General features: G+C 42.7%; 4 protein-coding genes across 7 annotated transcripts; 1 reads left to right on the top strand and 3 right to left on the bottom strand.

Annotated features, from left to right (window-relative positions):
- Positions 1-14414: 14414 nt before the first annotated feature.
- Positions 14415-18855, top strand: LOC129868906 (guanine nucleotide-binding protein G(I)/G(S)/G(O) subunit gamma-3-like). The gene is made up of 3 exons (XM_055943247.1): positions 14415-14629; positions 17673-17772; positions 17890-18855. Exons 2-3 carry the CDS (start codon positions 17674-17676, stop codon positions 18016-18018), a joined length of 228 nt encoding a protein of 75 aa, XP_055799222.1. The 5' UTR covers positions 14415-14629; position 17673; the 3' UTR covers positions 18019-18855.
- A 3-nt stretch (positions 18856-18858) lies between these two features.
- LOC129868905 (barrier-to-autointegration factor) lies at positions 18859-21577 on the bottom strand. Its single transcript, XM_055943246.1, has 3 exons — positions 21254-21577; positions 20330-20487; positions 18859-19987 (listed from the first exon to the last, which is right to left on the bottom strand). Exons 2-3 carry the CDS (start codon positions 20453-20455, stop codon positions 19841-19843), a joined length of 273 nt encoding a protein of 90 aa, XP_055799221.1. The 5' UTR covers positions 20456-20487; positions 21254-21577; the 3' UTR covers positions 18859-19840.
- A 620-nt stretch (positions 21578-22197) lies between these two features.
- On the bottom strand, positions 22198-34123 carry LOC129868904 (U4/U6.U5 tri-snRNP-associated protein 1-like). Its single transcript, XM_055943245.1, has 20 exons — positions 33255-34123; positions 33042-33096; positions 32894-32949; positions 31948-32074; positions 31684-31786; positions 31480-31557; positions 31118-31217; positions 30862-31004; positions 30551-30757; positions 30273-30376; positions 30057-30190; positions 29787-29944; positions 29422-29589; positions 29073-29183; positions 26141-26228; positions 25915-26005; positions 25550-25685; positions 25335-25424; positions 22668-22789; positions 22198-22429 (listed from the first exon to the last, which is right to left on the bottom strand). Exons 1-20 carry the CDS (start codon positions 33520-33522, stop codon positions 22411-22413), a joined length of 2358 nt encoding a protein of 785 aa, XP_055799220.1. The 5' UTR covers positions 33523-34123; the 3' UTR covers positions 22198-22410.
- A 15289-nt stretch (positions 34124-49412) lies between these two features.
- Positions 49413-68937, bottom strand: LOC129868903 (uncharacterized). Of its 4 annotated transcripts, none has more exons than XM_055943242.1 (6): positions 68594-68937; positions 67719-67770; positions 64982-65073; positions 61571-63747; positions 60280-60585; positions 49413-55928 (listed from the first exon to the last, which is right to left on the bottom strand). In XM_055943242.1, the coding sequence occupies exons 4-6, from the start codon at positions 63729-63731 to the stop codon at positions 55663-55665; spliced, it is 2733 nt and encodes a 910-aa protein (XP_055799217.1). In that variant the 5' UTR covers positions 63732-63747; positions 64982-65073; positions 67719-67770; positions 68594-68937; the 3' UTR covers positions 49413-55662. The 4 variants fall into 4 exon arrangements, with proteins under 4 accessions (XP_055799217.1, XP_055799218.1, XP_055799216.1 ...); XM_055943243.1 differs by having other exon boundaries at positions 65018-65073; XM_055943241.1 differs by lacking the exon at positions 64982-65073.
- Positions 68938-72089: the final 3152 nt, after the last annotated feature.

Genomic DNA, 72089 nt, shown 5'->3' with positions numbered 1-72089 from the left:
TCTGTAACAAGCTGTAAAATAGAAGAGAATAGCATTGAGACTTTAATGCAGATGGATACGGAATACAAAAGCACCATTCAAATCTACATCACTCGGAAGATATAAATCATTCTGCTTTAGGAATTTCTAGGAATATCATTTCTAGTGCATCATACAATGAGTTTTAAGAGTTTTTTTCTACACGGCCAATAGACATGTGAGAGAGCAATTAGACATACACACACACAAGACAGATATGAAACTGTAAAATATAAAGGACTAGGGACTCATTCTATGACAAAACATTAAGTATAGCCCCATAGCTAGCTACACTACAAGACCAAAAGCATGTGGACACCTGCTCGTCGAACGTCTCATTCCAAAATCATAGTCATTAATATGGAGTTGCCTCCACTCTTCTGAGAAGACATTCCACTAGATCTTGCAGTAACATTGCTGCAGGAACTTGCTTCCATTCAGCCACAAGAGGAATAGTGAGGTCGAGCACTGATGTTGGGCGATTAGGCCTGGTCGACGTTCCAATTCATCCCAACAGTGTTCGATGGGGTTGAGGTCAGGGCTCTGTGCACGTTCTGTGAGCTTGTGTTGCCTACCACATCATGGCTGAGACGTTGTTGCTTCTAGAATTTCTAGGAATATGGGTTCTAGTGCAGCAGCATTCCACCCTGCATCCCACTGTTGGCTTGCCTCTAAAGCTAAGCAGAGTTGGTCCTGGATGGGAGACCTGATACTGCTGGAAGTAGTTTTGGATGGCCAGTAGGAGGCACTCTTTCAACTGGTATAAATAAAACATCCCAGGACAGTGATTGGGGACATTGCCCTGTCTTTTGGATGGGATGTTTAACAAGTGTCCTTACTCTCTCTGGTCACATGGCACTTATCATATGAGTAGGGGTGTTAACTCCGCTGTCCTGGCTAAATTCCCAACTGGCCCTCATACCATCATGGCCACCTAATCATCCCCAGCTTCCAATTGGCTAATTCCTCTCCCCTGTAACTATTCCCCAAGTTGTTGCTGTAAATGAGAATCTGTTTTCAGTCAACTTACCGGGTAAAAACTATTATAGGCCTATTTCTATTTTTCCCTGTTTATCAAAAGTGTTTTGAAAAACTTGTAAATAATCAACTGACTGGCTTTCTTGATGTCTATAGTATTCTCTCTGGTATGCAATCTGGTTTCCGCTCAGGTTATGGATGTGCCACTGCAACCTTAAAGGTCCTCAATGATGTCACCATTGCCCTTGATTCTAATCAATGTTGTGCTGCTGTTTCTATTGACTTGGCCAACGCTTTTGATACGGTAGACCATTCCATTCTTGTGGGCCAGCTACGGAGTATTGGTGTCTCTTAGGGGTCTTTGGCCTGGTTTGCTAACTACCTTTCTCAAAGAGTGCAGTGTATAAAGTCAGAGAATCTGCTGTCTCAGCCACTGCCTGTCACCAAGGGAGTACCCCAAGGCTCGATCCTAGGCCCCACGCTCTTCTCAATTTACATCAGCAACATAGCTCAGGCAGTAGGAAGCTCTCTCATCCATTTATATGCAGATGATACAGTCTTATACTCAGCTGGCCCCTCCCCGGATTTTGTGTTAAATACTTTCTTAGTGTCCAACAAGCTTGCTCTACCCTTAACCTTGTTCTGAACACCTCTAAAACAAAAGTCATGTGGTTTGGTAAGAAGAATGCCCCTCTCCCCACAGGTGTGATTACTACCTCTGAGGGTTAGAGCTTGAGGTAGTCACCTCATACAAGTACTCAGGAATATGGCTAGACGGTACACTGTCCTTCTCTCAGCACATATCAAAGCTGTAGGCTAAAGATCCTCTTTCACCCCAAGCTGCCAAACTAACACTGATTCAGATGACCATCCTACCCATGCTAGATTACGGAGACATAATTTATATATCGGCAGGTAAGGGTGCTCTCAAGCAGCTAGAGGTTCTTTACCATTCGGCCGTCAGATTTGCCACCAATGCTCCTTATAGGACACATCACTGCACTCTATACTCCTCTGTAAACTGGCATCTCTGTAAACCCGTTGCAAGACCCACTGGTTGTTAAATATTTATAAAACCCTCTTAGGTCTCACTCCCCCCTATCTGAAATATCTACTGCAGCCGTCATCCTTCACATAAAACACCTGTTCTGCCAGTCACATTCTGTTAAAGGTCCCCAAAGCACACACATCCCTGGGTCACTCCTCTTTTCAGTTCACTGCAGCTAGTGACTGGAACGGGCTGCAACAAACACTCAAACTGGACAGTTTTATCTTAATCTCTTCATTCAAAGATTCAATAATCGACACTCTTACTGACAGTTGTGACTGCTTTGCATGATGTATTGTTGTCTCTACCTTCTTGCCCTTTGTGCTGTTGTCTGTGCCCAATAATGTTTGTACCATGTTTTGTGCTGCTACCATGTTGTGTTGCCACCATGTTGTTGTCATGTTGTGTTGCTACCATGCTGTGGTGTCATGTGTTGTTGCCTTGCTGTGTTGTTGTCTTAGGTCTCTCTTCATGTAGTGTTGTGTTGTCTCTCTTGTCGTGATGTGTGTTTTGTCCTATATTTACATTTTATACATTTTTACATTTTTTATCCCAGCCCCCGTTCCCGCAGAAGGCCTTTTGTCTTTTGGTAGGCCGTCATTGTAAAAAGGAATTAGTTGTTATCTGAGTTGCCTAGTTAAATAAAATTACAAATTGTTTTTAAAAACAATGAGTTTTAAGAGTTTTTCTTTACTTCCAATCGACATGTGAGAGAGCAGTTAGACATAACAAAAACATTAATGCCTCTACTGATCCTACAGCTATTGTAATTAGAAAATAAAGAAATGCCAAAAGTGGAGGTGTTGCTGTTTATATTCAGAACCACATTCTGGTAAGCATAGAGAGGACCTCATGTTAAATCCTGGTGTAGTAAAAAGGCTACAGGTTCATCTGCTATTGACCACCTAGTGCTAACAGTCAGTATCTGGATAACATGTGTGAAATGCTTGATAATGTATGTGATATCAACAAAGAGGTATATTTTCTGGGTGATTTAAATATTAACTGGCTTTCATCAGGCTGCCCACTCAAGAGGAAGCTTCAAAATGTAACTAGTGCCTGCAACCTGGTTCAGGTTATCAGTCAACCTACCAGGGTATTTACAAACAACGCAGGAATTAAATCATCAACATGTATTGATCCCATTTTACTAATGCCGCAGAAATTTGCTTTAAAACAGTATCCAAATCCATTGGATGTAGGGATCACAATATAGTAGCCATATCTAGGAATACCAAAGTTCCAAAGGCTGGGCCTAATATAGTGTTTAAGAGGTCATAGAATAAGTTTTGTTGTGATTCCTATGCTGTTGATGTAAATAATATTTGTTGGTCTGTGGTGTGTAATTTTTTACATTTTTTAAATTTTATTTCACCTTTATTTAACCAGGTAGGCAAATTGAGAACACGTTCTCATTTACAATTGCGACCTGGCCAAGATAAAGCAAAGCAGTTCGACACATACAACAACACATAGTTACACATGGAGTAGAACAAACATACAGTCAATAATACAGTGAAAAATAAGTCTATATACAATGTGAGCAAATGAGGTGAGATAAGGGAGGTGAAGGCAAACAAAATATATATAAAAATAAATAAAAATATAAAAAGGCCATGGTGGCGAAGTAAATACAATATAGCAAGTAAAAAAAACACTGGAATGGTTGGTTTGCAGTGGAAGAAAGTGCAAAGTAGAGATAGAAATAATGGGGTGCAAAGGAGCAAAAATAAATAAATGAACACAGTAGGTAAAGAGGTAGTTGTTTGGGCTAAATTATAGATGGGCTATGTACAGGTGCAGTAATCTATGAGCTGCTCTGACAGCTGGTGCCTAAAGCTAGTGAGGGAGATAAGTGTTTCCAGTTTCAGAGATTTTTGTAGTTCGTTCCAGTCATTGGCAGCAGAGAACTGGAAGGAGAGGCGAGAGTAATGAGGAGCAACCAGACGCTGCATTTGACACATTTATGAAATAGCTTATTCCAGTTACTAATAAGCATGCACCCATTAAGAAAATGACTGTAAAAAAATGTTAAATTCTCATGGATTGGTGAGGAATTGAAAAATGGTATGGTTGAGAGGGATGAGGCAAAAGGAATGGCAAATATAGTGCATTCGGAGTATTCAGACACCCTGACTTTTTCCACATGTTGTTACATTACAGCCTTATTCTAAAATTGATTAAATAAACCAAATTATCATCAATCTACACACAATACCCCATAATGACAAAACAAAAAAATATATTTTTAAATGTTAGCAAATGTATAAAAAAACAAAAACAGAAATACCTTATTTACGTAAGTATTCAGACCCTTTGCTATGAGACAACAACATTGACGTATACGCTGACTCGGTGAGCGAGTTTATTAGCAAGTGCATCGGTGATGTTGTATCCCCTGTGACTATTAAAACCTTCCCTAACCAGAAACCGTGGAATGATGGCAGCATTCACGCAAAACTGAAAGCACGAACCATCACTTTTAATCATGGCAAAGCAACTGGAAACAAGACCGAATACAAACAGTGTAGCTATTCCCTCCGCAAGGCAATCAAACAAGAAAGCGTCAGTATAGAGACAAAGTAGAGTTGCAATTCAATGGCTCAAACACGAGACGTATGTGGCAGGGTCTACAGTCAATCACGGACTACAAAAAGAAAACCAGCCCCATCGCAGACATCGACGTCTTGTTCCCAGACAAATTACACAACTTCTTTCTTCTTTGCTCGCTTTGAAGACAATACAGTGCCACTGACACAGCTCGCTACCAAAGCCTGTGGGCTCTTTTAAATGTGGGCTCTTTGTGGGCTCTTTTAAATGTGTTAACCCTCGCAAGGCTGCCGGCCCAGATGGCATCCCTAGCCGCGTCCTCAGACCAGCTGGCTGGTGTGTTTATGGACATATTCAATCAATCCCTATCCCAGTCTGCTGTGTCTACATGCTTCAAGATGGACACCATTGTTCCTGTTCCCAAGAATGCCAAGGTAACTGAACTAAATGACTATCGCCCGGTAGCACTCACTTCTGTCATCATGAAGTGCTTTGAGAGACTAATCAAGGATCATATCACCTCCACCCTGCCTGATACCCTAGACCCACTCCAATTTGCTTACCACCCCAATAGGTCCACAGACGACGCAATCGAGCATCACACTGCACACTGCCCTATCCCATCTGGACAAGAGGAATACCTATGTAAGAATGCTGTTTATTGACTACAGCTCAGCATTTAACACCATAGTACCCTCCACACTCATCATTAAGCTCGAGACCCTGGGTCTCGACCCCGTCCTGTGGAACTGGGTCCTGGACTTCCTGACAAGCCGCCCCCAGGTGGTGAGGGTAGGAAACAACGTCTCCACCCCGCTGATCCTCAACACTAGGGCCCCACAAGGGTGCATTCTCAGCTCTCTCCTTAACTCCCTGTTCACCCATGACTGCGTGGTCATGCACGCCTCCAACTCAATCATCGAGTTTGCAAACGACACAACAGTGGTAGGCTTGATTACCAACAACGACGAGACAGCCTACAGGGAGGAGGTGAGGGACCTCGGAGTGTGGTGTCAGGAAAATAACCTCTCACTCAATGTCAACAAAACAAAGGAGATGATCGTGGACTTCAGGAAACAGCAGAGGGAGCATCCCCCGATCCACATTGACGGGACAGTAGTGGAGAAGATGGAAAGTTTTAAGTTCCTCGGCGTACACATCACGGACAAACTGAAATGGTCCACCCACACAGACTGCGTGGTGAAGAAGGCGCAACAGCTTTTACAGATGCACAATCGAGAGCATCCTGTCTGGCTACATCACCGCCTGGTACGGCAACTGCTCCGCCCACAACCGCAAGGCTCTCCAGAGGATAGTGCAGACGCACAACGCATCACCGGGGGCAAACTACCTGCCCTCCAGGACACCTACAGCACCCGATGTCACAGGAAGGCCAAAAGATCATTAAGGTCAACAACCACCCGAGCCACTGCCTGTTCACCCTGCTATCATCCAGAAGGTGAGGTCAGTACAGGTGCATCAAAGCTAGGACCGAGAGACTGAAAAACAGCTTCTATCTCAAGGCCATCAGACTGTCAAATAGCCAACACTAACATAGAGTGGCTGCTGCCAATATACAGACTCAAATCTCTGGCCACTTTAACAATGTTAATAAATGGATTTAATACAGGCATCACTAGTCACTTTAAAAAACGCCACTTTAATAATGTCTGCATATCCTACATTACTCATCTCATATGTATATACTGTATTCTATTCCATCTACTACATCTTGCCTATGCCGCACAGCCATTGCTCATCCATATACTTATATGTACATATTCTTATTTATCCCTTTACATTTGTGTGTATAAGGTAGTCATTGTGAATTCGTTAGATATTACTGCACTGTCGGAACCAGAAGCACAAGCATTTCGCTACACTCACATTAACATCTGCTAACCATGTGTGTGTGACCAATAATATTTGATTTGATTTTGAGACTCTAAATTGTGCTCGGGTGCATCCTGTTTCCATTGATTATCCTTGAGATTTTTCTACAACTTGATTGGAGTCCTTCTGTGGTAAATTCAATTGATTAGATATGATTTGGAAAGACAAACACCTGTCTATATAAGGTCCCACATTTGACAGTGTATGTGAAAGCAAAAACCAAGCCATGAGGTCAAAGGAATTGTACGTAAACCGAATAAGAAGAAGAAGAAACACTATCAAACAAAGATAGACATAAAGAAAAATTGTAAAAAGCTTTGGAGCACCTTAAATTAAATGTTGGGCAAAAAGTAAAACTCAGCTCCATCATTCATTGAATCAGATGGCTCATTCATCACAAAACCCACTGATATTGCCAATTACTTAAATTATTTTTTCATTGGCAAAATTAGCAAGCTTAGGCATGACATGCTTGCAACAAACACTGACACAACACGTCCAAGTTTATGAAAGACAAGCATTGTTATTTTAGAATTCCGTAAAATGAGTGTAGAAGAAGTGAAAAAATTATTGTTCTCTATCAACAATGACAAGCCACCAGGGTCTGACAACTTGGATGTAAAATTACTGAGGACAATAGCGGATGATATTGCCACTCCTATTTGCCTTATATTCAATCTAAGCATACTAGAAATTGTGTGTCCTCAGGGCTGGAGGGAAGCAAAAGTAATTCCCCTGCCCAAGAATTGTAAAGCTCCCTTTACTGGCTCAAATAGCCGACCAAAAAGCCTGTTACCAACCCTTAGTAAACTTTTGGAAAAATTGTGTTTCACCAGATACAGTGCTGTTTACTGTAAACAAATTGACAACAGATTTTCCGCACGCTTATAGGGAAGGGCATTCAACAAGCATAGCACTTATACAAATTGCTGATGATTAGCTGAGAGATATTAATGATAAAAAAGATTGTGGGAGCTGTTTTGTTAGACTTCAGTGCGGCTTTTGACATTATCGATCACAGTCTGCTGATTGAAAAACGTATGTGTTATGGCTTTACACCCCCTGCTCTATAGTGGATAAAGAGTTACCTGTCTAACAGAACACAGAGAGTGTTCTTTAATGGAAGCCTCTCCAACATAATCCAGGTATAATCAGAAATTCCCCAGGGCAGCTGTCTAAGCCCCTTACTTTTTCAATCTCTACTAATGACATGCCACTGGCCTTAAGTAAAGCCAGTGTGGCTATGTATGCGGATGACTCAACACTTTACACGTCAACTACGAAAGTGAGTGAAATCACTTTTCACCCCTTTTTCTCCCCAACTCCCGTACGGATTCGGGAGAGGTGAAGGTCAAGAGCCATGCGTAGTCTGAAACATGGCCCCGCCAAGCCGCACTGCTTCTTGACACACTGCTCGCTTAACCCGGAAGCCAGCCGCACCAATGTGTCGGAGGAAAATCTTACAGCTGGTGACCGAAGTCAGCGTGCATGCGCCCGGTCGCCACAAGGAGTCGCTAGAGCGCGATGGGGCAAGGACATTGCAGCTGGCCAAACCCTCCCCCAAACCAAACGACGCTGGGCCAATTGTGCGTCGCCTCATGGGTCTCCTGGTCGCGGCCGGCGGCAACACAGCCCGGGATCGAACCCGAACTGCGCGACTCGTGAGGCCCACTACAACACTTAACAAAGAGCTGCAGTTAGTTTCAGAATGGGTGGCAAAGAATACATTTGTCCCAAATATTTCAAAAACTAAGAGCATTGTATTTGGGACAAATCATTCACTAAACCCTAAACCTCAACTGAATCTTGTAATAAATAATGTGGAAATTGAGTAAGTTGAGGAGACTAAACTGCTTAGAGTAACCTGTGGCGGATGAATCAGAATTGGTTGGGTAACATAGATAAATAAGATGTTTTATTTACATAATATGCTTATGTGAGATACTTGTCATTAGAATGTATCCCTTTGGACTATACTGTTGGCAGTTGCACTTTTCCCTTCTCAACTAGGGCTCAGTCACTTGGGGCCCAGAGAGGGGAGAGGTCAGGCTTGTCTTTTACATGTCTCTGGTAATATGCAGAATATCAGGAAGGGAGGAGTACAGAATGGAACATTGTCTTCATATGTGAATGTATCTGTTAAACCATGTGAAGGGATGGCGTGATTAACGGGGCTCTTGGCTCCACAATGTCTGTGCGCAAGTCCCTCCCCTCAGTGAGCTTGTCCAGGAGTGGGGAGAAGAGGGGGTTTACTTGAGATGGGAGTATATAGAGTTGACAATTGAGTTATGCCTTGGATGAGGTAATGTTTTGGTACTATGAAGTACCAGGAACGAGATTAGAACCTCGTGTTAGAGACCAAACTGAGCGATAATTTATAGCAAATGCAATCTGGCTAAGGGATACTCCTTTCTCAAGTAAAAGGCCCTTTGTGAAGAGTTCCTAAGATCTGTGGTTCGCCATGTAACTTGAGAGGGGTGTATCTTTGCTATAAAAGATCTCAGTTGCCATTATGTTGGGACTCTCAACAATTCATTATAGATAGTGAATTGTTGAAAGTCACAGGGCTATGGTAAAGCTCATATTATTAAAGGTGACGTTTAAGTATAACTCTGACTGGTGTGTGGTTTGTAACTCTCCTCATTTGGTAATACAGGAAATTGCCACAACAAACCCTGGATTGTAAACTGTCATGGTCAAAACATGCTGATACAACAGCAGCTAAGATGGGGAGTAGTCTGTCCATAATAAAGCGTTGCTCTTTTTAACGACAGTATCAACAAGCCAGGTCCTACAGGCCCTAGATTTGTCGCACCTGGACTACTGTTCAGTCGTGTGGTCAAGTGCCACAAAGAGGGACCTCGGAAAATTACATTTGGCTCAGAACAGGGCAGCACGGCTGGCCCTTAAACATACACGGAGAGCTAACATTAATAACATTTATGTAAGTCTCTCATGGCTCAAAGTGGATGAGAGATTGACTTCACTACTTGTTTTTGTAAGAATTGTTGAAATGCTGAATGCACCCAGCTGTCTGTTAAAAATACTAGCACCCAGCTCGGACACTCATGCATACCCCACAAGACATACCACCAGAGGTCTCTTCACAGTCCCCAAGTCCAGAACAGACTATGGGAGGTGGAAAGTACTACATAGAGCCATGACTACATGGAACTCTATTCCACATCAGGTAACTGATGCAAGTACTAGAAACGAATTTAAACAGATACAAAATACACCTTATGGAACAGCAGGGACCGTGAAAAGACACACACAGGCACAAACACACATACACATGATAAGATACGCACTCTACACACATGTACACATGGATGTTGCATGGTAAATATGTGATAGTGGAGTAATGGCCTGAGGGAATACACTAAATGTATTGGGTAAAGGGTTCAGAAATGTAATATTTTAAACTGTATATAACTGTCTTAATGTTGCTGGGTAGCAGCTAATGGGGATCCTTAAATGGGGATCCTTACAAGTACAGAATACAAATATATTTGTTACATCCCTTAATATAACATTAATTTCTAGCTAATTTACTTTTTCTTTCTCTACTGCAAGTTTAAAATCTGATAATGTGCTGGCCGGTCTTAAATAATATTTCTGTAGTAAGCTGTAAAATAGAAGAGAATAGCATTGAGACTTTAATGCAGATGGATACGGAATACAAAAGCACCATTCAAATCTACATCACTCGGAAGATATAAATCATTCTGCTTTAGGAATTTCTAGGAATATAATTTCCAGTGCATCATACAATGAGTTTTAAGACTTTTTTCTACACGGCCAATGGACATGTGAGAGAGCAATTAGACATACACACACACAAGACAGATATGAAACTGTAAAAGATAAAGGACTAGGGAATCCATCGAAATGACAAAACATTAAGTATAGCCTCATAGCTAGCTACACTACATGACCAAAAGTATGTGGACACCTGCTCGTCAAAAATCTCATTCCAAAACCATGGGCATTAATATGGAGTTGGTCCCACCTTTCCTGCTATAACAGCCTCCACTATTCTGGGAAGGCTTTCCACTATATGTTGGAACATTGCTTTGGGGACATGCTTCCATTCAGCCACAAAAGCATTAGTGAAGTCGGGCACTGATGTTGAGCAATTAGGCCTGGCACACAGTTGGTGTTACAATTCATCCCAAATGTGTTCGATGGGGTTGAGGTCAGGGCTCTGTGCAGGCCAGTCAAATTCTTCCACACCAATCTCAACAAACCATGTCCACATGGACCTTTTTTTGTGCACGGGGGCATTGTCATGCTGAAAAAGGGCCTTCCCCAAACTGTTGCCATAAAGTTGGAAGCACAGAATCGTCTAGAATGTCATTGTATGCTGTAGCGTTAAGATTTCCCTTCGCTGGAACTAAGGGCCCTAGCCCGAACCATGAAAAACAGCCCAAGACCATTCTTCCTCCTCCACCAAACTGTACAATTGGCACTATACATTGGGGCAGGTAGTGTTCTCCTGGCATCTGCCAAATCCAGATTAGTCCGTCAGACTGGCAGATGGTGAAGCGTGATTCATATTTCCAGAGAACGTGTTTCCACTGCATCCAGAGTCCAATGGCGGCAAGCTTTACACCACTCTAGCCAACGCTTGGCATTGCACATGGTGATCTTAGGCTTGTGTGCGGCTGCTCGGCCATGGAAACCCATTTCATGAAGCTCCTGACAAACTGTTATTGTGCTGACGCTGCTTCCAGAGGTAGTTTGGAACCAGGTAGTGAGTGTTGCAACCGAGATAATTTTTGCGCGGTATGTGCTTCAGCACTCAGTGTTCACGTTCTCTGAGCTTGTGTGGCCTACCACTTCTGAGCTGAGCCGTTGTTGCTCCTAGACATTTCCACTTCACAATAACAGCACTTACAGTTGACCAGGGCAGCACTAGCAGGGAAGAAATTTGATGAACTGACTTGTTGGAAAGGTGGAATCCGATGATGGTACCACGTTGAAAGTCCCTTGCCAGTGTTTGTCTATGGAGATTGCATGGCGGTGTGCTCGATTTTATACACCAAATCCACTAATTTGAAGGGGGGTCCACTTATTTTTGTATGCACAGTGCATTCGGAAAGTATTGAGACCCCTTGACTTTTTCCACATTTTGTTACGTTTCAGCCTAATTCTAAAATGGTTGAAATATAATTTTTTCCCCTCATCAATCTTTGAGCCCTAGTCTACACACAATACCCCATAATGACCAAGATTTTTTTTTTTTTTTAAATGTTTAAAATTTATAAAAAAACAAAACAGAAATGCCTTATTTACAACAGTATTCAGACCCTTTGCAATGAGACTCATAATTGAGCTCAGGTGCATCTTTTTTGACCATCCTCAAGATAATTCTACAACTTGATTGTATTCGATATGTGGTATATTCAATTGATTGGACATGATTTGGAAAGGCACACACCTGTCCTTATAAGGTCCCACAGTTGACAGTGCATGTCAGAGCAAAAACCAAGCCATGAGGTTGAAGGAATTGTCCGTAGACCTCAGAGACAGGATTGTGTCGAGGTACAGACCTGGGGAAGGTTACACAAAAATTCTGCGGCATTGAAGGTCCCCACGAAAGCAGTGGACTCTTCCTAGAGCTGGCCACCCAGCCAAACTGAGTAATTGGGGCAGAATGGCTTTGGTCAGGGAGGTGACCAAGAACCTGATGGTCACTCTGACAGAGCTCCAGAATTCCTCTGTGGAGATGGGAGAACCTTCTAGAAGAACAATCATCTCTGCAGTGCTTCACCAATCAAGTCTTTATGGTAGAGTGGCCAGACGGAAGCTACTCCTCAGTAAAAGGCACATGACAGCCTGCTAGGAGTTTGCCAAAAGGCACCTAAAGGACTCTCAGATAATGATAAACAAGATTCTCTGGTCTGATGAAACTAAGATTGAACTCTTTGGCCTGAATCCCAATCACTTCTGGAGGAAACCTGGCACCATCCCTACGGTGAAGCATGGTGGTGGCAGCATCATAATGTGGGGATGTTTTTCAGTGGCAGGGACTGGGAGATTAGTCAGGATCAAGTGAAAGATGACCGGTGCAAGTACAGTACTTAATGAAAACCTGCTCCAGAGCACTCAAGACCTCAGACTGGGGTGAAGGTTCACCTTCCAACAGGAAAACGACCCTAAGCACACAGCCAAGACAACGCAGGAGTGGCTTCAGGGCAAGTCTCTGAATGTCCTTGAGTGGCACAGCCAGAGCCCGGACTTGAACCGGATCGAATATCTCTGGAGAGACATGAAAATAGCTATGCAGCGACGCTCCCCATCAAACCTGACAGAGCTTGAAAGGATCTGCAGAGAAGAATGGGAGAAACTCTCCAAATACAGGTGTGCCAAGCTTGTAGCTTAATACCCAAGAAGACTTGATGCTGTAATCGTTGCCAAAGGTGTTTCAACAAAGTACTGAGTAAAGGGACTGAATTCTTATGTAAATGTGATATATACATTTTTATTTTCAGTACATTTGCAAAAATTTCTAAAAACCTGTTTTCACTTTGTCATTTTGGGGTAATGTGTGTAGATTGATGAGGGGAAAAAAACATTTAATCAAGTTTAGAATAAGGCTCTATTATAACAAAATGTGGAAAAAGTCAATGGGTCTGAATACTTTCCCGGATGCAATGTATAGTGTAACTATGCTGCTGCTGGCCAGAGCCCCTATAATAGAAGACTCATCTGCTGCTGGCCAGCTAGCTTCAACATTATCGTAAAGATAACAACATTTCAAAATGATCATGAATGACAGTGGTAGCTACCCATATATTTAGACAGAATGTCATTTATTTTATATGATCCAGGATTCAGTTGACATATTAAAATCTTTATAGCAATACACATATAAATGTAGCAAGCTAACGTTATAGCCAGCTACATGGGAAAAATGGCTAACTCGCGCAAGGCAAGTGCAAGTGATTGGCAAGAATGCATCGAAATGTGCAACATCCTTATAGTCACCTTTTCGTCTATAGTACCTCAAGCACTATAGATAAATAATGTACATACACATAATTGTCATTATTCAAAGTTAAACATCGTATAATATTTATGATACACACTTCTATTTATTGTAGCTAGCTAGCTACTTTCTAAAAATGCAAAAACTACAGCCAAACGGCAAATAAGATACGGACGAGAGGACAAACTTCAAGAGCAAACCGACTCGTTCATGTGCAAAGGATGCACAGAGGTTGAAGTTGATATAATTTCACACCATCAGTATGTAACCCATGAAAAATTGTTATGTATGAGAATGGATGTAGACATTTCAAATGAGAAAGATAAAATAGATTAGATTAGGGAAGATAACGTAGTCAAAACCATAGGCTATGCTTAACAGCTCATAGAAATTCTTATTAATATGTTCATCATTAATAGAAAAATAATTCAACTGAATTCAACATTATAAGAAATATTATCCATGCCATTGTCCTTGTTCACATCTTCTATTCTCTCCAATTTAATAGATTGAGATATAACATGAGAGGCATGATGGGAAAGGGAGGAAGGGTGGAGAAAGGAAGGGGCAAGTGATGGGCAGCGTTGGTAGGGTGGACTACAAATATCTCTTGCCAAGGTGGGAGAGACCATTGAGGGCAGTATGATGATAGAATGTAAAAGTCAAAGAGCCCAGAGACTGCAGCAGTTCCCATGGCAACAGAAGATAGAGGTAGAGAGTAACTAATAAATAATATAAATTCTAACAGTGCATATCAATGATTGTGAATATTGTATTTGGCCTGGACACAACATCATGTTCATCTTTTGTTATGTCAACGATTTAGTCTGTGAGACTCCATATCCGCCTCATTCCCCTTTCTTTTCATGTAGAGATGGTATGATCCAGCTTGCAGGAGAAAATCGATTCCAATGGAGCCCTCCTCCCTTTGCCCGGAAGGTTCCACTCACTGCAGAGGGGGTTCTTATGCATGTACTAGGAGTCTGATGTTCATTATAACAGAATTTCAGGGTACAGGACTGTTTACCAGAACGGTGTAGCATACATGAGGGGTGGGGTTCAGCTACACTAAAATCCCTAACACGGGCAGATAGAGGGAGAGAGAGAAGTGGAGGGAGAGAAAGCACCTGAAGAGGAATACAACAAGGGTAAGGGAGAGGATGACAAGAGGTGATGAAGGAAAGGAATAATCAGAGGAGCGGGAGAGGCCCAGAATGGACTGGTGTTTTTGCCTCTCTCTTTCTCCAGTTAGCAATTTCTCTTCACACTTCTTGTCCATTCATTATTTGTTTCCTGTTGAACTTTCTCTGCATATTGTCACTACAACTTGATTTGTATTAACCAGGCAGTGGTGTACTGTCACTTCAACTTGATTTGTATTAGCCAGGCAGTGGTGTGCTGTCACTTCAACTTGATTTGTATTAGCCAGGCAGTGGTGTGCTTATATCCTTCGCATATTTGATGTTGATATGATTTGATGATATTCACATACATCTAGATCTTTGTGTTGAGGCATTTGTGCATTTGGCACAGTTTTTTGGCTGCTTGAGCCATTCAATTGGTGTGTTCCCGTCAAATGAGGTCCCATAAATAACTGTCCATATCAAGTATATCTATAAAATCCCATCATCCTGACCTAAAACTATTTGTTTTCAACAAGAATAAGGGGCTGTTTCTATACTTTCTATAAGCTCTAGAGATTGTCCTGCCATTGGGATCATAGTGCTGTCTGCTTGAACACATAATGACAGACAAACTCATGATAAAATGAATAGAATATAACCTATTTTACATTATTTAAAGATTACAGCTAGAGTGGTAATGGTAGAGAAAATCATACATGGTCTCTGAACATACGTGTATTGTACTCTTGGTGGTCCACATATTCTATAAAAAGCACTTATCTTTCAGCCAGTACATATACACATATTAAAGAAGCCCCCCGGGATCCAAAATCATAACATATATTGCACGAATTAGATTCGTAACATATCCCATGAAATGCTAAATTCGTATGATATCATACAAATTGCAAAATTCGTAACATATCATACGAAATGGATGACATAGTAAACAATTGGATGACGTAGTACACGAACAACGGGGACCATGTTTGGCTCGTGAGCACCACTTTCAAAAACTACTGGCTGAAATTTTACAAAAGTTTGAGATTGCATCTTTAACCGACTTAAGATGCCTATCTGTATAGCAAATAAATTGTACACTGACAATTAAACCAATCATCCATGTACACATTATGAATTGTCCTACAGCTTGTAAAGATGCATGCAACAATTTAAACGATTTTACTGAGTTCAAATCAAATGAAATTGTATTTGTCACATGCGCCGAATATAACAGTATTTCCGTGAAATGCTTAATTACAAGCCCTTAACCAACAATGCAGTTCAAGAAATAGAGTTACGAAATATTTACTAAATAAAATAAAGTACAAATTAACACAATAAAATAACAATAATGAGGCTATATAGGGGGTACAAGTTAGTCAAGGTAATTTGTACATGTATGTAGGGGTAACGTGACTATGCATAGATAATAAACAGCGAGTAGCAGCAGTTTAAAAACAAAGAGGGGGGTCAATGTAAATAGTCTGGGTGGTCATTTGATTAATTGTTCAGCAGTCTTATGGCTTGGGGGTAGAGGCTGTTAAGGAGCCTTTTGGACCTAGACTTGGCACTCTGGTACCGCTGGCCGTGCGGAAGCAGAGAGAACAGTCTGTGACTTGGGCGACTGGAGTCTTTGCAATTTTTTGGGCCTTCCTCTGACACCGCCTAGTAAAAAGGTCCCAGATGTTACAGTTCATATAAGGAAATCACTCAATTGAAGTTCATTAAGCCCTAATCTATGGATTCACATGACTGGGCAGGGGCCTGGGAAGGTGGGCCTGGGAAGGCATAGACCCATCCACTTGATAGCCAGGCCCAGCCAATCAGAATGAGTTTTCCCACAAAAAAAGGCTTTATTACAGACAAAAATACTCCTCAGTTTCATCAGCTGTCCGGGTGGCTGGTCTCAGACAATCCCGCAAATGAAGAAGCCGGATTTGGAGGTCCTGGGATGGCATGGTTATAAGCGGTCTGTGGTTGTGAGGCCGGTTGGACATACTGCCAAATTCTCTAAAACGACGTTGGAGGCGGCTTATGGTAGATAAATGAACATTTAATTCTCTGGCAACAAGTCTGGTGGACATTCCTGCAGTCAGCATGCCAATTGCACACTCCCTCAAAACTTGAGACATCTGTGGCATTGTGTTGTGTGACAAAACTGCACATTTTAGAGTAGCCTTTTATTGTCCCCAGCACAAGGTGCACCTGTGCAAAAGATAATGCTGTTTAATCAGTTTCTTGATATGCCACACCTGTCAGGTGGATGGATTATCTTAGCAAAGGAGCAATGCTCACAAACAGATGTAAACAAATTTGTGCATATAATTTGAGAGAAATAATCTCTTTGTGCATATGGAAAATTTCTGGAATCTTTTATTTCAGCTCGAGAAACATGGGACCAACATGTTGCGTTTATATTTTTGTCCAGTATAAAAACATCTCTGTATTATAGAGATTTTTATTATATATAGATGAGATAGTTTTTCTTGGGCAGGGAGCTTATTTGTATTTTTTTATTTAACCTTTATCTAGGCAAGTCAGTTATGAACAAATTCTTATTTTACAATGACGGCCTACCCCGGCCACACCACACCCCTAATCCCGATGCTGGGCCAATTGTGCGCTGCCCTATGGGACTCCCGATCACGGCCGGCTGTGATACAGCCTGGAATCGAACCAGGGTCTGTAGTGACACCTCTAGCAGTGAAATGCAGTGCCTTAAACCGCTGCGCCACTCGGGAGCCCTGAGTGGCAAGGAAGTAGTAAATTATACCATTGGTCCCTGGGATAGAGAGAGGAGGAAGATTGAAGTAAATGAGCTAAAAAAGTGTGTCAAATTTAGGAGGGAGTGGAATTGGATGCAGTCAGTGATTCATATATATTTTCACTGATAAGAATCCATAGAAATGTAATCTACCTAGAATGAATGCAGTGCAATGTTTTAATGTGATGCACCATGATGTACATCTGCCTTTCCAGCCGTCAGTGGTCTTTTTTCTGAAACAAATAATTGAATGTGTTTGCGTCAAACATGTGCCAAATGTATTCTTGGCTCTCTTGACAGGATGAAAGGAGACACCCCAGTGAACAGCACCATGAGTGTCGGCCAAGCCAGGAAGCTGGTGGAGCAATTGAAGATTGAAGCCAGCTTTTGCAGGATCAAGGTAAGCCTCGGCAGAGGCATCATGCCCATTGAAACTGAGGGGGCACATTGCGCATGCCTTTGGTGAATGCCCACACCTTCATTTCCAGTCTTGATTACCACTACTTGCCACCCTCAGGTATCAAAGGCGGCTGCAGACCTGATGGCATACTGTGATACCCACGCCATTGAGGACCCCCTTATCACCCCTGTGCCCACCTCGGAGAACCCATTCAGGGAGAAGAAGCTCTTCTGTGCACTCCTTTGAGACAAGCCACAGGATGGTTGTGAAAAACAATGTCCAGACAAATATGTACATTTACATAAACGCAACCAATACGTAACCATTAACATTTAAGGAGTCATGATGATAGCCTTTCAAAACAAATACACATCTAAAACACACCAACAAAGCTAACAGAATCTTGAACCGAAGAAAAACATACAAGTGGATATACTGTAAATACATTATGCAACATTAAATAGCTAATTTCTCAAATCAACTCAATAGGCAAGATGGATGATGGAGAGGGGTGACAACACAAATTGGAATTATTTGGAACTTTTAATACACACTTCATGGTAAATATCCATTGCCTGCCCTAATCAGCTTTTGTTAAATAGTTTGTCTGCGATAGACAGTCCTGGATGTCACTTTTTTAAGCGTTGTTGCAGAAATGTAGGTGCCACTGGATCAGTAATTGAATCTTCATTTAACTAGGCAAGTCAGTTAAGAACAAATTCTTATTTACAATGGCGGCCTACAACGGCCAACGCTGGGCGAATTGTGCGCCGCCCTATGGGACTCCCAATCACAGCCGGTTGTGATACAGCCTGGATAAATGATAAAAGCGTTTTAATTTGTCAAGTGGGTGCCTAATAATAAATAAGTTATGCCTTTATGACAATAGCATTAACTAAGAAGTACATTTCATAAATTGTTATTCATTTCGAGACCAGTCTTTAAGGTTGCTTAGGAATATTATCACTCTTCAGATCAGTGTTACAATGTAGACCTTCACTGTTTATATTTCTTAAAAATAAAGAGCTCTGAAAAGGAAACATGGTAATCAAAGTTTAAAATAAACACTGTCACCAAAAACAAGTCTGCATTTCATTTGTGATTTTATTCCCCCCCCAAAAATGGCAAAAACAAAACAAACCCAGAATTGTCCAGATCTTGCAGTTGGTTTTGTTCATTTCAAAAGAACAATATAAAAGCTAATATGCTTTCAGTCGAACACAAAAACATGAACCAGTATTTCAGAAAAAAACATCATTCAGCAATTAAAAGTTAGCAAGCAACACTCGCATGCTTCGAAATTACTTCCTGGAACAGTGCTCCTTTTCGTGGGTTTACTTTAGGCTTTCATTTTGTGTGTGAAAATCGAAAATTAGGTGATTTGTGGTAGCTAACTTCTTAAGTAGATCGCAAAAAAAAAATGTATTACAACATTGAGGCATCTCTTCAACTTTGACAAAAACAAACACAAGATAACATGGAGCAATTACACCTTAGTGTTTCCTGTGAACTCTGTTTTGTAAAAATGAACAGTAACATCTTGACATTTTAACTACAGATGTTAAAGCTATGTGGTATCAAATGGGTTAAAATCCTATTATAAGTTAATTTAAATAAATGCAAGGGCAAACAGTCAGTTGGAGATGAGTACAAACATTAGTTATACCTTTTATGTGAAGGAACCGTGTTGATAAAAGTTATTTCCTTTGACAGAGAGAACAAATTGAAATAACATTGCAGGAAAACCAAAATGAGCTCATTCCCAACGTTTCTGTGCAGCCAAAGATTTGAATCATAGAAAAGGTCAGCATTACAGAGCTACACAGTTGGGTGTAACAACCCCATGGATGACTGCAGCAAAGTATGTCTTACTGATTTAAAAGCATTCATAAGTCTATAAGACTATAGTTCAAAAATAACTGGATGTTACGACGTCCGACTTTGCTTAACTTCCTCATGTGCAGTGAGAGTCCATATGAGGTGTAAGTTGATGTGAGACCACAGTAGAGGTAAATGGATGTTGGTGATTTAGAAATTGGAAAAACCGAAACTGGAGAAAATAGCTTCTCTACAGGAAAGAATCGCACCACTCACGCAGGCAGCCATAGCAATCGCCCTGCTGTTTGACATTGGCCCCGCATGTATCTTTCAGCCAGTCCCGGAATAGTTCCTCATCCTTCTTCAGCACTAGGAACTGACCCAGGACCACGTAAGCCTATGGGAGTACACAAGTGAGAAATAAGGGGGGAAAAAGAGAACATGAATGACACACTAACCACTAGGTAAATTGAATATACAAAACAAAGTTCCATTATCTCTTATGTCCATCGGCACATCCAGAAGAGGACTGGCCACCCCTCAGGGCCTGGTTCCTCTAGGTTCCTTTCTTTTTAGAGAGTTTAACCCTAGCCACTATGCCCATCTGCATTGTTTTTGCTTTGGGTTTTAGGCTGGGTTTCTGTATAAGCACTTTGACATCTGCTGATGTAAAAATGGGCTTTAGAAATATATTCAATTGATTGATTAAAGTTCCAAAGTTAAGTAAACTCTGCATCACCTTGTCGAAGCCCTTCTCCTCCAGTCTCTTGCCAAGCACCTCTCCAATGCCAGCAAGTGCATTGACTGGCTTCTCCCCCATGGGTTCTGCCACAAACTCTTTGTGTTTCTGGGATGTTGACGACATGGCTGCTTTCTGTCAGTGATCACCTAGAGTACCTTCACACAAGGAACAGAATCGAAAATTAAGTAATTCACTACAGTTGGAGGTTATTGCACCTTTTATCTACTACTCTTGGTTTAAAACAGTTGAGGCACACACTTGATCTACGTCAATATATGGTGTTGTTAGCTGTAACTAACGTATATTAAACAGGACATACCGGGTGAACATGACAAACAGCAGTGCCACAATTTGCATAAAACATATTGGGAGTGCCCTAGCATGACCTCATTGTCTTACAAGTTCAAAACTGAAACCAACACCTTTCCATGTTCTTTGTGGGAAACAAATACTCATTGTATGCTAACTTGACCAGGACCACAGTGTAATGCACGCAAAGCTACATTGTGAGTTTGCTAATATACATAGCCACAGTAGGAGCACTATTTTTGGAGCTCTCAAACTCCGCGCCCAGCAACTTCACTTGAGCTAACTATTTAGCCATTTAGCAAGCAAAAGTGTAACTAGCTAACATAACAATTGGGTGTGATAAAAAGCTTACTACGTCAGAAATAACTAGCTTCTAGCTACGTAGCAACGTGTTTGGATCAGACAATTGAACTGAAACCCACATGACTATTTAATGTTTGCTAATGGTGATTGTGTGCTAGCTAACTAGCCTGAGCTAACGGATCTAACGTGTGCGGTCTGCTTCTATGGATATATTATAGCTAGTCTCCCGTACCAACGATCAGATTTAAAGCAAGCGTAGAAGTTTAGAATATTACAACTATTCGAGTCGCGAAGTGGTGTATAAACTACCTTGTTTCTTGTCGTACGCGGTTTCGTGACCCTTTCCAACCACTAAGAGTAGACGGTAGTTACCGCATTGGCTGTGTATGTGATAAATGGTTTTCATAAATTCCGATAACACTTCCTTATCCCGCCGTTATGTTATTTCCGCTTCCGTTATTTCATTTTGCGACTCAGCTCTAATCAAAAACTCTGGTTCGGTAAATCTGAACTTGCCACTTTCCCATGTGTAATTTAGGCCTACTACTAATAATCATCTTCCAAATTTATTTCAAGAGCATTTCGATGTTTAATATTCAGCTTTCAAAAGATACACATATTGTTGATATCTTCTCTATATTTGATTGGTGTTATCAAATTCTCTTTGATCTCCACAAGTGCATAGACTACAGCACAGGTGTCAAACTCATTCCACGGAGGGCCGAGTGTCTGCGGGTTTTCGCTCCTCCCTTATACTTGATTGATGAATTAACATCACTAATTAGTTAGGAACTCCCCACACCTGGTTGTCTAGGGCTTTATTGAAAGGAAAAAACAAAAACCTGCAGACACTAGGCCCTCCGTGGAATGAGTTTGACACCCCTGGACTACAGTGTAGGGTCAAAGCAAGGGGCCCAATTGAGAATGTGTGTGTATGTCTGTGTGACTTACATTAAGTATTTGGTTAATGGCATCTGTCAATAATGAATCAATGCTTTGTTATTTCTACCAAAATCTTTCTACCAAAATCAACTGGAGAGAGGTTTTAGATAATTGAGAGAGTCAGTGCATGTGTTGTGTGCTGTACAAGTGTGTTAAAGTGGGAGAGACAGAGGATACATATTAAACCTTACCTGACTCACATGAAATAGCCTACACACAATGCTGCCCTAACTTCAGTACCTTGAAATTTCAATGGTTTAATTTGCCCCTAAAAAACAAATACATTTGGGAAATAAAAAAAGGAACAAGAATTCATGTCAAATCTTTACTGTATGTAAATAACAATCATTGTTTACATAAATCCAGGGTCAAAAGCAAAAACTCTACTTTACACACAACAGCAATATGCAGCTACTTGACTTTATTCAACAAGGAAAATAAATGTAAGACATCTGTCTGTGTTTGTGTGTCTAATGGTGCACAGCCTGCATCCTCACTGGTCAGATCCCTCTTCTCAACCACATCTATTTGGTGATGTTGTTTCTGAGGAAAGAGGAGGAATACAGGCAAAACATATTGAGAGGGAAACAGACAGCAGTGTGAGTAATAATTAGGTACATCATCTATGTAGGTCACATTCTCCTTTAAATTAAATACTGAAATGAAATATTCTGAGCTGCTCTGTCATTCTCAAACAGCGCCACTATAATTAGACTAGAAATACATACATCTAAGGCAGGGTGAAAGAGAGGACAAAGAAAGAGGTTTGTAAAATACTCACGCATTCATGCTCTTCCCACTCCCACTCAGAACAATGTAAGGTGTTTTTTGTGACTTCTGTTTCTCCTGAAGCAAAGCGACCGTTCCTAGAGGGGTATCACTACTGCTCATCTTCTTCAGCAGCTGATAAGAGAGACGGGTGGGGGATCAATTTAAATACACCCTTGGTCAAACCACTGACTAGACTAAAGGTGCATCAAAGCAGGGACCGAGAGACTGAAAAACAGCTTCTATCTCAAGGCCATCAGAATGTTAAACGGCCACCACTAACATTGAGTGGCTGCTGCCAACATACTGACTCAACTCCAGACACTTTAACAATGTAAATATTGATGAAGAAAATGTATCACTAGCCACTTTAAACAATGCCACTTCATATAATGTTTACATACCCTACATTACTCATCTCACATGTATATACTGTACTCTATACCATCTACTGCATCTTGCCTATGCCGTTCTGTACCATCACTCATTCATATATTTTTATGTACATATTCTTCATTCCTTTACACTTGTGTGTATAAGGTAGTTGTTGTGAAATTGTTAGGTTAGATTACTCGTTGGTTATTACTGCATTGTCGGAACTAGAAGCACAAGCATTTCGCTACACTCGCATTAACATCTGCTAACCATGTGTATGTGACAAATAAAATTGGATTTGATTTAAAGTAGAGCTGGGCCATATAGACAAAAATCCATAGTGCGATAAATTGCCCGAATTGATGCGTTAGGAATAAATAGAACTATAATTTTCGAACATTAATCTGCACCACATATTTATTTATGATCATTTAAACTACTAAATTGATGGTTGCAGCCATCAATTGTCCAATTAACAATCACCCATAATAGCAAACTGATTTCATTCCAAAACATCACATTTCTCTAGTATAGGCTACATATTGTAATGAAATATAAGCAAAATGCCAGCGATAAGTGATCGATATCGATCATTTTTGGTTATCGTCCCAGGTCTAGACTAAACTGGGCAAGCCCTGCAACCTGAATGGTCTTGTAAGGCCTCATATTACTCCAGCGCTAGCCTCCTTACACGGGCTTCCTGTTAAGGCAAGGGCTGATTTCAAGGGTTTACTGCTAACCTACAAAGCATTACATGAGCTTGCTCCTACCCATCTTTCCGATTTGGTCCTGCCGTACATACCTACACGTACGCTACGGTCACAAGACGCAAGCCTCCTAATTGTCCCTAGAATTTCTAAGCAAACAGCTGGAGGCAGGGCTTTCTCCTATAGAGTTCCATTTTTATGGAATGGTCTGCCTACCCATGTGAGAGACGCAGACTCGGTCTCAACCTTTAAGTCTTTACTGAAGACTCATCTCTTCAGTAGGTCATATGATTGAGTGTAGTCTGGCCCAGGAGTGTGAAGGTGAACGTAAAGGCTCTGGAGCAACGAACCGCCCTTGCTGTCTCTGCCTGGTCGGTTCCCCTCTCTCCACTGGGATTCTCTGCCCCTAACCCTATTACAGGGGCTGAGTCACTGGCTTACTGGTGCTCTTCCATGCCGTCCCTAGGAGGGGTGCATCACTTGAGTGGGTTGAGTCACTGACGTAATCTTCCTGTCTGGGTTGGCGCCCCCCCTTGGGTTGTGCCGTGGCGAAGATCTTTGTGGGCTATACTCGGCCTTGTCTCAGGATGGTAAGTTGGTGGTTGAAGATATCCTTCTAGTGGTGTGGGGGCTGTGCTTTGGCAAAGTGGGTGGGGTTACATCCTTTCTGTTTGGCCCTGTCCGGGGGTATCATTGGATGGGGCCACAGTGTCTCCTGACCCCTCCTGTCTCAGCCTCCAGTATTTATGCTGCAGTAGTTTATGTGTCGGGGGGCTAGGGTCAGTCTGTTATATCTGGAGTACTTTTCCTGTCTTATCCGGTGTCCTGTGCGAATTTAAGTATGCTCTCTCTAATTCTCTCTCTCGCGGAGGACCTGAGCCCTAGGACAATGCCTCAGGACTACTTGGCATGATGACCCCTTGCGGTCCCCAGTCCACCTGGCCGTGCTGCTGCTCCAGTTTTAACTGTTCTGCCTGTGGCTATGGCACCCTGACCTGTTCACCGGACGTGCTACCTGTCCCAGACCTGCTGTTTCCAACTCTCTAGAGACAGCAGGAGCGGTAGAGATACTCTTAATGATCAGCTATGAAAAGCCAACTGACATTTACTCCTGAGGTGCTGACTTGTTGCACCCTCGACAACTACTGTGATTATTATTATTTGACCGTGCTGGTCATTTATGAACATTAGAACATCTTGGCTATGTTCTGTTATAATCTCCACCCGGCACAGCCAGAAGAGGACTGGCCACCCCTCAGCCTGGTTCCTCTCTAGGTTTCGGCCTTTCTAGGGAGTTTTTCCTAGCCACCTTGCTTCTACGCCTGCATTGCTTGCTGTTTGGGGTTTTAGGCTGGGTTTCTGTACAGCACTTTGAGATATCAGCTGATGTAAGAAGGGCTATATAAATACATTTGATTTGGAATATAAAGTGTGTTATTCAATTGAAAGCCATATGCGAGTTTGGATGAAAAGTATCAGATAAACCGAGATTTTAACTTAAATGAGAGACAAAAATACTGATTTCAGTCCTACCAAGTAGGGCTTGCCACTTCAAAAGTGAACTAAAATAATCTTTGAGTGAGCAAGGTTAGACATACCGCTTCCTCTTCCAGCTTTTTCATCCTTCTCTCAGTCTTCATCTTGCCAGACCCCTTCCCATGGAACCGATGTGAGAGCTGCCGGAAAGCCTAGAAAAGGAATAGGATTAGCGTGCAATATTCTTGATGAGCACCCGTTACCTACGTCAAAACAGCAGTTGACAAAAGCAACATTCTGTATGTCAATGATGTTAAGGGAATATTAAATAATCTACCTCTTTGGGAGTGAGCTTCCGTCCAGATTCATCCACATACTCAATCTTGACGTCAGGCTTGTAGGCGTCCTTCTCCTTGAAGTCCTGGGTGAAGCCTCTATATTCCTCCCTCCGACTGTACTTGTCATCTATAGTCCTAGAGAATTGGAGAAACAAGGCCAGAGAGTTATCAAATGGAGAGGCTAACGGGTTTTCATACATTAGTTAGGACTCCATTTTACATCCACAACTTAACGAGGCACTGCGCTAAATACATGTAACACACAAAACATGCCACTTTATTTATGATGTAACTTTTGCAATGTCTGTGAGCAAGCAGCAATTATTTAGGCAGCATATAAGCACACAAAGCACAGGGAACTCACATCTTGTCCTCAATGCTGTAGTTATCATTGGGCAGGGCACCGGTAGGAGCACGGACACGGGATATCTTCTGCATTTGAGTGTCCAAGAGACCTAAGGGAGAGAAGGAGAGTATGAAAGAAATTATGAAGATTGGAAAGGAGAGAGACGAGAGGAATAGACCAGAAACATTACATGACAGTCCTTTACTAAGCAAATTCTGTCAGTGGGGCTACTCCAATCTCTTACCCTTATTCTTGCACAGCGCCAAGGCGGCAGCCAGCCCAGAGCTGACAATAGGTTCTTCATCCAGGATGGTGGTTGATGCTGTGGAGAACTATGAGATGGAAGCAATATATATATATATATATAAGTATGCTATTCTGTATATATATATATATATATATATATATATATATATATATATATATATATATATATATATATATATATATATATATATATATATATATATATATAGTGGGGCAAAAAAGTATTTAGTCAGCCACCAATTGTGCAAGTTCTCCCACTTAAAAAGATGAGAGGCCTGTAATTTTCATCATAGGTACACTTCAACTATGACAGACAAAATTAGAAAAAAAAATCCAGAAAATCACATTGTAGGATTTTTAATGAATTTATTTGCAAATTATGGTGGAAAATAAGTATTTTGTCAATAACAAAAGTTTCTCAATACTTTGTTATATACCCTTTGTTAGCAATGACAGAGGTCAAACGTTTTCTGTAAGTCTTCACAAGGTTTTCACACACTGTTGTTGGTATTTTGGCCCATTTCTCCATGCAGATCTCCTCTAGAGCAGTGATGTTTTGGGGCTGTTGCTGGGCAACACGGACTTTCAACTCCCTCCAAAGATTTTCTATGGGGTTGAGATCTGGAGACTGGCTAGGCCACTCCAGGACCTTGAAATGCTTCTTAATAAGCCACTCCTTCGTTGCCCGGGCGGTGTGTTTGGGATCATTGTCATGCTGAAAGACCCAGCTACGTTTCATCTTCAATGCCCTTGCTGATGGAAGGAGGTTTTCACTCAAAATCTCACGATACATGGCCCCATTCATTCTTTCCTTTACACGGATCAGTCGTCCTGGTCCCTTTGCAGAAAAACAGCCCCAAAGCATGATGTTTCCACCCCCATGCTTCACAGTAGGTATGGTGTTCTTTGGATGCAACTCAGCATTCTTTGTCCTCCAAACACAACGAGTTGAGTTTTTACCAAAAAGTTATATTTTGGTTTCATCTGACATTCTCCCAATCTTCTTCTGGATCATCCACATGCTCTCTAGCAAACTTCAGACGGGCCTGGACATGTACTGGCTTAAGCAGGGGGACACGTCTGGCACTGCAGGATTTGAGTCCCTGGAGGCGTAGTGTGTTACTGATGGTAGGCTTTGTTACTTTGGTCCCAGCTCTCTGCAGGTCATTCACTAGGTCCCCCCGTGTGGTTCTGGGATTTTTTGTGATCATCATTTTGACCCCACGGGGTGAGATCTTGCGTGGAGCCCCAGATCGAGGGAGATTATCAGTGGTCTTGTATGTCTTCCATTTCCTAATAATTGCTCCCACAGTTGATTTCTTCAAACCAAGCTGATTCAGTCTTCCCAGCATGGTGCAGGTCTACAATTTTGTTTCTGGTGTCCTTTGACAGCTATTTGGTCTTGGCCATAGTGGAGTTTGGAGTGTGACTGTTTGAGGTTGTGGACAGGTGTCTTTTATACTGATAACAAGTTCAAACAGGTGCCATTAATACAGGTAACGAGTGGAGTACAGAGGAGCCTCTTAAAGAAGAAGTTACAGGTCTGTGAGAGCCAGAAATCTTGCTTGTTTGTAAGTGACCAAATACTTATTTTCCACCATAATTTGCAAATAAATTCATAAAAAATCCTACAATGTGATTTCCTGGATTTTTTTAGTTGAACACATAGTTGAAGTGTACCTATGATGAAAATTACAGGCCTCTCTCATATTTTTAAGTGGGAGAACTTGCACAATTGTTGGCTGACTAAATACTTTTTTGCCCCACTGTATATATAATATAGTTAAGTTTGGGGAAGATACATTTCACCATAAAAATGCACCTTTATAATGAAGCATTTCATGCATTTGTGAACTTATGTAAGATAGACTTCGTAATGTGATGAGTAGATTGTCTTATATTATTAGCCTAAATTATGACTAATTGAATATGACATCCATCTAAACTGGAGGAGGAAATTATTGTCCAAAAACAAACTGAAGTAGCACTGACCCAACAATGATGAATAGTGAATATGTCCAGTGCGCACTCACCGGGGACATGGATGTGCTGCCTATGCTTGTATATAAAAAATGTAAAGCATGTAAACTTCCACCCGCTATTGCAAATCTAAAATAATTCCACACATTATTAGTAGGCTATATGTAAAGACCACATTAAATTAAGAATAGTCTGATGGGTGAGAATATTATCAAGTTCTAGCCAAATTGGGAATTAGACTGATGGTATGTGCAGCCTGCAGAAGAAACAGAGCAGAGCTCTTGCCTTTCGTGCGACTTTTTTCAAATCATTAGTCGCATCATGTAGTCTTTGAATGTACTAAAAAAATTAAGCATATAGGAGGACCTGGTTCTTTGTGAACCGCTCAATCCTCAGAAATCTTTTATTTTTAAATACCCTTTCTATGTGATTGAGCTATGTTTAATTGTATTCCTCATACTATTAAAGAATAGCACGGAACTCTAAGCAAATCTTGTCTGCTAAATGAACTAGTGTAGCCCACAGCCATTTGGTATAGCCAGACCAGGGCCTAACATACGGACAATTCAGAGTATGCTATTCTGTTCTTCCGAAATAGACTACATTTTCATCATGTTTCTCTAGACCGGTCTAAAATAAATAATTTAGTACGATGTTGTAGGCAATATTAAATGGATTTATTCGACTAAAATGTAGATGTTCCAAAAGTTAGCATCAATGGATGTTAAACATGCTTATGCTAATGGTCAATTACAGTGACACCGGCAGTTATTTGCACGACAATCACCAGCTGACAAAATGAAATGACCGCCACAGCCCTAATCACAGTACGTTATTCTGTAAATGACCCACCAGGGGACTCCAATCAGCACTACTGGTAAATGCATGGGGAAATGGAAGAGACAACAAGGCAGGAGGATGACACTCACATCAGGCTGCTTCTGTTCCTCATCCACGTTGACGATGCTCCAGCCGACGTTCTCATCCTCATCCGAGTCTGATCCTCCGGCCCCATCTCTCTCCGCCTCCTGTTCGAAATCCTAAAAACAGAAGGATACAGTTGACTCAAAAGGATACAGTTGACTCAAGACTCAAAACATAGTGTGTTCAAGTGCAAACACACAACAGAGCTCATGGATATGTCAAGTCTCTCTACTGAGCACACTAGAATACAATTGTAATAGTTTCCTTGTTTATGATATGGTTACGTGCCAATTCTAATGAGATCTATATATTGTTAACCAATTAGCTATATCCCATCTCTTACAATGTACCCACCATGATATCCTCCTGGTCCTCTCGGTTTCCTGACAGGCCGTAAGTGGGGATGTCACCCAGAGTTCTGCAGAACTCAGAGGTGGCGTTAAATACAATGTTCAGGTTGTTCTTGTTGTCTTCGTCGTCACTGCCATCCACTCTTGCAAGCCATGGGACCTGCTCTGCCACCTGAAGCACAAGAGAGTGAGAGCAATGTTTAACCATTTATTGGTGCTTAAATAGCACAACAGTTTTGATGGTAATCTACACAACATTGCAGTTTTCAGTCATCAAATGAGGGATCAATGCACTGGATAGAATCTTTGGCCACAGTGATATTTTAAGTAGAGTAAAGAGAGGAACATTTCTGAACAGAATGCTCACACCTTTTCCCCAGAGTCTTGGAGCAGCTGCTTCTGATTGAGCTTCTTCTGCTTCTCCAGCTGCTTCTGTTTGAGCTTCCTCTGCTTCTCCAGCTGCTTCTGCAGATCTTGCTCTGCCTCGTCCTCCTCCAGCACAGCCGGCTCAGAGGGGGTGAAGTCCTCTGAAGGAAGAGTAAAGTGTAAGTGTTGTCATAATTTTAAACAAAACCAGGCATGAGTGAATCATACATTTGTTTAGCTCATCACTAAACCACTAACAGATGTCTCCCTCACCATCATCACTGATGTCCATGTCAGCCATCCTGATGTCATCAGACTGTTGGGGTACATCTAGTCCCGGTATGATGACACCCTCCTTTGACACCTCCTGGCCCTCATCCAACTGCCTGCGACCCCGACCCCGAACCCTGAAGGAGAGAGAGAAAGAGTCAGACTGAAACTAAGGTGGCTCATCTGTCATATTCCACTTGAAGCAGAGAGGAGCAGAACCTGGAGCCGAAGTCGGTGTTGCGCGTGTCGTCTAGTTGGAGCTCGTCAGGCAACGCCTTCTTCCTGATCTTCCTGACGCGCTGCTTGGTCTTCTTAAAGCCCACCTTTAACAACAAAATAAGTAAGAATCTGTGTGAACAACCATTAATGAGCGCTCATATTGTGTGAACAAATCTCCAAAAAAACACAGCATTCAAAAGTAGACACATTTACACATGAAACCTGAGAGAAAACATATCCAAAAGACAGCTTTCCCAGGCCCTCTCCACAACCCTCACCATCTCCTGTGGTGTGTAGTACTCTGAGGCAATAGCGAGAGCAGGCATCTCCAGGGACTGGGCCTGGTTCCTCAGGGTCTCCCGGATAGCCTGCAGCTCCCGTTCCCGTTCCCCCTCAGCACAGCCCCCTTTGCTCAGCTGGAAACTCTTCTTCTTCTCTCCATCAATCTCCTCATCATACTTGCCCAGCACAGTGCGCGGCTTGAACTGCAGAGAATAAGTGCGGGAGGTGGACATTGGTCACTGAGATTGAATTAAACATGAGAGCGATATTACAGCATTTCCAAAATTAAGACGAACTCTTTTCTTACCGTAACCATGTCATCGACACTCTCGTCCTCTTCGTAAGCTTTGTAATCAGGCTTTTTCTTCTTCAACTCCACATTCTTCTCCGCCTTTTCTTTGTCCACTAGACCCACGTTTACAAGTACATCGTCCTCCTCTTCAAGCACACCTGAAAGAGACACACAAAGGCCAAGTGTGTGGGTGTTTGATGAGGGTCTGGTGTAAGCACGGTCTTCATTGATATATTTCTGTGTTATTGTTAACATTTCAACCTCCTCTCACCTTTGTCTTGCAGTGTGAGGATGACAGTCTCCCCTTCATTAAATGACTCAATCCTATGCTGCACAGTGAGACCCTTTAGGTCCCGAGAACTATAAGCGGCCTATAACAAAGATAAGCAGAATAACATAAGAGGCATTTTCTAACGTCAGACAGCGCGACAACTCAGTCTGCACAGAATCAAGACATCAAGCATCCTACGTCAAGCATGGTGTCACAGGTCTCAAACTCCATAGGGGGGAAACTGGCAGATTCACTGAATGCTGTTCAAATCTAGCCTGCACTCATACACAAACCAGAAGACAGTGTCTTCATAATCGCAAGCTGAGCAGTTGAGATATTCAACACAAGAAAGCAGATTTTACCTTCTTGGTCTGGCCAAACTCCTCATCCACCAGATTGCTTACACCAAACTCCTCATCCATCTCCTGCAGAAGTTTGGCCTGAGAGAGAAAGCAAGGAAATCAAAAGGAACCAATCAAACACTGAGTACAAAATCATAACTAAGACAAGCATCTCCCTTCATCTCACAGCCCTACTCCTCCCCACATGGTTCCCTCCCTACTCACTCTCTTCTCTGCCAGTTCTTTCTCTTTGGCCATCTTCCGGCTCCTCTCCACCCAGGCTACAGTGTCGTCCAGCCAGTCTCCCTCTGCTAAAGTCTTCACTTTCCTGAAGAAGAAAAAAAAGTGGAAGACGAAGAGAAAATAAAAAAGTTACATTAGATCACTTATCAATGTAGTGCAAGTTGGTGGAGTATGTTGGTGGAGTATGTTGGTGGAGTATGTTGGTGGAGTATGCGCAGCCAAAACCTTCCTGCAGTTAGACCTTACCCCAGTTTCTTATTGAGGAGCCTCTTTTCCTTCATAGCCGCCAGTTTCTCCCTCATCTCGTTCTGCTGTTTGATGTACACAGGGTTGATAGTCTCCGCAACCATTGGCTGCTCCTTCGTACCGAGCTCTGGGGCAGCAGACAGGGGTGAGCCAGTCAAATCACGATCAGCCACACTTTCACACATGACCTCACTACTATAGACATGGGCTGCATTTCAAACACAAAAGACACACCCTCCTCCACTTACCCTCACCTTATGCCTTTGGGGGAATCCCAGCGGCCATCTTTGCCGTCGGTCCAAACAATTAGCCAAGCAAGGGAAGTTGGCAACATAAGCCCCTCAGCCCCCGTTTATCATCAAGTTTGCGAGTGTACAATTCTGTTAACTCCGGGGCCTTGAAACACCCCATAATTCAATTTGCGATGATTGTACATCCGCTAAGAAAATTCATCCGAAACTTAACACCATCATCAATATGGAGAAGTCAACATGCAAGTGTAAGTAAAAACAAATGTAAATAAGCTAGAAATTGTGCTACTAATGCACTTTTGTTTGGTTAGCTTTTGGAAACATTAGCTAGTGCATACAACTCTCCCTGACATCACACTTCTACATTGTAATTTTCGATTTACCTGATATCATCAGATGCAATGCAATCATAATGAACTATAGCTCGTATTAAAAAAAACATGCACACCAGCTACCGGTGGTTCCATGATGACTGAAAACACAATTGTGGGACTAACGAGTGACAAATTTCCAGGCAAGGCGGTCCATTTAAAATGAATGAATTCTTCCCTCGCCCTGCAAGTGTCCATTCACCATACATCATGATACATCAGAAGAGTCCACTTCATTTGAGGGCTGAGGGTGCGTCTTTCACGTGTTTGCAGCCATGGCAATCGAGTTCTAACCAGAGACACCATATGGCTCAAGTTTCTCACCTTTAGTTGTGTCAGTCATTTCCAGAGGCTTCAGACCAAGCTTGGCCCTCAGCTTGCTGTTAAGAAAGAAAGGCAGGCAGGTTAGAAAGTTATTCAGAATTTACTTACACCATCATCAGGGCACCATCATTCAATGTCTGTCACTTACTTTGTCTCTTCAATGCTAAGTGAGGCATCTCCACTTGCAGACTGTGGTCCAATTCCTAAAAGGAAAATTACAATTGAAGTGAAAAACACAGGAGAAAAGATAGCATCTTCAAAATCATACCTGCAGACTTTATGAGTGTATTGCGCACTGACTGGTTCTAATTATGTATGTATGTATGTAATTGTTTAAGCCAGGATATTTGCCTGCATTTACCTGGACTCTCTTCATATCCGGCCTCCACTTTTTCTTTCTTTACGCGAGGCTCCCCAGTACTCCTTTCGCCTTTACTGCGACCTTCTCTCTCGGAACCCCGTCCGCTCCTTTCCTTCGATCTGGACCGTTTCCTCTTCTCCCTCTCTCGGGTGACATTTCGTTCCTTGTCCCTCTCCCGGTCCCTGTGACGGTGTTTTTTGTGTTCGCGGTGACGCTCTTCTGCATCCTTATCACGGCCTTTCTCTTTGTGTTTCTTCGACGACCCCATCTTCCGTGTTAAGTGCTGTCTAACGTTAACTCGTTTAAAATTAGTACCACCAATTTACCGCTCTGTGCAACTAACGTACCAGCGACAACGTTAGCTGGCTAGAGGGAAAACGTTTAACTATAATAAAAATGCTTGCTAGTCAACCCCCATCTTGGTGCAATCTCCAACAAATGTTTTAAGCTAGTCTTTACGTATGAGTGAATAACAACTAAAAATCACACTGGAAACGAATGGACGACTTGTTGTTAAGACCTTTTGGGATTTATTTCCGGTGTCATATGAAACGTCACATCCTTGGTTTTATGCTGCATTCAAAACACCTGGGAACTCGGAAAAATACGAGGTCAAAGCATAACGTCAGTGATCTTCAGGTCGGAAAGTCGGAGCTCTGGAAGAGGCTTGAGTTCCGAGTTGGATGACTGTTGAAATCGATTTTTCCCAGTTGTTTTGAACATACTGAAATCGGAGATTCCAAGTTCCGAGTTCCTATTTGTTATGAATGCTGCATCGATATTCGAAAATAAAATAAAAATCGAAAAAGAAACAACAAGCTCCTACTGCGAAAATTCGTTATGAACTATCATCAAACTCGGAATTCCACTTCGGGAACTAGGGCCTCTTTCTGATCTGAAGAGCACTGACGTCATGATTTCACCTCGATTTACCAGTTTTCTTGAAAGCAAATGCTTTCAGTGCGTTCAAGTAAACTGGGAACTCGGAAAAAAGAACGAGCGCCGATTGAGAAAAAACGTTTTGAAAGGTAATCGAACTTGGAATTCTAAGTCAGGAACTCGGGCCTCTTTATTTTTTATTTCTTTATTTTTTTATTAACAACAAATCAATACAGGAAGTACACGGGGGAACACAAGTATATATAAATAATATACAAAGGACAATTGGGCTAGGGGGTACAACATCACATTACATAAGGATCTTAAGAGACATACATACACTTATATTTCTAACAGCTTTTTTGTTAGTAGAGTATTTAATTATCTTAAAATACAGTTCAATGTATTTTTGTAACGTAAGAAAATGTGATGTTTTGTTTGTAAATTTACATTTGTGAATATGAAATTTGGTCAACAGAATAATGAAATTAATTACATAAATTTGTTTCAGTTTATTTCTATCGTAGGTAAAGAATCCAAGCAGTATATCTCTCACTCGGGCCTCTTTCTTGAGCTCCGACCTGAAGAGCACTGAAGTCATGATTTGACCTCGTTCTTCTTCTTTAAGTTTTATTGACGAATCACAACCAACTGACTGGTGCATACATCGCCACCTACTGTACTGGAGTGTGAGGCCGATAACTACCTATCTATACCACTACATTCTCTTCTTAAAACTAACCCTAAATTTCTAATAAAATAAAATAATTCCCTTCAACCACTCCCCATTCCCGTCCAACCTAAAGGACCCTGTCAAACAACCTCTCCCTTTCTACATCATACATTTCACAAAATAATAATACATGTTCAACTGTTTCCTCTACCATACAGCCATTACACAATCCAGTATCATGTTTCCCTATCAATTTCAAAGAGGAATTCAAACCTGTATGCCCTAATCTCGTCCTACACAACATAACCTCCTCCCTTCTGTTCCAATTATCTGACAGCAATCGAACCCGTTTTTCTGAATCAATGTTTAGATTCCCCCTCCCCCCAACTGCACCTGTATATCCATAATATTATTTTTCACTGATATTTTTGCTAATATATCTACTATATAATTTCCATAAACACCTGTATGAGGAGGAATCCAACAGAACTGAATTTCAATACCATTTCTTTGTAACCCCAACAATAGCACCATTATTTCTAACCATAAATCCTCATGTTCTGACTTTCCAGATCTTTAACTACACAAAACTGATGCAGAGTCCCAACATATTACTACTCTTCTATGTTGCACCTCCTCTCCGCATACAAGAATTATCGCAGCAATTTCAACAAAATTAAAATTATTAAATTATTTGTTAATCTCTTGGATAGATTAATATCGAACTCAGGAATAAATACACCTGCTCCTGTCTTCCACAATAATAAAACTGATTACTAATATATTGATCCACTATTGTTCCTACATTATCTTCTCCACACCACTGTTTGTTTCCTTCTGTCAGGCTCAGATCAACATGTGGTCTTGTATAAAACCATGGTGTGTCACGTTCCTGACCTGTTTTCCTTTGTTATGTATTTGTTTTAGTTGGTCAGGGCGTGAGTTGGGTGGGCTGGTCTAGGTTTCTATTTCTATGTTGGCTTTTTGTGTTGGCCTGGTATGATTCTCAATCAGAGACAGGTGTGTATCGTTTGTCTCTGATTGAGAGTCATACTAAGGCAGCCAGGGTTTCACTGGTGTTTTGTGGGTGTTTGTTTCCTGTGTTAGCGTTTGGGCCACACAGGACTGTTGCAGGTTAGTCACGTTTGTTGTTTTGTTAATTTGTAGTGTTTGTTGGTTTGCCATTAAAATCATGAATACCTCCTACTCCGCATCTGGGTCCGATCCATGCTCCTCCTCGTCTGAGGAGGAGAACGACATTGACAACCTTTACATGGTGGCACGTTTCCTATTGCCACAGATGGCACTATAACTATTTCTCTGAGTCCATATTCCTATACTCTTTGTCCAATCTATGGGCCAAAACCCCTCTTTTTTTTGTATTTTTTGTAATTTACCCCCTTTTTCTCCCCAATTACAATCTTGTCTCATCGCTGCAACTCCCCAACGGGATTGGGAGAGGCGAAGGTCGAGTCATGCGTCCTCCAAAACATGACCCGCCAAACCGCACTCTTTAATACCCGCCCACTTAACCCGGAAGGCAGCTGCACCAATGTGTCAGAAGAAACACAGTTCAACTGACGACAGTGTCAGCCTGCAGGAGCCCGGCCCGGCCAAACCCTCCTCTAACCCAGACGACGCTGGGCCAATTGTGCGCAGCCCTATGGGACTCCCGGTCACAGCCATTTGTGACACAGCCAGGGAACGAACCTGGGTCTGTAGTGATGGCCTTAGACCACTGCGCCACTCAGGAGGCACTAAACCCCTCTTCTGATATCGTTCATATTTCCAGCAGTCTTCCAATACTGTCAGTGTAGGAGGATCTAGTGTATTACCCTTCAGTCTTTCCCAGTGTGCCATGCTAGCTTAACTAGGGGAATTTCCCTAGTTGTAAACACTCAACCAGTGTAGTTTTAAATTCACCATCGCACATCCTGTGTGCTCTCGCTTGCATCCTATCAAGGCACAACAGCAATGTAAAAGCAGCAGAACCATATACAAAGCACCCATCATCTATGGACAATCTCATCAAAGTACGATAAATATTCAGAAAAGATTGCCTATATGCCCCCCAATCATCCCCAACTATTGTCCTCATAAGATTTAATATTTTCTTACATTTAGTCTCAATACATGTAATATGATGTCTCCATCTCAGCTTTTCAGCAAAACATAGCCCCAAATACTTAAATTCTGTCACCTTTTTCATTCGTTCTCCATATAATTGGACACTGACATCTTCCTTAACATTTTTATTAGCGAACAACATGTAGCAAGATTTAGATAAAGATAACTTGAAACCCCATGATAAGGACCATTCCTCTTCTGCTTCAACAGCACCTTGCATTTTCTCTATTACATAAGGAATATTACTTCCCCTTTTTGAAATGGCATCATCATCTGCATATAACGCCACTCCTATACCCTGTCCGATATCCCCAAAGATATCATCAATCATCAACGTGAATATTTGTATTTGTATTTATTATGGTTCCCCATTAGCTGCTGCCAAGGCAGCTACTCTTCCTGGGGTCCAGCAAATAAGATAGGACTAATAGCACTACCCTGTGGAGTTCCATTTTCCACCTCATATTCTCTTGATAACTCCAATCCCACCCTGACCTGGAAGGTTCGGTCAAAAAATAAATCCATAATCCAGCTATACATTTAAGCAATAAGGCCCGAGTGGGTATGGTATATGTTTGGGTCAAACATTTCGGGTAGCCTTCCACAAGCTTCCCATAATAAGTTGGGTGAATATTGGCCCATTCCTCCTGACAGAGCTGGTGTAACTGAGTCAGGTTTGTAGGCCTCCTTGCTCGCACACGCTTTTTCAGTTCTGCCATTTGCAACCAAGCTTTAACTTCCTGACAGATGTCTTTAGATGTTGCTTCAATATATCCACGTAATGTTCCTTCCTCATGATGCCATCTATTTGTGAAGTACACCAGTTCCTCTTGCAGCAAAGCACCCCTACAGCATGATGCTGCCACCCCCGTGCTTCAAGGTTGGGACGGTGTTCTTTGGCTTGCAAGCCTCCCCCTTTTTCCTTCAAACATAACAATGGTCATTATGGCCAAACAATTCTATTTTTGTTTCATCAGACCAGAGGACATTTCTCCAAAAAGTACGATCTTTGTCCCCATGTGCAGTTGCAAACTATAGTCTGGCTTTTTTTGTGGCAGTTTTGGAGCAGTGGCTTCTTCCTTGCTGAGCAGCCTTTTAGGTTATTTATTAATTGTAGATTTTTTTAACCTTTATTTAACTAGGCAAGTCAGTTCAGAACAAATTCTTGTTTTCAATGATGGCCTAGGAACAGTGGGTTAACTGCCTTGTTCAGAGGCAGAACGACAGATTTTTACCTTGTCAGCTATGTTGTCAGTTGTCAGTTGGCTTCTTCCTTGCTGAGCGGCCTTTCAGGTTATGTCGATATCGGACTCGTTTTACTGTGGACATAGATACATTTGTACCTGTTTCCTCCAGCATCTTCACAAGGTCCTTTTCTGTTGTTCTGGGATTGATTTGCACTTTTCGCACCAAAGGACGTTCATCTCTAGGAGACAGAACGCGTCTCCTTCCTGAGCGGTATGATGGCTGCGTGGTCCCATGGTGTTTATACTTAGGCACTATTGTTTGTACAGATGAACGTGGTATCTTCAGGCATTTGGAAATTGCTCCCAAGGATGAACCAGACTTGTGGAGGTCTACAATGTTTTTTTCTGAGGTCTTGGCTGATTTCTTTTGATTTTCCCATAATGGCAAGCAAAGAGGCACTGAGTTTGAAGGTAGGCCTTGAAACACATCCACAGGTACACCTCCAATTGACTAAAATTATGTAAATTAGCCTATCAGTAGCTTCTAAAGCCATGAAATAATTTTCTGGAATTTTCCAAGCTGTTTAAAGGCACAGTCCACTGGAATTGTGATACAGTAAATTATAAGTGAAATAATCTGTCTGTAAACAATTGTTGGAAAAATTACTTGTGTCATGCACAATGTAGATGTCCTAACCGACTTGCCAAAACTATAGTTTGTTCACAAGAAATTTGTGGAGTGGTTGAAAAATGAGTTTTAATGACTCCAACCTAAGTGTATGTAAACTTCTGACTTCAACTGTATATCTGCAATATAACACAAACCCCCGATGTGGCTTATTGCTATTATAAACTGGTTACCAACGTAATTAAAGCAGTAAAAATAAATGTTTTGTCATACCTGTGGTGTATGGTCTGATATACCACGACTGTCAGCCAATCAGCATTCAGGGCTCGAACCACCCAGTTTATAATCTCCCACTAATTCCATTCAATTAAATCAGTGGAACTTGCCGCCACATTGTATCATATGCTTTTTCAATATCTAAATAGACATTGACATCACTTCTGTCATGACTCTCTCCCCTTGGTGAGGATCAAAGGTGCCAAATCAACTGGCAATGGCTGACAGATAGCCAGACCCCCCTCTCTCCCACAAGAAAGGAGAGGGGGGAAGAGTTGGGACAGTTTTATGACTTAACTTAACAGCCGGTCATAAACCTTCTCTCTCTTGCCCTGCAGTATCGAGAAGGTAAAAATCCCTTTGTTACAGAGAGACTCTTGCCACCAAAAACTTCAACATCAAACAATGGACACTGGGACAATATATTTCAACATCCGAATGTTGGGAATGATGAGAGATGGAATATGGAAAATTAATGTCTATTTTGTGATAGTCATTAAAATGATCAGAAATAAATTATAATGGAAACAACTTTAAGAGCTTTCACACTGTATATATCCGATTTACATCTAAATGTTGTACAAATTATATTATTAAATATGAGAATACTGTTGTGAAGATAGCAATGTGATTTTAGCCTTCAAAATGAGAATTGTGTTTCATGCAAACTTGTGCCCAGTCAGTAGCCATACCCAAGTGAGCTCAGAGTTCGTGTCAACATGACGAAATTACCTCCAAGGCCAGAGTGCTTAAGAGGACTCGCTAATAACATTTACATTAGACCAGAGAACGTGATGGCTAACAAGATGGCGCCGACAGAGATGGTCGCCTCGCTTCGAGTCCTTAGAAAACTATGCAGTATTTAGTTTTTTATGTATTATTTCTTACATTGTTTAACCCAGAAAATCTTAAGTGTTATTACATACAGTCAGGAAGGACTATTGGAAATAAGAGCGACGTCAACTTACCAACATTACGACCAGGAATATGACTTTCCTGAAGCGGATCCTTTGTTCGGACCAACACCCAGGACAGTGGATCTAATCCCAGAAGCCGACCCAAAACAACGTTGCCGCAGAAGATGCAGACGGAGCGGCATCCTGGTCAGGCTCCGTAGGCGTGCACACCGCCCATCGCTTCCGACTATACTACTCGCCAATGTCCAGTCTCTTGACAACAAGGTAGACAAAATTAGAGCAAGGGTTGCCTTCCAGAGAGACATCAGAGATTGTAACATTCTCTGTTTCAAAGAAACAAGGCTCTCTCGGGATATGTTGTCGGAGTCGGTTCAACCACCGGGCTTCTTTATGCTTCACGCAGACAAACATAAACACCTCTCTGGGAAGAATAAGGGTGGGGATGTATGCTTCATGATTAACGACTCATGGTGTAATCATAACAACATACAGGAACTCAAGTCCTTCTGCTCACCGGACCTAAAATTCCTTACACTCAAATGTCGGCCATATTATCTCCCAAGAGAATTCTCGTCAGTCATCGTCACAGCTGTGTACATACCCCCTCAAGCAGACACCACGACAGCCCTCAAGGAACTTCACTGGACTCTATGTAAACTGGAAACCATATATCCTGAGGCTGCATTTATTGTAGCTGGGGATTTTAACAAAGCAAATTTGAGAACAAGGCTACCTAAATTCTATTAGCATATTGATTGCAGCACTCGCGTGGGCAATACACTTGATCACTGCTACTCTAACTTCTGTGATGCATACAAGGCCCTCCCTCGCCCTCCCTTCGGCAAATACGACCATGACTCCATCTTGCTCCTACCGTCTTATAGGCAGAAACTCAAACAGGATGTACCCGTGACTAGAACCATTCAAGGCTGGTCTGACCAATCAGAATCCACGCTCCAAGTTTGTTTTGATCCCGCGGACTGGGAAATGTTCCAGACAGCCTCCGAGAATAACATCGATCTATACACTGACTCTCTGAGTGAGTTTATAAGAAAGTGCATTGGAGATGTTGTACCCACTGTGACTATTAAAACCTACCCTAACCAGAAACCGTGGATGGATGGCAGCATTTGCGCAAAACTGAAAGCACGAACCACCGCATTTATCCATGGAAAAAGGACTGGGAATATGGACGAATATAAACAGTGTAGTTATTCCCTCCGCAAGGCAATCAAACAAGCGAGGTAAGTAAGACATGTAAACGCGTCAACCCTCGCAAGGCTGCTGGACCAGACGGCATCCCTAGCCGCGTCCTCAGAGCATGTGCTCTGAAACACACCAGCTGGCTGGTGTGTTTACGGACATATTCAATCTCTCCCTATCCCAGTCTGCTGTCCCCACATGCTTCAAGATGGGCACCATTGTTCCTGTACCCAAGAAGGCAAAGATAACTGAACTAAATGACTACCGCCCCGTAGCACTCACTTCTGTCATCATGAAGTGCTTTGAGAGACAAGTCAAGGGTCATATCACCTCCACCTTACCTGCCACCCTAGACCCACTTCAGGTTGCGTACCGCCCCAAAAGGTCCACAGACAATGCAATCGCCATCACACTGCACACTGCCCTATCCCATCTGGACAAGAGGAATACCCATGTAAGAATGATGTTCATTGACTGCAGCTCAGCATTCAACACCATAGTACCCTCCAAGCTCATCATTAAGCTTGAGGCCCAGGGTCTGAACCCCGCCCTGTGCAATTGGGTCCTGGACTTTCTGACAGGCCGCCCCCAGGTGGTGAAGGTAGGAAACAACACCTCCACTTCGCTGACCCTCAACACTGGGGCCCCACAAGGGTGCGTGCTCAGCCCTCCCTGTTCACCCATGACTGCGTGGCCATGCACGCCTCCAACTCAATCATCAAGTTTGTAGATGACACAACAGTAGAGGGCTTGATTACCAACAACGACGAGACAGCCTACAGGGAGGAGGTGAGGGCACTCGGAGTGTGGTGTTAGGAAAACAATGTCGGGTTAGGTTCCTTGTTCCTTGTCAATCATTGGCTTATTGTTGAAATGAGCAATCAGACAATATCTTCTTTAAGTAAATTAATCAAACCTTTATTAATGTAATTGCAGACAGAAGTTGACAACGGAAACACAGCACGTATGTTTCAGAGTAAGTTCTGCAAAATAAAAAAGGTTAAAGTTACTTTAATATACTTGCAGTCAACCCCTAGTGATGTAACTGCCTACATCAACATATTCTACTCATGAGACCAAGCCCATGCATATACAGTTATACAAACTTGCAGGAGAAAACAATAGTCCAGCATTTTCTAAGGGCTCAGCAGTAATTTTCCATTCCTGTGTGGCTTACAGGGGTGTGTCTGACTTGTCTCTTCTCTATTTACTCCCCTGCAGGGGTCTGTGTCTATGTATCTCTTTTAGCCTTGAGGCGCTTTCTCACAGACACCCTGTTTTGAATGCAATGGCTCACACATCTGCTCAGAACGTTTCTTATAAGAGGCAGAGACTAGAAAAGAACTGTGGAACAGTATTAAACCTTTTAATGCATTTATTGCTAATCTGTGGTCCAGGACCCTATAAATGTAGTGGGAGAGGGTCTTATAGCCCTTCCCCTTCTATTAATACAATATAAGCATAATCAATTATTATAATACATCAATCATTTGGTGCAGCCCCTATCATGACCCCAAGGTGACCCCCATCAACAACCTCTCACTCAACATCAACAAAACAAAGGAGATGATCGTGGACTTCAGGAAACAGCAGAGGGAGCACCCCCCTAGTTCCTCGGCGTACACATTACAGACAAACTGAAATGGTCCACCCACACAGACAGTGTAGTGAACTAGGCGCAACAGCACCTCTTCAACCTCAGGAGGCTGAAGAAATTTAGCTTGTCACCTAAAACCCTGACAAAATTTTACCACTCCTGTGGCGGGCCGGGCGCAGTGCACGCTGACACGGTCGCAAGGTGTACGATGTTTCCTCCGACACATTGGTGCGGCTGGCTTCCGGGTTGGATGGGCATTGTGTCAAGAAGCAGTGCGGCTTGGTTGGGTTGTGTTTTGGAGGACGCATGGCTCTCGACCTTTGCCTCTCCCGAGTCTGTATGGGAGTTGCAGCGATGAGACAAGACTGTAACTACTACCAATTGGATACCACGAAATTGGGGTGAAAAAAGGGGTGAAAAAAAAATAATAAGAAAAAGAAGGCGAGGTCAGTACAGGTGCATCATCAAAGCTGGAACTGAGAGACTGAAAAACAGCTTCTATGTCAAGGCCATCAGACTGCTAAACAGCAATCACTAACTCAGAGAGGCTGCTACCTACATAGAGACTCATATCACTGGCCACTTAAATAAAAGGATCACTAGTCACTTTAAACAATGCCACTTAATAATGTGTATCTCATATGTATATACTGTACCTTATACCATCTATTGCACCATGCCTAAGCCGCTCATCCATATATTTATACATACATATTCTTATTCCTCTCTTTAGATTTGTGTGTATTAGGGAGTTGTTGGGGAATTGTTAGATTACTTGTTAGATATTACTACGCTGTCGGAACTAGAAGCACAAGCATTTCACTACACTCACATTAACATCTGCTAACAATGTGTATGTGACCAATACAATTTCATTTGATTTGTGAGGCCATGGCCCACACGTTGAAATGGTTAAAACTACAAGACCAGACAGTGTGGAGGGGAGGCTGAAAATGGTAAGACCTGTAACGGCTGTCGTAGTCGTTCTCCTCCTCAGACGAGGAGGAGCATGGATCGGACCAAGATGCGGATTGGTAAGTGTTCATTATTTAATGGAAGAACAACAAACACTACAAAATATAAAAACCAACAAACGTGACTAACCTGAAACAGTCCTGTGTGGCCCAAACACTGACACAGGAACAAACACCCACAAAACACAAGTGAAACCCAGGCTGCCTTAGTATGATTCTCAATCAGGAACAACGATTGACAGCTGTCTCTGATTGAGAATCATACCAGGCCGAACACAAAACCCCAACATAGAAAATCAAACCTAGACCAACCCACCCAACTCACGCCCTGACCAACTAAAACAAATACATGACAAAGGAAAACAGGTCAGGAACGTGACAGAACCCCCCCTTTAAGGTGTGAACTCCGTGCGCACCAGCACATAATCTAGGGGAGGGTCTGGGTGGTCGTCTGTCCACGGTGGTGGCTCTGGTGCTGGTCGTGGTCCCCACCCCACCATAGTCAACCCCCGCTTCCGTGGCCTCCTCCCAATATTCACCCTCCATGTCCATCCCACTATTCCAAAGGGCAGTAACAGACTGAGGGGTAGCACCTGACTGAGGGGTAGCACCTGACTGAGGGGTAGCACCTGACTGAGGGGTAGCACCTGACTGAGGGGTAGCACCTGACTGAGGGGCGGATCCTGGCTGGCTGGCTCTGGCGGATCCTGGCTGGCGGAAGGCTCTGGCGGATCCTGGCTGGCGGAAGGCTCTGGCGGATCCTGGCTGGCGGAAGGCTCTGGCGGATCCTGGCTGGCGGAAGGCTCTGGCGGATCCTGGCTGGCTGGCTCTGGCGGATCCTGGCTGGCTGGCTCTGGCGGATCCTGGCTGGCTGGTTCCGGCAGCTCCTGGCTTGCTGGCTCTGGCTGGTCCTGGCTGGACGGCTCTGGCTGGTCCTGGCTGGACGGCTCTGGCGTATCCTGGCTGGCTGGCTCTGGCGGATCCTGGCTGGCTGGCTCTGGCGGATCCTGGCTGGCTGGCTCTGGCGGATCCTGGCTGGCTGGCAGCTCCTGGCTTGCTGGCTCTGGCTGGTCCTGGCTGGACGGCTCTGGCTGGTCCTGGCTGGACGGCTCTGGCTGGTCCTGGCTGGACGGCTCTGGCTGGTCCTGGCTGGACGGCTCTGGCTGGTCCTGGCTGGACGGCACTGGCTGGTCCTGGCTGGACGGCTCTGAAGGCTCGGGACAGATGGGCAGCGCTGGGCAGGCAGACAGTTCAGACCACGCTGGGCAGGCAGGTAGTTCAGACAGCGCTGGGAAGGCAGACAGTTCGGGCAGCGCTGAGCAGGCAAGCAGCGCAGGCGGCGTTGGGTAGACGGCCGACTCTGACCTGCTGAGGCGCACAGTAGGCCTGGTGCGTGGTGCCGGAACTGGAGGAACTGGGCTGGAGACACGCACCACAGGGAGAGTGCGTGGAGGAGGAACAGGGCTCTGGAAATGCACTGGAAGCCTGGTGCGTGGTGTCGGCACTGATGGTACTGGGCTGGGGTGGGAAGGTGGCGCCGGATACACCGGACCGTGAAGGAGGACACGCGCTCTTGAGCACCGAGCCTCCCCAACCTTACCAGGTTGAATGGTCCCCGTAGCCCTGCCAGTGCGGCGAGGTGGAATAGCCCGCACTGGGCTATGCAGGCGAACCGGGGACACCACCTGTAAGGCTGGTGCCATGTACGCCGGCCCGAGGAGACATACTGGAGGCCAGATATGTTGGGCCGGCTTCATGGCACCCGGCTCGATGCCCAACCTAGCCCTACCAGTGCGACAAGGTGGAATAGCCCGCACTGGGCTAAGCACGCGTACTGGGGACACCGTGCGCTCCCTCGCATAACACGGTGTCTGACCAGTACGATGCCCTCTCACTCCACGGTTAGCCTGGGAAGTGGGCGCAGGTCTCCTACCTGCCCTCGGCCCACTACCTCTTAGCCCCCCCCAAGACATTTTTGGGTGAGCCTCTCGGGCTTCCAGCCGCTCTGCCTTGCTTTCGCCTCATAAAACCTCCTCTCCGCTTTCGCTGCCTCCAGCTCCGCTTTGGGGCGGCGACACTCCTCTGGCTCTGCCCAGGGTCCTTTCCCGTCTAGGATTTCCTCCCAAGTCCATTCCTCTTTTCCCCATTGCTGTTGTTCTTGCCTTCCTTCTCCACTCCGCTTGGTCCTGTTTTGGTGGGTGTTTCTGTAACGGCTGTCGTAGTCGTTCTCCTCCTCAGACGAGGAGGAGCATGGATCGGACCAAGATGCGGATTGGTAAGTGTTCATTATTTAATGGAAAAACAACAAACACTACAAAATACAAAAACCAACAAACGTGACTAACCTGAAACAGTCCTGTGTGGCCTAAACACTGACACAGGAACAAACACCCACAAAACACAAGTGAAACCCAGGCTGCCTTAGTATGATTCTCAATCAGGGACAACGATTGACAGCTGTCTCTGATTGAGAATCATATCAGGCCGAACACAAAATCCCAACATAGAAAATCAAACCTAGACCAACCCACCCAACTCATGCCCTGACCAACTAAAACAAATACATGACAAAGGAAAACAGGTCAGGAACTTGACAAGACCCTATGAAACTCTCAATGAGTGAAGAAGGTAAAGACCAAAACATTCACAGTCTGCAGCTGTGTATGTTAAGTAGTCTAGGACATTTGACCAAAGACGAGAGGGAAGAACGGATCTCTCTCACCACCACGTGGTACACCTGAGGTATCTATCCTAACAAACACTCCAAGACAGAAGAAGCTAACTAAGAAGGACATTGTGACCGCTGGTGGACAACCAGAGACTTACATCCAACCACTTCCCATAGAACCATCGACTTCAACAGAGAGACGACAAAGACATCTATGTGTAAATATATACATTGCATTTCTTTTCCAAATGAGCGATCGTTCATGTATCAAGTATTCATATTCCCATGAGTGTAGCTTCCAAATATATGTACGATAAGTTAACTCTCTGTAATGATGTACGCTGAATGTCGGGAAGCAAGTTCAGGGAGTGAATACATTTAATAAATAAACGAACACAACAAGAAACACAAACAGTGCACCAACATGACACAGATACAGAAACATTGACGAATGGGGAAGAAACCTAAGAGAGTGACATATAAAGGGTCTGAGGACCCATGCCAAATTTGTTTTGTCTCTTGAGGGGGAAAGGCTTTGACGTGCCCTCTTCACGACTTTCTAGGTGTGTTTGGACCATGATAGTTTGTTGTTGATGTGGACACCAAGGAACTTGAAGCTTTCAACCTGCTCCGCTACAGTCCCGTTGATGAGAATGGGGGCGTGCTCGGAGCTCCTTTTCCTGTAGTCCACAATCATCTACTTTGTCTTGATCACGTTGAGGGAGAGGTTGTTGTCCTGGCACCACACGGCCAGGTCTCTGACCTCCTCCCTATAGGCTGACTCATCGTTGTAGGTGTGTTATCGGGAAACTTAATGATGGTGTTGGAGTCGTGTCTGGCAATGCAGTGATGAGTTGACAGGGAGTACAGGAGGGGACTGAGCATGCACCCCTGAGGGGCACCCGTTTTGAGGATCAGCGTGGCGAATGTTTTGTTACCACCCTTACTACCTGGGGGGCGGCCCGTCAGGAAGTCCAGTATCAATTTGCAGAGGAAGGTGTTTAGTCCCAGGGTCCTTAGCTTAGTGATGAGCTTTGAAGGCACTATGGAGTTGAACGCTGAGCTGTAGTCAATGAATAGCATTCTCACATAGGTGTTCCTTTTGTCCAGGTGTGAAAGGGTGCAATAGAGATTGCATCATCTGTGGATCTGTTGGGGAGGTATGCAAATTGGAGTGGGTCCAGGGTTTCTGGGATAATGGTGTTGATGTGAGCCATGATATATAATTCCCATGTAATACGTATTTCAAGGTTATTAGCCCCCATAGTTTTACGTCTACATTCTGTCATTGTGAACTTATGCCTGCCACCATGAATCAAAACATTATCAACAATCACAAATAAAATATAGGTTATATTGAATACATATGGAAGTAATTTACTGTAGACTGAAGCGGAGACGATATGATGCTGAGTAGAGAGCATACATCAGTATATGTCTTCTAGTAGTTTGAAAACCTAATGATACATAGCCTAATCTAAAACATTTACTGAGAAAATGAACTACATCAAACTACAATAATCGGCTAGTCAACAAATCAATATCCCAAGATTCAAAAAGATTATGGCGCCTTCATCCATTTGGTAGGAAAAGGAAAAACTAAATTGTGCATATTCTTTCCATAGCTTTGAATCAAAATAATGATGTTAGTTATTAGCTTTGGTCGGCATTGTGTTCAATAAATAGATATACACTATTACTCATCGAACTTGAAGAAAACCGATTTGCACGCAGGGGAGCCTCCGCATGTGAGTTCTCCACAGGTGCGCATTTGCATGAAAGTTATTGATTGACACAAACAACATAGAAGGCAAACCACACCCATAGGCCTAAGATATCTAAATACACTGTACCAACAGGTGAATGCACATCTGTCATGAGGTTTAGAAATATGGGGCCACCGCCCACCACATACACAAACAGTCAAACTCCTCAAAGCAGGAGGGTTATTGTAAAAAAAGATCTCACTGTATTTATAAATCACAGACAACCTTTGTTTTGGCTCAGTTGTTTAACATCTACGTTCGGATTTACTTTGTTCTGATTGCAGAATTGTATTTGACTATATGATTTGAATGATGGATTTAGACATAATAAGTACAACTTCATAATAATATATTGTACTTTTTGAGGACATGAGCTATAACACATCAGTACAGTAGCCTACAGATGAAAAGAATGTTGCAACTGAAGGTCATAGGTTATATGAAACACACATTGTGAAAACCTGAATAAAACTCCTTCCCTCTAAGGCTTTAGTTGTAACACTTTCATGATAACTGCATTGAGGAGCACCAGTATCATTTCTCTACCCATTGATTCCTTGCGGGTCTGTGGCACTCCATCCCTCCCCCTTTCCCTGTCCCTTTCGCTCGCTGAAACCTGTTGTAGCCCCTTTCCTCTCGTCCCTGAAAATCGTCCGTTTGTATGCAATGATGGAACCAAAGTTTCAGCAAGGACAGAGGTCCCGGGCAAGGCAACATCAAGTGTTTGGCAGTTTCACTATGCCTGTACCTGTCTAGTATTGTTGGCTGGAGAGTCTGTTGTCACACAGACCACATGCCATAGATGTAAGTCCTAGAGTGGAGCTACTGATTGATCTGCCTCCAGGGAGCCTAATCACACCACCCTGCCTCCCAACCAACACTTATGTAATGATGGACAGGGTGCATCCGGGTTGGGTGAAAATCAGAATCATCAATGGCAATCTGACAGTCCCATTGACTGTATAATGTAACTGTTCGATAATTTCCAAACTGACATTCCTGGCTTGAAAGTCCAACAGTCGATGGGGAGAGAGCAGCAGCCTCTGCTTCAGAGTATCACTCACTAATGTGTCGTTATATTGGTCACTTTTTTTGTTGGTTCATGGCACCTTTCAGCACACACATATCACTTGTGCATGTTTCCAGTCAACAAAGTCTACAATGGATGAATAGATATGGGCTTTTCAAGTGTGTGCCATTCACCATTAAACGTCAGACTAGAAAGTCTTGTCACAACATAATAAAAACAAAAGATTCACGTGGTTTTGTATGTAAAATTTTTTATTCAAATAAACGATTCTGGCTTTTCATATTTACCAGAAATGTTGCACAGTGGTTGGTTTTCTATTCCAGCCGTCTGTTTTGGTCCTGCACATGTTTAGGAGTGTAATCATGGGTAAATAATCATTATCCTCTCCCTTCCACTCATCCCTCCTTTATGTACAATGGGTAAAACACACTCATAACATACAGTATTGTAATCATGTAATCAACTGTTAATTAATACTGTTGGTATTAATATCACTGAATATTATTGCCGTTGAACAGCAATATTACAGTTTCTTTATCACAGTAAGGTGTAGGACAGAAGAGGTTGGAATGTTTAGAATGTTCTCAAACAGAAAGATCCTCCCCTTGCACCGTCAATGAGGAACTTGATGAAAACCACACAGTTTGTATGCATGTGCACATGGCCATACTGATATAAATCAACAAATCCAGCCTCATGCACCGTGGCATTGAGCAGGTGCACCGCAATCTGAATTGATCAGAGAAAATATAAGCAGGATTGAGAACATGCATGTCCAGTTTGTATCAGTCGTCCTTAGTGAAATTTACCACCTTCCATCAACTGAATGTGACACTCTGATCATGCCTGTCTAACATACACTATGTATACAAAGGTATGTGGACACCCTTCAAATTAGTGGACTCGGCTATTTTAGCCACACCCGTGGCTGACAGGTGTATAAAATCGAGCACACAGCCATGCAATCGCCATAGACAAACATTGACAGTAGAATGGCCTTACTGAAGAGCTCAGTGACTTTCAACAAGTCAGTTAGTCAGATTTCTGCCCTGCTAAAGCTGCCCCGGTCAACTATAAGTGCTGTTATAGGGAAGTGGAAACCTCTAGGAGCAACAATGGCTCAGCTGCGAAGTGGTAGGCCACACAAGATCACAGAACAGGACCGCTGAGTGCTGAAGCGTGTAGAGCGTAAAAATGGTCTGTCTTCGGTTGCAACACTCACTGCCAAGTTCCAACCTGCCTCTAGAAGCAACGTCAGCACAGGAATTGTTTGGGAGCGTTATGAAATGGGTTTCCATGACCGAGAAGCCGCACACAAGCCTAAGATCACCATGCACAATGTCAAATGTCGGCTGGAGTGGTGTTTAACTTGTGGAAACGCATTCTCTGGAGTGATGAATCACGCTTCATCATCTGGCCGTCCGACGGACGAATCTGGGTTTGGTGGATGCCAGGAGAATGCTACCTGTCCCAATGCATAGTGCCAACTGTAAAGTTTGGTGGAGGAAGAATAATGGTCTGAGGCTGTTTTTCATGGTTTGGGCTAGGCCCCTTAGTTACAATCTTAACGCCACAGCATAGAATGACATTCTAGACGATTCTGTGCTTCCAACTTTGTGGCAACCGTTTGGGGAAGGCCCTTTCCGGTTTCAGAATAACAATGCCCCGTGCACAAAGGGAGGTCCATACATAAATGTTTGTCGAGATCAGTGTGGAAGAACCTAACAGAGCCCTGACCTCAACCCCATCAAACACCTTTGGGATGAATTGGAATGCCAACCGCAAGCCCAACATCAGTGCCCGACCTCACTAATGCTCTTGTGGCTGAATGGGAGCAAGTCCTAGCAGCAATGTTCCAACATCTAGTGGAAAGCCTACCCAGAAGAGTGGAGGCTGTTATAGCAGCAAAAGGGGGACAAACTCCATACTAACGCCAATGATTTTGGAATGAGATGTTCGGCAAGCAGGTGTCCACATACTGTTGGCCATGTAGTGTAGCAGCATCTTATTAATCACAGTGCACTCCATACAAAGAATCACTGATAAAAGTTACAAGAAGATAAAACTGTACATACATGGAAGGGAACCCAATTATTACAAAATGAAAATAGTATTATCTGCTCAGTTGTTCAATGGGTTGGAAAACTGAGAGGGTTACAGCAGTGTCATTAGAGGCCAGCGGAACTGACCGTTTGATGTCCAAGGAGGCAGAGCAACAGGATAAAAACACTACAGATCTAATGATAGGTTTTCCACATCTTATAGACATTTATTACCCTCATCATTTATAAAGGAGGATGTCTCTAATTAGAGAACAATAGAAAACAAGCCTTAAACACATACACGAATAAATGTAAATTCACACAACTCATCAATTAACAGATTTACACAAGGAAGTCATACAACAAAGCAATAATTGTTTAAATTGTTTGCGTTTCTTTTCATGTGCAAACTACAAATGGAATATTCTTTACTCATCACGAGTTATATATATTGAGACTGTTCCCTTTTGCCTTGCGTGAACTAAAGGGAGAATGTTCAAGAAGCCATCAAAGATTAAAGTGAAGTCTATACAGTTCTTTTTTCTTCTCTTGATCTAATGTACGATCTAATAATTGTTCCTCAGAGAAGCGTCTGTCAGCTTGAGGGCTGGGTAAACCCAACTTTTTTTTTTTAAGTAAAAGTTGAATGCAATATAATTGTGTGGACACCCGCTTTACATCACTTTGACAAGGTTCATTCACAATGGATCCCATTGGAACGATGTCATTCAGATCAAATTGAAAAGAACAGCAGGAATAGAAACTCATTGTGGATGTCACAGTGGAATATGGTGTGTTGACACACAGCACACCTTTAGGGAGGTCTGATGCGTGATTGAATAATACAGAGCAAGACTGAGGACAGCTAGAGGTCATTATTTCGTAAATACCTGGTAGAGATGACTGGAAGAAGCACTGATGAACCATTTACTCATACAAAACTGAGATCCACAGTCAAAAACTCACTAAGATGCATGTACACACAAATGTGTGTACGTCATGAACAAATGGAAATGTAGAAAAATATAGATCAACACATAATTACGAAGTAGGCAGGAGAAAAATCCCAGAATTAATTAAGTATTTAGAGATCAAACTATTCAACTGCAAATTTAATATGAATGGATGCTACATTGCTTTGGATAACCAAACTATACACATCTTACCCAAAGGCATTCTTGGTTTTCAGATTTCAGATTTCTTGTATTTTATACCAAATGTGTTTATAAATCTGGAAAAGGGGCTACTGGCAGTTTTCAATCAAAATGTGTTGGGGGAAATTATGCCTTCACAGCAAAACACTTATGGCATAGGATGATTAAGAGTGAACCTCTCAATCCTTTGGGAACACTTATATGAAAGCCATAATCTCAAGTACAAAAGTTCAAGTTTTAAATACACATATATTCTGTTATTTTTTACAGCAGCAATACCCACCCATGAGTTAGGTTTTGTCTAACCAATCCCAGAGCTCCCTCATCAAACTGAACCCTTTGGTATGAGGTTGGGGACAAACTAGGCCTTAATGCACCTAAATCAAATGAAACAACCATCTATAGGGGTCATCATCAATAATCAGAAAATAGTGTGTGGGAACAACTAGAGATCATTGATATAATCTACACCGAACAAAAATATAAACGCAAAATATAAAGTGTTGGTCCCATGTTTCATGAGCTGAAATAAAAGATCCCAGAAATGTTCCATATGCACAAAAAGCTTATTGCTCAAAAATGTTGTGCCGAATTTTTTTTACATCCCTGTTAGTGAGCATTTCTTCTTTGCCAAGATAACCTGACAGGTGTGGCATATCACGAATCTGATCAAACAGCATGATCATTACACAGGTGCACCTCGTGCTGGGGACAATAAAAGGCCACTTTAAAATGTGCAGTTTTGTCACACAACACAGACTTCTCAAGTTTTGAAGGAGCGTGCAATTGGCATGCTGACTGCAGGAATGTCCATCAGAGTTGTTGCCAGATAACTGAATGTTAATTTCTCTACCATAAGCTGTTTTAGAGAATTTGGCAGTACGTCCAACTGGCCTCACAACCGCAGACCACGTGTATAGCGTTGTGTGGGCGAGTGGTTTGCTGATGTCAACATTGTGAACAGAGTGCCCCATGCATATCGGTATTCCCAGTCATGTGAAATCCATAGATTAGTGCCTAATGAATTTATTTCAATTGACTGATTTTCTCATATGAACTGTAACTCCGTAAAATCAAATGGAATTGTTGCATGTTGTGTTTATATTTTTGTTCCGTTTATATCAAAATCTGATACATAGCAGGACTGTAATAGATCAAATTTGGCTGGGCATCACAGAATAAATTGTGCGATAAGGATCAGTAAATGTAAAACTAGTGAGCAGGAACCACAGTCTGACAGACAGGAGCTGAGGGGCGACTGACAACCCACAGTGTTAAATACAAGTTGGATGGGTTTAAACCTAAGGACCAAGGCTGAGAACTAAAAAATATGCAGGAAGAGTGTGATTCACAGTGAACTCAATGATAAAGCTTTGTTATCGTTTTCGCGGATCAAATCCATATTTTTAACAAGAACAATGCATAGTATTGTTGTAAAAGAGATGCAAACTCTACAGAGGCAGATGGGAGCACAAAGCAGACACTGGAGGGCAAAAGAAGGGATACAACATCACGTCAGAAGATAAGAGTAAGAGAGGTATCATTCTGTCTGCTACAAAGGATTGCTCCTTTCCGTTATCCTGAGCATGATATACACAAAGTAACATGGTATAGCTGAATACAGCTTGAGGGAATAAACGGATCAGGAAGAACTAATTAACTCAAGACTAGGATGGGTGGAGGATAAAGATAGATGAGCAGACAAACAGGCAGACAGACAAGGCAGATAAAGGCCTGGATACTATCTAAAGACTAGGATAGTTGAACATTGCATTATATTTTCATTCCCAACCTAATAGTTTGGCTAAGGACCTCAAAGTCCTCAGTTTGGCAATCAAAGGATTTCATTGAATAAGTCTAATATAAATCAACTGCTTTAAAAATGTATTGTTTAAAAAAACATTTAAAAAAATAATTATCTCGGCCATAAACGAAAGGAAGACAAGTTGACAAGGATTGTCTCTCTGCTGCCTCTATCTTATCTTTCGAGTCTGATTTTCATTCCTACTGTATGTTTCCCAATTACAAGAAATAATCAAGGGTATTTTCTATATTCCCTCTTTTTCCTCAACTTCCTTCTCAGTAATGATACATTTTAATACATACATGTATATAATGCATATTCTTTAAGTTAAAATATAAGCAGTGACATAAACAACACAAAATATATGACAAAACACATCAATAAAAATAAATACTCTGTACTTGTATATATGCAATAGTAAACATGTTCAGGAGAAATATTTCACAAACAAGGAGGGCACTCAAAGAACAACATCTTTGTGCAGTTTTGTGTCTTAATTAAAGCACACACTTTGCAGTGTTCATCTTTTTATATCCTTCCAACCATTGTCTGTTGGAAAGACAACATAGATAGATCCATGACTAAGTCCTGTTCAATAACAGTCTGCTGAATCTGTTCAGTGTTGTCTGTGTATTGTTGCTCTTGACCATCCCTCTATTGGCACAAGATCTGGTTTCATTCACTGAGTTGTAGGTTTCTAGTTTCACCCCATTTTCCTAAGAATTGGCACGATTAAACCTTGGTCACTCCTCCACCAGCCACAAGCTGCTCTATTGCACAACTCCCAAGATACAGTATATATATATATATACAGTATATATACGTATATATTTATTTTACATTTTTTAAATGTAATTTAGACATTTCCGACCCAGTGGGGAAAAATATAAATAAACCAACAATATGGCAAGATCAGCTATCCTCTGGGACTGGGCCACGAGTTGAAACGACCAAACATATTGATAAATTGATAAAGTGCATTGGAATGCCCTCTCTGGGGCTATGGATAGTGTTCGTTGTCATAGCTGAATGGTGGGGTGTCACTATAGTTGTTTCTGGTTCTGCATGCATTATGGATTTTGTAAATGACAGCCTTGAGTCAGACCAGGAGTCATTGCACCTCCTTAATTTATGTAATGCTCTATACCACAAGCATCAAATGAGCCATCTGATTACAGTGGATCATGTTAAATAATGATATCTAAGCATTATATAAAAACTTGGCACATAATTACAAATGGTATTGGATGAGGATTAGGTTGACCAAAATTGGGACTATTTATGAGTTAACCAATCAAATGATTTATCCTATAATCTCTAGAAAGTGCACTATTTCAATACTTTATTCTTAATCTATGCCAATAGGGACACTCTGTCAATCAGCATTCCCCTCTTTATTGTTCTACCTTTAATTTCTCCTTCACAAAACTATGGCTGGCCCAATGCTGGTTTCCTCCTCCCCTCCATTCCTCATATCCCGCTGTCAGACCTGGGTCTCCAGGCCACTGAGTTTGGGGGTCAGGATGCGAGGAGTGACCCCGGAGTTGAGGTCCCTCTCAAACTCCAGTAGCTGACCCATGAAGTTGAGGTTGGGAGACACCACAGGACGACGGCCACGCACATACTTGTAGGCATCAGTCATGGTCATAAGGGTGTGCTTCATCAGATAGGCGATGACGATGGTTGCCGAACGGGACACGCCCGCTTGACAGTGAATCAACACTCCTCGCCCACTCTGGTGAGCCTCCTCTGTGGATGAAAATAGGTGGCTATCAGATTCCTGTCAAGGATGATCATTGGAATTCATCTATCCACAGCTTTTTCTGGATCTGACTCTCCAGTTCTCCCATCTTCCCTTTTGATCCATTTATAGATCCCTAAATGTCTCTCCAGTCAAAAACTTTGAAATCAGAGAACGAGATCAGAGGAAAGACTTCACATAGAAATCATCATGATCCTCTCCTTATCTCAGTGCTAAAATACTTCTAAGCTCAGAGAGATAAAGACTGAAAGACAGGAATGGGGAGAGTGGGTGCGATAGAAAATGAAGGTAGATCAGGGGTGTTAAACATACGGCTCGCGGGCCGGATCTGGTCCAGCAAGGGGGTCCAATCCGGCCAACGGGTGTTTTGAGTTTTTTTTTTATCTACAGTTTATACATGTACAGTGCCTTCAGAAAGTATTCACACCCCTTGACTTATTGCACATTTTGTTGTGTTACAGATAGAATTCAAAATTGATTAAATAAATAAAAATGCTCACCCATCTACACACAATACCCTACAATGACAAAGTGAAAACATGTTTTTAGATATTTTAGCAAATTTATTGAAAATAAAATACAGAAATGTCTAATTTACATAAGTATTCACACCCCTGAGTCAATACTTTGCAGAAGCACCTTTGGCAGTGATTACAGCTATGAGTCTTTTTGGTTAAGTCTCTAAGAGCTTTCCACACCTGGATTGTGCGACATTTGCCCATTGTTCTTTTAAAAATGATTCAAGTTCTGTCAAATTGGTTGTTGATCATTGCTAGACAACCATTTTCAGATCTTGTCATAGATTATCAAGTAGATTTATGTTGAAGCTGTAACTCGGCCACCCAGGAACATTCACTGTCTTCTTGGTAAGCAACTCTAGTGTAGATTTGGCAATTTCTTTTTAGGTTAATATCCTGCTGAAATGTGAATTAATTGATTACAAGCATACCCATAACATGATGCAGCCACTATGCTTGAAAATATGGAAAGTGGTACCCAGCAATGTGCTGTATTGGATTTAACACCTTATATTCAGGACAAAAAGTGAATTGCTTTGCCACATTTTTTTTATTGCCTTGTTGTAAACAGGATGCTGTTTTGGGATATTTTTTATTCTATACAGGCTTCTTTCTTTTCACTCTGTCACTTAGGTTAGTATTCTGGAGTAACTACAATGTTGTTGATCCATCTTCAGTTTTCTCCTATCACAACCATTAAACTCTGTAATTGTTTTAAAGTCACCATTGGCCTCATGGTGAAATCCCTGAGCGATTTCCTTCCTCTACGGCAACTGAGTTAGGAAGGACACCTGTATCTTTGTAGTGACTGCATGTATTGATACACCACCTAAAGTGTAATTAATAACTTCGTCATGCTCAAAGGGATATTCAATGTCTGCTTTTTTATTTCTACCAATAGGTGCCCTTCTTTGCGTGGCATTGGTAAACCTCCCTGGTCTGAGGTAGTCATTAAAAAATTATGTTAAACCCTATTATTGCACCCAGAGTGAGTCCATGCAACTTATTATGTGACTTGTTAAGCAACTTTTACTCCTGAACTTTAGGGTTGCCATAACAAAGGTGTTGAATACTTATTGACCCTACAGATTTAAATTTTTTATTATATATATATTTTCCCCCCGAAAAACACAACTGTACTTTGACATTATCGGGTATTGAGCGTTGGCCGGTGATAAAAAAAGTTTCAATTTAATAAATGTTTAATTTTGGCTGTAGCACAACAACATTTGTGTGTTGGGGGGGACGACAAACACAATATACTTTAAAATGACAAAAACCAAATCGAAACTTTTGAGAAATTATAATGGACCCTACAATACAAATCAAATCAAAATGTATTGGTCACAAACACATGGTTAGCAGATGTTAATGCGAGTGTAGCGAAATGCTTGTGCTTATAGTTCCGACAGTGCAGTAATATCTAACAAGTAAACTAACAATTCCGCAACAACTACCTAATACACTCAAATCTAAAGGGGTGAACGAGAATATGTACTTGTAATTACAGTTGAAGTCGGAAGTTTACATACACCTCAGCCAAATACATTTAAACTCAGTTTTTCACAATTCCTGGCATTTAATCCGAGTAAAAATTCCCTGTTTTAGGTCAGTTAGGATCACCACTTTATTTTAAGAATGTGAAATGTGTCACGTTCCTGACCTATTTCTGTTAGTTTGTTATATGTGTTAGTTGGTCAGGATGTGAGTTTGGGTGGGCATTCTATGTTTTCTGTTTCTATGTTGGTTTATGGGTTGCCTGGTATGGCTCTTAATTAGAGGCAGGTGTTTGGCGTTCCTCTAATTAAGAGTCATATTTAGGTAGGTGTTTTCACAGTGTTCGTTGTGGGTGATTGTCTCCTGTGTTTGTGTATGTCGTTACGCCACACGGGACTGGTTTCGGTTTGTTTGTTCAGTGTTTTTTATGTGTATGCTTTTTTCCCTGTTCGTGCGTTCTCGTGTGTTATGTGAGTCCGTCGTTCAGATCTGTCTACACCGTTTATTTGTTTTGCTAGTTTATTAGTCAAGTTCGTGTTTTCGTGTTTTTCTTTTCTTTATTAAATCATGTCTACAAACTCAGCTGCATTTTGGTTCGTTCCCTGCTCCTCCTCTTCTGATGAAGAGGAGGAGGAAAGCCGTTACAAAATGTCAGAATAATAGTAGAGAGAATGATTTATTTCAGATTATACTTCTTTCATCACATTCCCCAATGGTTCAGAAGTTTACATACACTCAATTAGTATTTGGTAGCATTGCCTTTAAATTGTTTAACTTGGGTAAAACGTTTCGGGTAGCCTTCCACAAGCTTCCCACAATAAGTTGTGTGAATTTTGGCCCATTCCTCCTGACAGAGCTGGTGTAACTGAGTCAGGTTTGTAGGTCTCCTTGCTCGCACACGCTTTTTCAGTTCTGCCCACATATTCTCTATAGGATTGAGGTCAGGGCTTTGAGATGGCCACTCCAATACCTTGACTTTGTTGTTCTTAAGTTATTTTGCCACAACTTTGGAAGTATGCTTGGGGTTATTGTCCATTTGGAAGACCCATTTGCGACCAAGCTTTAACTTCCTGACTGATGTCTTGAGATGTTGCTTCAATATATCTACATAATTTTCCTCCCTCATGATGCCATCTATTTTGTGAAGTGCACCAGTCCCTCCTGCAGCAAAGCACCCCCACAACATGATGCTGTCACTCCCGTGTTTCACGTTTGGGATGGTGTTCTTTGGCTTGCAAGCCTTCCCCCTTTCCTCCAAACATAACGATGGTCATTATGGCCAAACAGTTCTATTTTTGTTTCATCAGACCAGAGGACATTTCTCCAAAAAGTATGATCTTTGTCCCCATGTAGAGCTGCAAACTGTAGTCTGGCTTTTTTATGTCGGTTTTGGAGCAGTGGCTTCTTCCTTGCTGAGCAGCCTTTCAGGTTATGTCGATATTGGACTCTTTTTACTGTGGACATAGATACTTTCGTACCTGTTTTCTCCAGCATCTTCACAAGGTACTTTGCTGTTGTTCTGGGATTGATTTGCACTTTTTGCACCAAAGTACGTTCATCTCTAGGAGACAGAACGTGTCTCCTTCCTGAGCGGTATGACGGCTGCGTGGTCCCATGGTGTTTATACTTGCGTACTATTGTTTGCACAGATGAATGTGGTTCCTTCAGGTGTTTGAATATTGCTCCCAAGGATGAACCAGACTTGTGGAGGTCTACAATTTGTTTCCTGAGGTCTTTGATGATTTCTTTAGATTTTCCCATGATGACAAGCAAAGAGGCACTGAGTTTGAAGGTAGGCCTTGACATACATCCACAGGTACACCACCAATTGACTAAAATGATGTAAATTAGCCTATCAGAAGCTTCTAAAGCCATGACATCATTTTCTGGAATTTTCCAAGCTGTTTAAAGGCACAGTCAACTTAGTGTATGTAAACTTCTGAACCACTGGAATTGTGATACAGTGAATTATAAGTGAAATAATCTGTCTGTAAACAATTTTTGGAAAAATTACTTGTTTCATGCACAAAGTTGATGTCCTAACCGACTTGCCAAAACTATAGTTTGTTAACAAGAAATTTGTGGAGTGATTGAAAAACTAGTTTTAATGACTCAACCTAAGTGTATGTAAACTTCCGACTGCAACTGTATATGGATGAGCGATGGCGACACAGTTTCTTGATTGTGTCAGGCTTGCTAATAATCACCGAAATGAAAGGTAGACAGTCAGGGAGCATAGAAAATTCCCCAAACTATGGATAGAAGACCAGTCCCTGGGGCAAAATGAGTTTGACACCCCTTAGGTAGATACTGCTCAACTCACCGATGAACTCAAACACCTCCTCAAAGTACTGTCGTAGGTTCTGCTTGCTGTTGTCGGTAGCCGGCAGCCGTTTGTAGCGTACCAGGCCGGAGCCGAGGTGATAGAGGGGCAGGTGTGTGGTGACGTTGACCACGTAGCCGATGTTGAGACGCAGCAGCAGGTCCAGGTCCTGGGCGTCCCTCTCGTTGCCCAGGAAGAGGAAGGGTAGGATGGGGCTGACCACCGCATTCTCCACGTCAGGGGTCATCCCATTCTCATCTGACAGGGAAGCCGGTAGCGAGGAGGAGAGTGGCAGAGTGAGGTGCACTGGGAGAGGACAACACAACACAGTGAGAGATTGCTGTTAGAAAGGACAATTTAATTTGATTTGGATCACTGACAGGCATTCACCCTGAAGTATACCAGAGTTAGACACAGAGAAAATAAATCAAGCATCAGAGATGGAAAGAGTTATGAAGAGATGTGTGAATGACGGAGAGACAATGAAAGTGTACAATATATCTCATTTACGATTTTTGTTGAGTAGGAGTATCATTGAAATTCACTTTACTCCTGCAGAGCAAAGACGTTTGCAGCTCTGAGGAACTGCTAATGCTTTCATCATTTCATACATGTTCTCCTAACAGGAGGGAAACGTACAGACATGAAAAAGCTTCTGAAACTTGTGATTCTTTATACTATACTCTATGTCATCAACAGATCCTGCAGTCACTTAACAGAGTGGAGGAGGCTACAGTTATGTAACTATTAAGAAAAGAGAATACATCATAGCTTTTTGGGCTTTGTCATTTAAATGAGAACAGCTTAATCTCCCACTGACAGGGTTCAGTGTCAGCGACTCAATTTCCCTGGGAATTGTTTTAATTAATTCAGCTATTCTAATCGCCCGCTCTTATCAGCTGTCTTTGCGTTCCAATCACCATCCCTCCATTTCGCTCCTCTCTCTCTTTTTACGCTGGAGCCCAGGCTATAATTAAGTCATTATACCCGGGTTCCTTTTAAACAACCAACATGTTAGAATAACATATAAAATGAGATTGGCAGGAAAGGAAGTGGATTTAAAAGATAGGCGAGGGAAGCATGGAGAAAGAGAGACAGTCAGGAGAATAAGAATAGGATGAAAGAGATTTTCTCCCAAAAATGGTCATTTATGCAGTCAGACAGTAAAGCTGGTCTCTCAATTGGGGATTTTGTTTCTGTAACTATCTGGTGTCAAAAAAGTCCCCCACCAAAAATCTGCAGAAGTATAGCCTAAGAGACTGAAACAAAAACCAGTGTATGACACCCTTACCTCTGCCACTCTCTTCGTCCTGCTCTCTGTTGAGTGAGTTGAGGACCAGGTGGAGGGACTGGGCGGAGGGGAGGGAATGGCGTCCGTCTGCATCTCTCTGTCTGGGTTTGGGTTTGAGGAGAGTGCTGGGAGCTGACGGTGGGGGTGAGAAGGAGGGAGGGGATTGGGGAGAGGGGGTGCTGGGGGAAGGGGTGCGAGGGTATGTAATATTGCCTTCCTGCCCCATGCCATCCACCTTTCCTGACTCCCCACCTTTGTTCCAGAGCCTCTTCAGGGAGTCCTGGTCTGGATCTCGCCCAGGCCCAGACCCAATAAAATCTAGGACGGCCATCTTGCCCTGCTGAAGCCGGCGTCGGCCAGCGTGGTCTGTTATCTGATTCCGGGTGAACTCCAATAGGTTCCTACAGTCCAGGGTGACAGGGCTGATTCCGTTGCTGCTGTTTTGGTTCTGACCCACACTTGTCTTCCCCACTCCCATCCCCATCCCTGCACAGCTCTGCTGGTTCTGTTGGGTTTTAGACCTGGTCATCTTTTTCGCCAGCTCCTCTGGCCAGATTGTGCGCACGCTGTAATCATCATCATCAGCGGGGAATACTCCCATGGGGGACCCTGCCCCTACACCCCTGCCCATCCCAGGGGGCTTGCTGCCCCGACGGGGGTTGAAGGTGACAACTATAGGGTCGCTGCTACAATAGCTGCAGGTAGAGCTGCCGGCCTGACTGGCTTTGGGGTTGCAGCCACTCACACAACTCTGTAAGGCTCGCAGCGGGGCTGAGGAGGATAGTGGGGTACAGGGCAGGCATCCCCCCACCAGTTTTTTGCGGAATGCAGCAGGACTCTCAAAGGCGCCAGCCTCCCCGGAGCAGGAGGCACATCGCAGGGGTCTGAGCAAGCCCGTGCGGCAGTCCGACACAGTGCTGTTGGAGGATGAAGTGTTGGTGGTGGAGGCTGTGGACAAACATCCCCCAAGAGTTCTTAATCCCATTGCTGCGCCCCCTCTGTGGTTCACACCTACAACCCCGTGGCCGTGGCCACAGGAGAAAGAGGAAGTCGGACTCCCCCTACCCCTCTGGCAGCCAGCAGAACGTCCCCTGCCCCCCCTGCAGCGGACCAGCTTCCAACAGCCACAGCTGAAGGGATGTGAAAAGTCGATGGTACAGGTGTGGTCTGGGCTGGGGAAACCTCCACGGGAGAAACAGGGGGAGAGGGGTAGGCCGTGGAGGATCTGAGGACGATGATCCCTGCCGCGGGATGGACGAGGCTGGTTGAGGGGTTGCTGAAACGAGGTAGGAGCACGGGGGTGGTGGGAGGGAGGGGGGACAGGGTAGTGGGAGTTTAGAACAGCAGCATGGGGCACAGGGACAGAGTTGTGGTGGCCGGGCAGGCTGTGGGGGTTGGGGTTTTGATGGACAGGTCCCAGTTTGGAATTCTCTTTGTTACCCACGTAGGGTACTTCCCGGGCACCTCTGGGGGGGAAGCTGGCAGAGCAGACTTTGGAGGACACGTTCTGCACCTTCTCTCTTCTGGACTTGGACTGCTGTCTCTGAGATGGGACAAACTCTAAGACTCCTCCCGGGGACACAGCCAGATGATTCTGATGGTGACTGCCTGGTGAGGCCTGTCTCTGGTTCTGTGGATGGTTTTGGAGTTGCTGCACTGCTCCTCCAGGCTTCCCTGATGTTCCTCCAGTGTTTTTCTCCCCGTATCCTGGATCCAAGCGCAACGAAACCCTTTTTTTGCTCCCCTTCACACTACCACTGCGAACTAAAGAGTTGCTGTGCCCCCCTCCTTTTGTTCCTTTGTTCACAGATAACTTGATGTCGATCGTATGTGTGTGTTGGTGTGGTCTAGGGCCAAGAGTCACTGTCCCGTTGCTGTGACAGTGGCTAGGGGTGTGTCTGGTACCCTCTGAGACAATGGCCTTGTCGACCTTGGTTTTCTGCAGACGGGATGATGACCTGCGCTTGCATTCCAAAGACAGTGAGTTCGAGGAGGGAGGATTGGGGTAGGACTGAGGAGGATGGGGATGAGAAGGGCGGGAGAGAAGTTTGTTGCTATGGGCTGTTATATGGGAGTGGGGCTGTGGGGAGGACCCAGGTAGGGCCAAGTTTTTAGGGCGCTGAATAACCACTATGCGCTCGTCAAGAGGGAGTGGAGGCATCTGGGTCTACGCAAAGCTGTGTGTGTGTGTGTAAGAGGTAGGGGAGAAAGAAACAGAGACACAATGTCAGGATTGTATTCCGCTAACATTTTTAAATGACTGTTGGCATCAACATCATTAAAATCTTTGAATTTGAAGCCACATTTACATCACATCTGTCCTACGCCAGAGTAATGACCAGTGGAACAACTAAGCTATGTAACTACCTTGCAACAGACTAGGTATGGAGTATGGTGTTATGGACAATTCCCACGTTTGCTCTTGCTTTTGGTTTAATCTTGAACAAAACGCTCTTTGGGCAATACTATGAAACAGTCTCTATACATACCTAGTACACAAGGTATTTACATGTGTTATTCCCTTATAGATAACACATAATAAAGCCATTTAATGTAAATTGTTGCAGAGTTCGAATTCAAGAAGAACACATCCCGTGACTATTACTTGACTACTGCTGCCGACCACCGTAGTGAACGATCAGAAGAATATGCGAAGCATATTTAATATACATATATAATCCATTGGATTTGGAAAGAAAATACAGCAAAAACACACAGTAATGAAATCAAAACCAAAAGACCAAAATACAGCCTTTATGGTTTTGCCAAAACAGGGCAGAGACCACTGTTTTAAGAACATTTTGTTGAAATTGAAGTTAGCTCAATCGAATGGTTGAAGAAATGAGGTAGAACCAAATAAACAGACAAATATATCTCCCTGTTAGAGAAGGCCCTTTACCATAGCAAAACAGACAAGAGAGCTGGCTGTTACTGCCACAGGCACTGAATGACCATCGATGTACGTGTCGTAACCTATAAATAAGCACTTCGTCATGAAATACTTGAATAAAGACTGGAGGAGAGAGGACATTTTGGGTAAAGCTTTAGATATTGTATTATTATCATCATGTTTTTCTACCCTTTAAATAAAGACAGTAAAATTGATGCCTAATTCTCATTGGTACTAAAGACTTTTGTCATATACTAAGCGCTACTTACGATGACAAAACCCATTAATGAGCTTTTTTTGTTGCATTAAAGAAGATTCTCTGGGACAGGGCAGTACAGAGAGATAACGAGAGAGAGAAAGGTTGGGAGAGAAATAGAGAGACGGGAGGACAGCGATATAAAGACAGAATATGACGTGACAGGGTAGACCACAGACTAGACAGGAGGAAGATACATGGCAAAAGGCACTAATGATTATTCACTCCCAAGCAACACACATAGTGACCCATAGACAAAGCACACCATGCTTGCGTTTTCCACATGCATACGTCCACGCACAGAGCTTGGTGATGGCATCCTCATCTTTTTCCCTTTTTCAGCCTTGCCTTCGTAGCCTGTGGTGGAGGGGGGTGGGGTTACATTGACCCAGTTTTGTCATGGTGGAAGTCAACATCACTCTGATCACTTTTCACTCACACATTGTAAACACCTCATCAGCACATAAATGAACACAGTGTAGCGGTGTATTGGTCCTTTTTAATCATACTGTCAAAAGAACAGTCAGACCAAAAACACAGTGCAAATCACAAAAACATACTTAAGCAAATGCTTGCAGCAAGCAATGCCTCTAGAGATCATTGTCATCATCATCATTGTTCATCAGTGCCATTCTGACCATTACTGTCACCATATCTACAATTGCAGCCAGTAGTCCTACATACATTGTGTGAAAATGTGTTCTGAATGTGGAGGCTTGATAAAGGGTGTAAAAGTAATGTTTTTGCTACAGAATAAGAACATAGGCTTACCTCTAATAGATACAACGCTTCGGACGTGCAGAAGACAGACTTCCACCCGCTATACCATTATGTGATCATTGTTACGGCGATAGAATGGCTAGAACATTTTTGAAATTCTGTCCCTGAATGTCACAAAGGTGAATGTAGAGAGGTGACCTGATGATTAGTCTCAGTCTGAAGCGGAGGACCATGTTGGACTCACAAGGCACTGTCTGTCTCTTTAGGATCTTTCACCACATACAGTGCATTCGGAAAGTATTCAGACACCTTCCCATTTTCCACATTTTGTTACGTTACAGCCTTATTCTAAAATAGATTAAATAAATGTTTTCCTTATCAATCTACACACAATCCCCCATAATGACAAAGCGAAAACAGATTTTTAGATTTTTTTGCAAATTTAAAAAAAATCACAAACAGAAATACCTTATTTACATTAGTATTCCGAACCTTTGCTATGAGACTCGAAATTGAGCTCAGGTGCATCCTGTTTCCGTTGACCATTCTTGAGATGTTTCTACAACTTGCAGTCCACCTGTGGAAAAATTCTATTGACTGGACATGATTTGGAAAGGCACACACCTGTCCTTCTAAGGTCCCACAGTTGACAGTGCAAAAACCAAGCCATGAGGTTGAAGGAATTGTCCGTAGAGCTCCGAGACAGGATAGTGTCAAGGCACTGATCTGGGGAAGGGTACCAAAACATTTCTGCAGCATTGAAGGTCCCCAAGAACACAGTGGCCTCCATCATTCTTAAATGGAAGAAGTTAGAAACCAACAAGACTCTTCCTAGAGCTGGCCGCCCGGTCAAACAGAGCAATCGTGGGAGAAGGGCCTTGGTCAGGGAAGTGACCAAGAACTCGATGGTCACTATGACAGAGTTCCAGAAGGACAACCATCTCTGCAGCACTCCACCAATCAGGCCTTTATGGTAGAGTGGCCAGACCATTGGTCATCCTTGAGATGTTTCTACAACTTAATTGGAGGCCACCTGTGGTAAATTCAATTGATTGAATATGATTTGGAAAGGCACACACCTGTCATATATAGGGTCCCAAAGTTGACAGTTGTCCGTAGAGCTCCGAGGAAGGACTGTGTAGAGGCACAGATAAGGGGAAGGGTACTAAAACATTTCTGCTTCATTGAAGGTCCCCAAGAACACAGTGACCTCCATCATTCTTAAATGGAAGAAGTTTGGAACCACCTGGCCAAACTGCGCAATTGGGGGAGAAGGGCTTTGGTCAGAGAGTTGACCAAGAACCAGATGGTTACTCTGACAGAGCTCCAGAGTTCCTCTGTGGAGATGGGGGAAACTTCCAGAAGAACAACCATCTCTGCAGCACTCCACCAATCAGGCCTGTATGGTAGAGTGGCCAGATGGAAGCCACTCCTCAGTAAAAGGCACATGACAGCCCGCTAGGAGTTTGCCAAAAGGCACCTAAAGGACTCTCAGACCATGAGAAACAAGATTCTCTGGTCTGATGAAACCAAGATTGAACTCTTTGGCCTGAATGCCAATCGTCACGCCTGGAGGAAACCTGGCACCATCTCTACGGTGAAGCATGGGGGTGGCAGCATCATGCTGTGGGGATGTTTTTCAGCGGCAGGGACTGGGAGACTAGTCAGGATTGAGGGAAAGATGAACGGAGCAAAGTACAGAGAGATCCTTGATGAAACCTGCTCCAGAGCACTCAGAACCTCAGACTGGGGTGAAGGTTCACTTTCCAATAGGACAACAACCCTAAACACACAGCCAAGACAACACAGGAATGTTTTCGGGATATGTGTCTGAATGTCCTTGAGTGGCCAGCCAGAGCCATGACTCAAACCATTTCTAACATCTCTGGAGAGACCTGAAACTATCTGTGCATCAAGGGCTGTAATCGCTGCCCAAGGTGCTTCAACAAAGTACTGCGTAAAGGGTCTGAATATTTATGTAAATGTGATATTTTTAGGAGTTTTTTGTAATACATTTGCTAAATAATCTAAAAACTAGTTTTTGCTTTGTTATTATGGTGTGTAGATTGATAAGGTGGAAAAAACAATTTAATCAACTTTAGAATAAGGCTGTAACGTAACAAAATGTGGAAAAAGTCAAGGGGTCTGAATACTTTCAGAATGCACTCTATCATCTGTTATGGCACATCAGTCTACTGCTGAAATTATCTGAAATTGTGAGGCCTATTTGAAGCCTTCCGTGACCTCTGGTCACCTATCTACACATTCACACAACGACCTACCTGCAATACTATTTATCCCGGTTTGCTGTGGACAAATAACGTCATGCTGCGCCTGCAAGGTAAGGAGAATAATAACAACGGGCATTGGTGAAAAAAACATAATAAATTGACTTCTAATAACAGAGTGAAATTATTTTGCGCATTGTCGCACATCTCTCTGTGAATGGCAGGGAAGAAGAAGCAGTCTCCTCTCATCTCCATGAGTGGCGTTTGCCCTTTGTTCGCATATAGGATATAGATATGCTGAAATGATTAGACCTAGGCTATATAAAAATAGCCAAAATTAGAATACATACTAGTATTGAATAGTGACTTGCAAAAACGCACATCATGTAAATAATTCATAAGAAAACAATGCAACAAAAAAATATATAGAATAAATAATGGTTATGGCCTTGTAGCATGTATGTCCCACAACTCCAGCATTAGGCCATGGAAAATGATTCATCATCATCTAGTATCACTTTCACTCCCACAGTCCTGGTAAATAATATAACTTATTTTGGCAAAGACTGCAGAAATTGAGGGTTGGTAGTATTATTCTCTGCTGGGCAGTTTATAAGTAATGAATGTGAATTTAATCAAATTGATTCGTAGTGTCGCGTCAAATGGATATATAGCGTCCGGTGTCTCAGGAAAGGGAAAACTAGTTTGAGGACATCACTGTTCTTAGGAGTCTAGTCTGTGAGACCAGGCTGCATTCTAACGCATTGGCGTGTTTCTTATATGCATAAGTTTGTAACACGTAGCCATAGTGCTGGATCCTCATGTGTCAACAATAGCCTATAATATTCAGAGTAATTGTATATCAGACATGAGTCTTGTTCGTCAGGATACTTTACGCCTGGTTAAAGGTTTAAAATAAACTCACTTACGTTAGGATTGACAATTCCGTTGTATCTTCATGCTCTCCGTGTAATATAGTTATTTACATTTTCATTGATGTTGTCCAGACATTTCTTTGGTTAACGGTATCCTCTTCTACACTGGAGGACCTATCATATTTTGCGGATCCGTTTTCCGTGCAAGAATAAGCTTGCATATAAAAATAGAGGACCTACGACACTACGCATCTATTATTGATAATAAAAAATAAAAAAATATCACCACTATAAAAAGTGCTTACACCACACCAGTGTCAGTGCTTGTGCATGTGTCAATGTGCTCTCGGCTGTATATGTGAATGAGAGCGAAGAAGACACTAATACAGGCGGTGCTGTATGGAGGTAGGGTCTGTGGTCTGTGCAGTGGATGACATCATTCCAGACCAATGGCAAGCAAAATGTTATAAGGCAGCCAGCAAATTAAGCTTCGTTTTGAGCACGTGTGCAGTATAAAGTGGTATTCTCCAATGTCATTCGACGGGGTGGGAGGCGGTGATAACAGTGGTAGGTAGGCCTATTACAAGCCAGTGTTGTGCTGAAATTATGTAACAGTGAAAGCTTGAATAAAATCGATTGTGTCATTGTAGTTATAGAACTAGAACATTTAGTTTCAGCCATTGTTCAACCTCTTCTTGACCTAGCCTACATAACCTACAAATAAGGCCTGTGTCTATCAGACACAAATACACACATACAACATGAAGTATTTTTTTTATTTTTTTACGATATACAGTCAGGTCCCACATTTTTGGCACCCTTGAAAAGATTAGCAAAAAAGACTGTATAAAATAAATATTACAAATACTGGGCTATATTGTTAGCACAAAAAATGCACAATAATATAATTTTATACTAATACAATTGCTCAGAGAAAGAGATTTTGTTTAACAAGTGATACTATTTTTCCCCAAAAATGTATGGGTCAAAATTATTGGCACCCATGTTTCAATACATCAGCTTGTGAGGATAACGGTACTGAGCCTTTAACATTTTTTGTATGATATTGGAGAACACATTGGGAGGGATCTTAGACCGTTCCTCCATACAGAATCTGTCCAGATCCTTGATATCCTTCGTCTGCGCTTATGGACTGCCCTCTTCAGTTCAAACCCGTTTTTCCAATGGGGTTCAAGTCCGGAGACTGAGATGGCCATTGCAAGATGATGATTTTGTGGTCAATTAACAATTTATTCATGAATTGTTTTGTCTGCTTTGGGTTATTGTCTTGCTGGTAGATCCATTTGCGGCCCAGTTTCAGCCTCCTAACAGAGGAAACCATGTTTTTGACTAAAATGTCCTGGTACTGGGTAAAGTTCATGATGCCTTTGACCTTAACAAAGGCCCCAGGACCAGCGGAAGCAAAATAGTTCCATAACATCAAAGAAGGTCTACACCTTTTGTATTCAGTGCATGTGACAAATAAACTTTTGATTTGATCCACCACCATATTTTACAGTAGGTATGGGGTTCTTTTCTGATTATGCATCCTTATTTCGATGCCAAACCCACCACTGGGGTGCGAGGCCAAATAGCGCCCTTTTTATGTCATCTGACCATTGCACCGGTTCCAATTCAAGTACCAATGCCATTTAGCAAATTCCAGGTGTTTATACTTGTTGGATGACATAAAAAAAGAGCTCTTTGGCCATGCACACCAGTGGTGGGTTTGGCGTCAAAATAAGGACACATGTGCAGAAAATAACCACATTCAGACAAAATATTGATGTCATCCCTCATTATGAAGAACACTGTTCATGCCTCTCTCTCTATCTGTGTGTGTGTGTAAGAGAGAGAGACAGAGAGAGAACGAGAGAGAGAGAGTGAGGGGGGTGGGGACATGTGAGAGTCATTTATAATGAAGTCTGACAACTTTAGTCAGCACATTGATGTCATGATCTTGACTACACAGGCATAGCCTATGTGATTCTATGAGTTGTTGAACATTGTGTTACAACACTAACTCACACCTGAAAAATTATGTAATTCATTTCCCAGCCCTGAGCTTCAGAAATAATGCCTTCGGAAAGAATTTAGACTTTTTCCCAAAAAATTTAACTTACGGCCTTATTCTAAAATTGATTAAATAGTTTTTTTTCACACATCAATCTGCATCCAATACCTCATAGCAACAAAGCCAAAACAGGTTTCGAATGTTTGCTAACTTATAAAAAATATCACATTTACATAAGTATTCAGACCCTTTACTCAGTACTTTGTTGAAGCACCTTTGGCAGCGATTACAGCATTGAGTCTTCTTGGGTATGACACAAGCTTGGCACACCTGTATTTAGGGAGTTTCTCCCAATCTTCCCTGGAGATCCTCTCAAGCTCTGTCAGGCTGGATGGAGAGAGTTGCTGCAAAGCTTTTTTCAGGTCTCTGCAGAGATGTTCGATCGGGTTCAAGTACGGGCTCTGGCTGGGCCACTCAAGGACATTCAGAGACTTGTCCCGAAGCCACTCCTGTGTTGTCCTGTTGGAAGGTGAACCTTCGCCCCAGTCTGAGGTCCTGAGAGCTCTGGAGCAGGTTTTCATCAAGGATCCCTCTGTGCTCCGTTCATCTTTTCCTCAGTCCTGACTAGTATCCCAGTGCCTGCCACTGAAAAACATCCCCACAGCATGATGGTTGCAACCACCATGCTTCACCTTAGGGATGGTGCCAGTTTTCCTCCAGACGTGACGCGTGGCAATCAGGCCAAAGAGTTGAATCTTGGTTTCATCAGACCAGAGAATCTTGTTTCTCATGGTCCGAGAGTCTTTAGGTGCCTTTTGGCAAACTCCAAGCGGGCTGTCGTGTGCCTTTTACTGAGGAGTGACTTCCGCCTGGCCATTCTACCATACAGGCCTGATTGGTGGAGTGCTACAGAGATGGTTATCCTTCTGGAAGGTTCTCCCATCTCCACAGAGGAACTCTAGAGCTCTGTCAGACCGACCATCGGGTTCTTGGTAACCTCCCTGACCAAGGCTCTTCTCCCCCGATTGATCAGTTTGGCCGGGCGGCCAGCTCTAGGAAGGGTCTTGGTGGTTCCGACCTTCTTCCATTTAAGAATGATGGAGGCCACTGTGTTTTTGGGGATCTTCAACACTACATACATTTTTTGGTACCCTTCCCCAGATCTGTGCCTTGACACAATCCTGTCTCGGGGCTCTACTGACAATTCCTTTGACCTCATGGCTTGGTTTTTGCTCTGACATGCTCTGTTAACTGTGGAACCTTATAGAGACAGGTGTTTTTTCTTTCCAAATCTTGTCCAATCAATTGTATTTACCACAGGTGGACTCCAATCAAGTTGTAGAAACATCTCAAGGATGATCTACGGAAACAGGATACACCTGAGCTGAATTTCGAGTCTCATAGCAAAGGGTCTGAATACGTATTACTTTGTTTAATTTTTTTAAACACATTTTCAAAAATGTATAAAAACCTGTTTTTGCTTTGTCATTATGGGGTATTGTGTGTAGATTGCTGATCTTTTTTTTGGTAATCCAT

The sequence above is a fragment of the Salvelinus fontinalis genome, chromosome 13 (assembly GCF_029448725.1).
Source record: "Salvelinus fontinalis isolate EN_2023a chromosome 13, ASM2944872v1, whole genome shotgun sequence".
NCBI classification, from domain to species: Eukaryota; Metazoa; Chordata; class Actinopteri; order Salmoniformes; family Salmonidae; genus Salvelinus; species Salvelinus fontinalis.
This window is presented reverse-complemented; position numbering and strand designations above follow the sequence as displayed.

Bases quoted from the DNA above. Each gene is read 5' to 3' on its own strand.
- LOC129868903 (XM_055943242.1), bottom strand. From the start codon at position 63,731: ATGCCTCCACTCCCTCTTGACGAGCGCATAGTGGTTATTCAGCGCCCT. The intron at 60,586-61,570 runs GTAAGGGTGTCA...GTCCTCTCCCAG, and splicing joins GGACGAAGAGAGTGGCAGAG to TGCACCTCACTCTGCCACTC. The intron at 55,929-60,279 runs GTGAGTTGAGCA...TTTCATCCACAG, and splicing joins GGAGGTGTTTGAGTTCATCG to AGGAGGCTCACCAGAGTGGG.
- LOC129868906 (XM_055943247.1), top strand. From the start codon at position 17,674: ATGAAAGGAGACACCCCAGTGAACAGCACCATGAGTGTCGGCCAAGCC. The intron at 17,773-17,889 runs GTAAGCCTCGGC...TGCCACCCTCAG, and splicing joins CCAGCTTTTGCAGGATCAAG to GTATCAAAGGCGGCTGCAGA.
- LOC129868905 (XM_055943246.1), bottom strand. From the start codon at position 20,455: ATGTCGTCAACATCCCAGAAACACAAAGAGTTTGTGGCAGAACCCATG. The intron at 19,988-20,329 runs GTGATGCAGAGT...GTACTCCCATAG, and splicing joins AGGAGAAGGGCTTCGACAAG to GCTTACGTGGTCCTGGGTCA.
- LOC129868904 (XM_055943245.1), bottom strand. From the start codon at position 33,522: ATGGGGTCGTCGAAGAAACACAAAGAGAAAGGCCGTGATAAGGATGCA. The intron at 31,218-31,479 runs GTAAAATCTGCT...TCTTTGTTATAG, and splicing joins AGTTTGGCCAGACCAAGAAG to GCCGCTTATAGTTCTCGGGA. The intron at 29,945-30,056 runs GTGAGGGAGACA...CTCTTCCTTCAG, and splicing joins CATGGACATCAGTGATGATG to AGGACTTCACCCCCTCTGAG.